The 62,261-nt window shown below is 40.0% G+C and overlaps 4 protein-coding genes across 8 annotated transcripts; 3 read left to right on the top strand and 1 right to left on the bottom strand.

Annotated features, from left to right (window-relative positions):
* Positions 1–4,081: 4,081 nt before the first annotated feature.
* Positions 4,082–7,341, top strand: pgam2 (phosphoglycerate mutase 2 (muscle)). Of its 2 annotated transcripts, XR_014599930.1 has the most exons (4): positions 4,082–4,601; positions 5,098–5,278; positions 6,687–6,956; positions 7,013–7,341. XR_014599930.1 is itself a non-coding variant. In XM_084046268.1 (3 exons), the coding sequence occupies exons 1-3, from the start codon at positions 4,185–4,187 to the stop codon at positions 6,854–6,856; spliced, it is 768 nt and encodes a 255-aa protein (XP_083902394.1). In that variant the 5' UTR covers positions 4,082–4,184; the 3' UTR covers positions 6,857–7,341. The 2 variants fall into 2 exon arrangements, 1 of the variants encoding a protein (XP_083902394.1); XM_084046268.1 differs by having other exon boundaries at positions 6,687–7,341.
* A 2,169-nt stretch (positions 7,342–9,510) lies between these two features.
* On the bottom strand, positions 9,511–20,427 carry LOC311037436 (syntaxin-2-like). Of its 4 annotated transcripts, none has more exons than XM_084046600.1 (12): positions 20,226–20,427; positions 19,035–19,106; positions 18,744–18,843; positions 17,969–18,043; positions 16,770–16,843; positions 15,509–15,617; positions 13,998–14,071; positions 13,688–13,825; positions 13,084–13,194; positions 12,134–12,667; positions 10,967–11,929; positions 9,511–10,614 (listed from the first exon to the last, which is right to left on the bottom strand). In XM_084046600.1, the coding sequence occupies exons 1-10, from the start codon at positions 20,295–20,297 to the stop codon at positions 12,578–12,580; spliced, it is 915 nt and encodes a 304-aa protein (XP_083902726.1). In that variant the 5' UTR covers positions 20,298–20,427; the 3' UTR covers positions 9,511–10,614; positions 10,967–11,929; positions 12,134–12,577. The 4 variants fall into 4 exon arrangements, with proteins under 4 accessions (XP_083902726.1, XP_083902725.1, XP_083902728.1 ...); XM_084046599.1 differs by having other exon boundaries at positions 10,967–11,037; positions 12,557–12,667; XM_084046602.1 differs by lacking the exon at positions 12,134–12,667 and having other exon boundaries at positions 10,967–11,037.
* Positions 20,428–48,383: 27,956 nt separating this feature from the next.
* On the top strand, positions 48,384–49,304 carry LOC311037455 (general transcription factor IIH subunit 3-like; the record flags this gene model as incomplete). The annotated part of the gene is made up of 1 exon (XM_084046630.1): positions 48,384–49,304. The coding sequence occupies one exon, from the start codon at positions 48,384–48,386 to the stop codon at positions 49,302–49,304; it is 921 nt and encodes a 306-aa protein (XP_083902756.1).
* Positions 49,305–51,016: 1,712 nt separating this feature from the next.
* LOC311037920 (alpha-ketoglutarate dehydrogenase component 4-like) lies at positions 51,017–51,358 on the top strand (the record flags this gene model as incomplete). Its single annotated transcript, XM_084047216.1, has 1 exon — positions 51,017–51,358. The coding sequence occupies one exon, from the start codon at positions 51,017–51,019 to the stop codon at positions 51,356–51,358; it is 342 nt and encodes a 113-aa protein (XP_083903342.1).
* Positions 51,359–62,261: the final 10,903 nt, after the last annotated feature.

Raw genomic sequence — 62,261 nt, 5'->3', positions numbered from 1 at the left:
AAAAGATAAATCTGTTATTTCTGTTGCCCCAGTTGCACAATCTCATGAGATGAAATCAGGCAGAGCCACTGGCTGCTGTTTTCAGTCACTCTTGTGATCTGATATAAATACTGAACACAAATCCCTGTTGTTTCTAAATCAGGGAACTGTACCTTCCCTTTTACTATTTCTGCTGTTAGCTCATTGTACATTGTTCATTGTATTGCATTGTTAAATCATAAATGCAATAGAATTGGAATCTGCCCATTTCACTAAGTCATGTCAACACTTGTTTCAGGATTTGTTATACTAGCCAGGTCATCCATGGGGCTCACTTTAAGTAAACAATATATAATGAGGAAAATGTATTACACCGTTTATGTTATGTATCCAATATCCAAAAATAAACTGGGAAAAAAGTCTATCCATGAATATATTTACATACATTACATAAAAGACCATAACACAGAAATAAAACTATCTATTGTTAGTTACTATATTATGTCAAGTACTCACTATAACTATTCAATGGTAGCAACAGCACCATCTTATGGACAGACCATAAATCATAAATATAACAGGTAGTACAGTACATTATTCTCCTAATAATCTGTTTTATTTGAACACATTCTTATTTTCTATTCTCATAGATTAATAACAATTTTTAAACATATTCACATGTCTTAATGCTCTTGAAGCACTTTTGTACGTGCACATTTGAATTGCCTTGTTGTTGAAATGTGCAATACAAATCAACTTGCCTTGCCTTACATGCTTTGACCATAATGTTGACTGTGGTCCTAGAGCTGCAGCATTATTACATTACAATTAAAGACTGAAACCCTGATAATATATTAGGGCTCTCACATACCTTAACTGCAATCCTACATTAACCACAGTCGGGGTGCTAAAATTGATTTGAGTACTGTACTTAAGTAGCCTACTCATGTATCTGCTCTTTACTTGCATATGTATGTATTTGGAGAGACATTACTTTATATGCTTTGTCAGAGAGACAAAAAGAAGGCAGACACTGGTAGCATTCCCAAAAGGTGTAATATTTATTCGCAAATAAAATGTGATAAATGGGAACTGATCAAAGCAAATTACAATCAAGTGATGACTCAATCAGGATAAACAAATGCTCAGATTAATGTGACTGCTCCTCTCTACCAACAGAAAGCATTGTTTGCCCTGCTGTTGTATATAGGCTTTTCCACATTTAGACGGGGGATTCACTATCATTTCACCCTTTTCATGCAAAGCTTTCTGGCAAAAAAAGAACATTTTTGCCATTAGTTAACTATCACATTACACTATTATTACGTTTAAAAATATGAGTATGGGGGCATGTACCTGTATGGTACTGATTTTGTGAAATGCAATGAGAGCTTATCAAATGTCCAGCAATAATAAATATAGATTATCACCTGGTCAATTGTCCTTGCCCAAGTTTATCCAATCGAGGAGGCCTGAAGTAGGCCCAAGCTAGGCCCAAGGTTTGTTACTAATATATGGTCAATAGTGATTGGCCGGAGGATAATTTGTTCATCACAAACCCATGACCTAGCATTTGACCATTGCAGCATTACTTGTTGAGGTCACTCATGGTGATAGTTCACATCATAACGTGATGGCACTTTAGTTATTGATCAGCTCTTGGGCTTATCATTTATCAGCCCCAGAGCCCCTGACATATCGTATATCCTCTCAATCCTTTTATTACTCCGCTCACTCAGGAGTTCATGGTTACCCTGCCAGGACAATCAATTGATTATGACATATGCCCACATGTTTATGACACAGTCACAAAGATAAGGGGGACATAGCATTTGATCAACAGAGCTACCATGGCGGCTGTGTTTGATATTATGTTGAGTTCATTTCGCTGTGAAGTGACTCACGGTGACAGTTCATGTGGTGTCACCGTCTGCTCGCACTGATTGGGCTGCTACTGACATATCAGCCCTGGGATGATCAGCTATCATCCCAAGGGGTTATTAAATATTACCCTCTCTCTTCCTGTTATCACACCCATCAATCATAGGATGCTGAATGCTTCAGCTCTTGAATACATGTATGATTTCTGACCTGCTCAGTCACAACTCTCAGATCACCAGGCACTTGGTAAATGGACAACCAATAAAAATATACATATACAGATGCATATTATGTGTGTAATATTTAGTATTGCCCGTTTCTGTTTTACTATGCAACATTACATTGTATGAAATGTGCCATAGGCCTATTTTAAATTGATTCACTTGACTCATTTCCAAATACCAAACTATAAGACTCCCACAGAACATCCATCTAACTGTCTGTGAACTACATAAATGAATGAATGAATGCAGACAAAGATTTCTTATTGCACCATTTTCCAGTCCCTGCTTCTCTGCAGTGCAATAGCCTAATGCCTTGTATGAACATAAGTTGCGGGTTGGCATTATGCCTGGAGTGCCATTAATATTGCGTTTAAGGACTATTGTATTTCTCTTTTGTCAATATACTGTAGGTATCATAATGTAATTCTTTGACATTTATACCTTAAACTCTGTTTTGGGGCGGCAAGTCACTTTTCACGCTTCATCAGCAGTTGCACTTCAGTTCAGTTCCCAGGATTAAAGCTGATGGTAGAGTCAAGTTCAATATATTGTTGCATCTGTAAAAGGGCTTTAAAAGTTGGCCTCCTCAGCTCACTCTCTCTATACGTGTGGATAGAAGAGACTATGTGGTGCTCAGGTGCTGCAGGGGTAAAGGAGCTGCTAACCACTGCGGAGTCTGGGGGCTCAAATCCACTGCGGTGCATCCAGTTTGGACGAGCATCAAACACAACTGCCCGTGTTTGGGTGAGGTTAGCTGAGCGGAGAGGGTGATTTGATTGATTTTTATTTTATTTTATTTAGCACAATTATAAAAACAATATGTGTACACAAGATTTTAGAAGAAGAGTGCCAGATGGTAGGAAGCCCAAAGGGATTATTCAAGGCCTCTACCCACATTGACTCAGTAAGTACATTAATATATAGGACATGATTGTAAATAAGCCAAAATAGTTGGCAAGAATGGTTATAAATGATAAAAGCCATGATTACGATACAATTGACAAATTTGCCAACATAGTTGACAAGCATGATTAAACCTGATTACAAATTACATCATTACTAATGACAAATATCTTTGTCGCTGTGACTCTTGGGATGGGATGGCACAGTAGGAAGTAGGAAATGTTGAATGTAGGCGCTATGTCCTCCCGGTGGGGGCTCCTCACTGGCAGGTAAGCCAGTAGGGTACCACAACACTGGCAACACAGATAATAGGAATGACTAAATTGGGGAGAAAGAAATTAAAGGTAAAGATAATTAAAGTTGCCCTTTGCTACACTAATTTATACAATGTAACTAGCACATCTGCAATGGTTGGAGGTGGTCTCTTTCCACCCTGGTGTGTCGGGTAAGACACACTACTGGTTGACAATGTCAATACAATTATTTGAAGCAAATGGCACACTGGACTATACACTAGATGCACCGCCATCTTTAGTGTAGTTCGGACATCATTGCAGTAGATGTATGAATAATGTGTGTGAAAGGGTGAATATAATGCACACATAAAGCGCTTTGTATTAAGATGCTATACAAAAGCACCCAAAAGGACTATTGGGTCAGCAATTTCGATCTATCAAGTACAAATTAATGTGTATTAATATTCCTTGTTTATTTTTATTACAACTATACTACTATGACATTACTACTATCTCACTATTGTTATTATAGTAGTAATAGTGGAAGCAGTGGTAGTCCCAATGATGTGGAAATGCACTCTTTGGAATTTTGCCTGCACAAATTTGTCCTGCAGCTAACTCTGATCTTTACACTTTTATTCCACAGCCCTCAGTTTAAAAGTCATGTTGCTATTTTGGCTCAATCCATGACCTCTGCCCTTCCCAGCCAGGACACCGGCCCACTGGACACCAGAGGTGTGATCTCATTGGCTGAGCTTGGTTGTCCATCAGATGATAATGGCTCCTCACTGGAGGGAACTCACAAAGAGCCGTCTGGTGGGCACAGTCACATGCCAGGCCACTATAAAAAGAATGTGGTATGTGGGCTCAGTGCTCACTGTCGGTCAGCGAGTGTGTGTGCACCACAAAGACTGTGCCTCTCTGTGTTTGGTTCAGGGTGAAGGAAAGAAGTCTGTGAAACATGGCTTGTGCCCATAAACTGGTTATCGTCCGCCACGGAGAGAGTTGCTGGAATGACCTGAACCGTTTCTGCGGCTGGTTTGATGCCGATCTCAGCGAGAAAGGCGTGTTGGAGGCCAAGCGCGGCGCCCTGGCCATCAAGGAGTCCGGCATGAAGTTCGACGTGTGCTACACCTCCGTGCTGAAGCGTGCCGTGAAGACCCTCTGGACCATCATGGAGGGCACAGACCAGATGTGGCTGCCAGTTCACCGCACCTGGCGCCTGAACGAGCGCCACTACGGCGGCCTGACTGGCCTCAACAAGGCCGAGACCGCTGAAAAGCACGGGGAGGAACAGGTCAAAATCTGGCGTCGCTCCTTCGACATCCCCCCTCCCCCAATGGATAAGGACCACAACTACCACAAGGTCATCAGTGAGGTAAGTTATTCACTTGAATATCTTGGAAAATAAATGTCAAAAATAGCCGATCTACAAGCTTGCACACCTGCTATTTAGAAAGGTTTTCAATTTTCGCCTACAATGATATGCCCAAAAAAGGACGCCAGAGGAAACAAGGGACAAGACATCTAAACTTAATTAGAATGTGTGATTCATAGGATTAGATCAATTGCAGACCCTACCTGACCTAAATGTCTGAACGTTGACAGGATGAAAAATGACTTGTCCGATGGCGATTAATTGTTCATTATATAACACCCATGTCTAAGAACTAGAAAGAAATAACACTATTATGAAAAAACTAATTTGGAGCTTTATTAAAAAGATCCAGTCCAGTTAGCCATCTCATTCATCACAATAAGTGCCACACAATCCACCATTTACTCGCTGGCCTTTGAAATAGTTACATAACGTCTGCAGCTGTCGCTGTTTTGCAGTGACAATCCAATCCTCTGGTGTTCTCTGCTCCCACTAGTCAAGGCGTTACAAGGACCTGAAGGCTGGTGAACTGCCCACTTGTGAGTCGCTGAAGGACACCATTGCCCGTGCTCTGCCTTTCTGGAACGATGTCATCGCACCACAGATCAAGGCTGGGAAGAACGTCATCATCGCTGCCCATGGCAACAGTCTCCGTGGCATCGTCAAGCACTTAGAGGGTGAGCGCTGCCATAAAGTAGAATGCAGATGACATAGAGGAGAGTGAAAAGTAGAAGGAAGTTAGTGTTCGAACGGGAATAAGGACACATCCTAGGTAGGGAATAGATTGATAGACCTTTATTGATCCCAAGGGAAATGTAGCTGCAGCAGCACTGCAGTGAGGATGAAACAAAGATACAGAAAATGGAAGGGAATAACTACAGAATAAGTAGCAAAAGGATAAAATTGAACGTTAATATATGAAAATATGAAAGACAATATCAAAGACGACTTGACATCCGACCTGGCCCTCCGTGCCTGGGCTGGTCAGTTGTATAATGTATAAGTAGAAAGCATATAGATAGACTTCAGCACCTAAAGACTGACCTGGCCATCTGCACTTGGACTAATTGGGAATATCATGTGCAATTCTTTTGCAGTAAAATGGTAAAATGTGCATACAGTATGTAGTAGGTATGTAACCTACCGTACTAGGGTTATTATGCATGAAAGTATTCTAGCAATAATCCGAGTTAAAAGGTCAAAGATGTCATGTTTCAAGAGGCATATGTGTCCCGTGCTCCATGAATGTTCACATACAGTACCCTAACGACTGACATGTAAAGGCACACACACACACACGCACGCACGCACGCACGCACGCACGCACGCACACACAGACACACACACACAGACACACACACACACACACACACACACACACACACACACACACACACACACACACACACACACACACACACACACACACACACACACACACACACACACACACACACACACACACACACACACACACACACACACACACACACACACACAGATAAGCAGACACAGAAAGACAGACACACACACTTCCCCAGTTTACACAGAATCTAAAAATAGCACGGTGACTTGTCCAGAGCTCACAGACAGTGGAGAAGGCCATGACCGTGGCTCCTGTTTCAGGCGTGACCTTTCTATAGAAAGGTTGTACATTTTCAAGAGTGGCTGAATATGGAGAAAAGTAATGATACAGGCAGAGAAGAAGCCTCGGGCATATGTCTGCATTTTAAAATCCTGAGTGTTCATTTCACTCTGAGACCCTTATGGGTCCATTTGGTTACATTTGTACACTCTCAAAGTTACAAAAGATAAATGAACACTAAGGTTTTTACTCTGTATAGGCTGAGGAGAGCTCTGAAACTACTCAACCCCTTGAAGGAATAATAATACTACCGGTAATAATAATAATAATAATAATAATAATACTAATAGTAGAGTGAAAAGAAGAAGGAAGTTATATGATAATTAAGTCTGTAAATCAACTTGTGGTCCCGTTTTCATTCTGTACTCTTGACACATAACCAGCTGTACAGTGTGTGTCTAACTCTAACCTGAGCTTTCTTTCTATCGTCTATCGTCCAGGTATGTCTGATGCAGCCATCATGGAGCTGAACCTGCCCACAGGAATCCCCATTGTGTATGAGCTGGACGCAGACCTGAAGCCCATTAAGCCCATGGCTTTCCTGGGCGATGAGGAGACAGTAAAGAAGGCAATGGAGGCGGTGGCTGCCCAGGGCAAAGCAAAGAAGTAAAGAAAAGAAAAGCTAGAGACTGTATCTCCCACTTCCCTGAACACCTCCATCTTGTCTATTCCCAGTCCTATCCATCTCCCTACACAGCTAAATCCGGAGTGTTGTTTTAACTCTGAGAGAGTAAAACAAAAGGTTTTCAAGTTTACACTCCCTGAGTTAAACTAACACTGGTTTGTGCTGTGTACACAACCCTCACCAGCAGTCCATTCCATCCTGGGTCATTGTGGATGACAAAAGGCCAACCGCAGCTACTTAGCTAGCTGGCCTCCTGTGTTGATGAAATGACAGAGTAACACTGTTCCATGTGTGGGATAGAATGAATGACCTGTCAGTTCAAACAGATGCCTATAGCACTACCTCTCGTTCTTTCACCTAAACACGAACACTCACTTACGGTGAAGTACAGCCCGTGCGAACAGGCTGTGCCCTGATTTGAGGATGCCATCACTCTGATACAACCAATAAAGAAACCACTTTTTTGTCTATTTCTGTTTGTTGGGTTTTTTCTTCTTCTTTTTTACATTCTCCTCTCCCTATGCGCTTACTGTAATTGTACATAGTTGCCTTTCTGTGTATTAAATTGTAATGTCATCCTTATCTCTTTATTCTATTAACCTTTATCGTCTGTTCTGCACAGGACAAATGCTAAAAGTATTAGATACAAAGCAAACAGACTATCATCACTGTAATAAATTGACAAATTATAACTATATATATTCTTTTAATAACATATTTTACTCTGATGCATGCCTTGTGTTTTAAAATTATTCATAATCTTGCAGCACCACCTCTTAGAGGATGCCTGGTCTATCCTGGTTTTGGCATTGCCATTAGAACTGCTAGAACAGTGGTTTTCAAAGTGGAGTCTGGGGACCCCCAGGGGTTATTGAGTGTGGTACTTGAAATAATAACATTATACAAATTACAGTTTCTTTCAATATCAATACATTATGACAGTGAGACAATTTAATTTAAAAACAAAACATACTTTCATAACACCGGACAGAATCATTTGAAATGGCAGTCCATAGTCTAATGAAAATAGATTTGGGAGTCCATGATATGAAAAGTTTTGAAAACCCCTGTGCTAGAGTATCTTCAATAGTAGTGTCTGTCTGGGTATCACAGTTCAGACAGACAGACAGACAGACAAACAGGCTTTGGTCAGCCTGATTTCTCAGTAGTGGGGAAGTGGAATTCAATACCCACAAAGATTAGAATCTCAGGAAGCTTTGCAGTGTTTAAAACCAGCCTCAGGCTTTGGCTAAAGGCTTTTATTATATTTGTCAAACTGAATCCTTTATCTCCCACTGATGGACTGTTTTGTATTGTGCTGGGTTTGTGTGTGTGTGTGTGTGTGTGTGTGTGTGTGTGTGTGTGTGTGTGTGTGTGTGTGTGTGTCTCTGTGTGTGTATTTGTTTTGTGGTTGTTTTTTGTCTACCTGTCCAGCAATTATTTGCTAGCTAAGAGCAGAGGGATGCTGTGTAATCACGTCAAGATATAGGCAGAGTCAGACAGAGACAGAAACAAAGGTGAGAGAGAGAGAGAGTGAGTGAGTGAGAGAGAGAGAGAGAGATAAAGAAGGAAGGAGAGAGAGAGGTCAGTGGGTTCGACATTATTCCTGTGGTGCAGTGTGGAAAGCCATGGTGACGCTAGAAGGTGCAGAGGAGGCCTAACTGTCTGTCCACTCCCCTCCAGTACAGACAAGGGGCGCTGTGTATTATATGGCACAGGGCCATGTCTATGCTAAGCAGCTGCTCCCTTGATATCTCCACAGGACAGTTGCAGGGCAAATGGATACACAAAATCCTCAGTGTTGTTCTAACTCTGAGTGTGTACAAATGTAACCTATGTGTACATTTGTTCAATCTCTTGAGTTACAAATGGTTTTGAGTATATTACTGTTGATGTGCACCGCAAAATATTCATTTATTTTAACTCAGGGAGTGGGAAAAATGGACCAATACACTCTCAGAATAAACTAACAAGGTTTTGCTGTGAAATTCCCTTCGATGGACGCGCCACATTACATTACCCATTCTCTGTTACTATTCTGAGAAGTTTTGTCAGTACATAATTGTATCAAAGGGACATTCAAGATGATTGGTTGCATTGAACACTAACAGTATTAACAGACATTTGGTTGCTTCGAAAAAAAGACAAGAGAAAGATCTTGATATCAATAATGGCTATTGATCCCTCTTGCTTTGATACAGGTCTTCATTTAAGCTGGAGCCAGCTATATTTGTCTATATATATATATATATATATATATATATATATATATATATATACACACATACATACATACGGTATATATATTTCATATTTAAAAAAAAAAATTATATATATATATATATATATATATATAGTATTAAACACTTAAACCCTACGTATACTTGGTCCCCCTCTATCTTTCCTCTATAACAAATCTCTTTGCCGAAAATAGCCGATCTACATACAAGCTCACAACACATCACGTAGCAAGCTTGTAGATTGGCTATTTTGTCTATTATGAAATGCCGAGGATGGGGATGCTAGGATGTGGTTAAAAAACAAAAGCTAAAACCGCTGCTATTAGGCTACAGAGTTGCCAGTGCCCCTTATTTCTTAAAATGACAAATGAAAATACCCCTCACATGCTTTATTTTTTTTATTTTCAACATTGGAAATGGCGTCAGTGTACAAACATGGCTCGAAGCCTGATTTATATTCCACCCTACGGTGGGCACACCATAAAGCAGATAAAGCTCACAAATGAGCTTGTAAATTGGAAATTGTTTGGCATGCAACACCGTCGTACAGAGTATATCTAAACATAACATAGCTGGATTCACAATAGACAAGTGACATCATCTCTTGTAGAGCTGTAGAAAACTTCATTCATTTACTTTGTATTCTTTTGCAAAGCTGCAATGTAAAAGATAATCAGAATGTGACTTAAGAAAAGACAATATTTCTCTAAGCAGACGGTTGAAATAGAATGAGAGTCCCTATGCCATATGTGACAACCAAGCTTGGTTAATTCAGTTTGTAATTTTTTGGAAGGGAACACCGTGTCACCCATGTCTGTTTTACACAGCCCCACCTAATATATTCCAAAAGCACGGTATGAGGTTTACATAATTCCAAGAGTTTCAGGTTTTGTTCTACAATACAACATTTCGAATGCGCTGTATGTTTATCTTAACTAATGTGGTTCATAAATCATAACTGTTGATTTGTGGAGATTATCTTGTTGAACAAAATGTATTACTGTCTTTTATTGCTACAGAGCTTTCTCCCCCTTACATTATCTTAAACCAAATGTAAAAACTCCATTAGAAAACTGCAGTGGGAACCTATGACAGTGTAACTTCCAGGTTGGCTTATAAAAAATGTCATTCCTGTAGCACCCTATTACCTTTTTTTCAGCATTTCCACAAGTCAGTCAGTTATTTTGCTTTGTTCATCATCACAGCTGCTCAATTTCACAATTATATAACACACGCCTTTCTAAAAACAATATATTAAACTCAGACAAAATAACGAAATATACAGTAATTCACACATTTGGCATTATATTCTACAGTTATAAGTAGCCAACAAAAATTAAAGGATACTCCTCTTGTACATAAAGTCAAAGACACAAATAAAACTCACTGTAACGAGTCAAAGCAACACAGAAGGTAATAAGGCACTATGTGGATAATGAATATTCAACTGACATTCAAGTTTGTTTGTTTTAAATTTGGTGTGCAAGTTTAGCCTGGCATCGCCTAGTCTGGGAGGGTTAGCGTCGGAGCTTGGACAGCAGGGGCGCGGCCACTGCGCTGTGATTCAAATCAACAGCCAATGAAGAAAAGGGGAAACATGCAGTGGGTGTTGCATCTAAATAGGATCGACGGGAAGCAATTTCCCCTTGAGAAATTTCGGCCGCCATTGTTGTGTACTGCTGTTTGCCTCTCGTCGGACTTTTTAGACGAGTTGCACAGCTCTCAGACCGGTAAGAGGCGTGTCCGCTCAGATTCAGAGCGTAAGGTACATCCCGCCCACAAATACCAGGGCTCTGGCCCAGAAGTTCCTCGCCAGAGCTGGCGAAAACTTCTGGGAACTCAGATTAGGCATCGCCAGGCCACAGCAAATGAAATTTCAGCTGGCAGATTCATGCACTAGCAGGCTCCCAGGCTAGTGCACATGCTCTGTTTTGAGAGAGAAGAAAACAGGAACTACAGTGTCAGGGTTTCAGCGCCATCTTCTGGTGGATAATTGACATTGTCACCATTTCCCCCTGTCCAGCTTCTGTCTTTTAAAGACAAGACTACACCCAGGTGTAAAACTCACATACTGGAGCTGCCCAAGATGACAGCTGTGATATCAGATAATTGCTCAAGTTATATATACAATATTGTATCATTGGATAATTTGAGGGACCTTTTTTTTTAATCATTACTAGACTAGAGTGTTTGTTCAGTAACAAGGGTCTTACCGTCTCTCCAGCTCTTTAGTAAACAGAAAAAAATAATTCAGGTCTGGATACCAATTGTATCTAATCAGGAGTGAGGACTCTGTATGTTGATCTACATAAGCTACATACAATTAATGTTCCAGTTCAAATTTTGTCTGCTCAATTGTCGTTTCATCACTTCTTTGACCTTCTTTATGAGCTTTCTATCCTGATTGGATAAAACTGGTATACCAACTATAAAATAAATGTTCTGTTTACTAAAGAGCTGGACAGACGGGGAGACCCCTGTTACTGAACACACTATAGCAATGGTTGCTATCGGACTATAATAGAGCTATTTAACACTTCTTTTATAAAAGATATCACTTACATGACCTTTATATAAAATTGCTGCATTAGCATTACTTTTGTTTATTTAGGGTTGGAATTGTGAATTCTCCAATGATGATAAATAAAGTGATGACTGATGACCAACTATCACACCACCAAAGATAATGTTGTGGGGGAAAAGGAGACAGTTAACTGTGGTCAACTATTAGTCTAAAAAAAAACATCACATTATAAAAAGAAAGTTGCTTTACCTAATCATTTAAACAGTCATCCCTTTGGCCTCCAAAGTGTGTGTTCTTTTCTTGAATTCTAATTACAGGCATGCAAACAGCTCCGAGGTGAAAAAGGTGACAACATGTCTTTTTCTTCGGGTCAGGTGTCACACAATTGCCCTAAAAAGCTAGCCTGGTAAACCCTCCCTCCAGAAATCTCATTTCCATTTAAATCAAATGGAAATGAGATTTCTGGAGGGAGGGTTTACCAGGCTACTGAAAAGCTACAAGTTTGCATGTCTGTAATTAGTTAATGGCCGAATCTTCTGATGGGCTGCTTAGTGCTTACCACGTAATATTAAAAGTGTCACTCTATTCTCCAAGCGGTTTCTTTGTCTGCTAAACTTCCATGATGACAAACATCTCCGCAATTACTAACATTAGCAGTTATTTCAGTTAGGCGTAATATTTATCCCATTGCACGATGGCGTTGTGCACCGGAAATAGCGAATGCGAATGAAACGCGCTGTGAGCTTATAGGGCACTATTTCCACTGCGATGCGGCCGTGCGACTAAGTATGAATCAGATGCTGCTGCTGATGAAGCCAGGCGCTGTTTTTTTACAAAAGCATGCAGTAATTTTTGTTCCATTAAAAGTTTTGTGCTGGATGATTTTGGCTCAACAGGCCCAAAGTGTTAGGTTGTAGTTACCTCTGTTTGAGGTTGGTGGGTTTAGGCCTTGGGAAGGCCCAGAGACAAACCGACCGCTAGAGCGATTACAGCGAGCAGGACCAGAACCACTAGGGCAATTATGACATGCTTCTGCCAAGAGACAAACAACAAAATGGTTAGGATTTGGCATGTTGCGCATGAACACTGATATTCGCAGAGGAGGTATGTCAATGTAACCACAGAACAACACGTTTCAGTACAAACATTCACATCACATTCTGCTATGACAGCAGAATGTTTTTTTTTTTTTTTAACTATAAGATTTCAAAGCAAAAAAATGAAAGAAGAGGCAGTTAAGTCCAGTCCTTTCGTTTTCACAGTGATAAAACCCATTTTAGGGAAGTGCCTGTCAACGGCATGGCAGATAAGACACTCTCGCTCACTGAGTAGACTGCATATGTGCACACATTATTTGATACTTAATTTGATATTTCAGAGGGCTGTTGATCAGGGGCTGTAGTAGCAGGGCTGTGAAACAACTTGAAGAAGCCGAGGTTGAGGCTTACCCTGCGTGCCCGTTTATGGTAGACCACTGCTTTCTTGGTCTCTCCTTTGGCCTTGTCCACATAGTCTACAGCAGTGCTCACATTCTTTTCAATATTATTTATGGTGTCTCCCTGAAAGAGTACACAGATTAGAATAGATTAGATTTAGATTAAATTAATAGACAGACAGACAGACAGAATTGTGGAACAATTTGTTTAGCATTCTCCTAACTTAGGTTTAATATGGCTCATTCATTTAGATTAGTGATTACAGATATTATGCCGTCCCTTCCTTATAGAGCCCCAGAGCTGATACCAGTCATCCTCCTCTTGGTCCTATAATCACTAACCTTCAACCAGGGCAAATAAAGGTTGGGTATATAATAAAGATATAGACACACTCAGCCTCAGGAACTAAATTCCTCATTTCGGCCTGTGGCCAATAAAACAATAAATAAATAGTGACGATAACATCAGTGTGCTCACCTTAGCAAGCTCACAATAATGCCTGATTTATACTTTGTGGCACACCGGTGTAGCAGCATGGCACGATGTGAGCTTGCAGATATAAGTATAATGGGGAATTGCTGTAAATATGAATGACACACAGGGAGTCACATCTTACTTGAGTCTCTACCAACATGGCGATGTCAAGGAACATCTCCTGCAGCTCTCTGATGCTGGTCTCCAGACGGATGATGTCCTGGTGACGAGACTCGATCTCACTCAAGGCCTGCCGTGTTGTTTGTGAGTCTGACACCATCTGCATAGAGACATGTATGTTGGGCTGTAGTGTGTTCTTCTTGCAACATTTGTATTAGCCTTGAGTATTATATCTGTCAGCAGCAGTACAAACATATAATATCACAGCCAAGGATTAAACATTTTTTGAGTTTTGGAGGTTGATGGTCTGTGGTGCGGAAAATCGAACTAACATCAGCTGTGAAGATGGCAGGATTGCCACTGTGCAATAACTCCTCCAACTCTTCATCCGTGGTGATTTTACCAGCTGAATTTACATGGGGGGAGAGAGAGAAATGTGTATTATATTTATTTTTCCTCTATTCACTTACAGATTTAACAGAAATTAGTAAAAAGTTGTCAACAATTTCTTATTCATTGAGTTACATATTTTACCACCTATGGTTGGTTATCACACCAAGATTGCTATAGGCAAAATAGGACCACAATAATAAAGCCATTTATTGCAAACATCCTGCTTAATGCTTGCCTTTTTGAAAGTATACAGTAGATTAGCCAGTGTAGCAAGTAGATTAACATTAGTATTTAATATAATTGTTTCAACAATCCAAACATAAAGCAGTATGTACAAAAGGCTAAACAAGTCCCTTTCTAGTATGTGGAAAGAAGCATTTTATAAACATAAATAGACGGACATGCTGTAAATGAATCAGCTTAGATCATTCAAAGTCTTACATTTAAGGACATTTCAGGAATCAATGTAACTTTTATACTGAATATTAAATATATATACCGTATTTTCCGCACTATAAGGCGCACCGTCAGTGCGCCTTATAGTGCGGATGCGCCTTATAATCCGATGCGCCTTATATATGTATCAATATTGGTTCCCTTGGTTTCCGCACTATAAGGCGCGCCGTCAGTGCGCCTTATAGTGCGGATGCGCCTTATCATGCGGTGCGCCCTATATATGAAAATAATACATTTATTGAAGGTGCGCCTTATACTCAGATGCGCCTTATAGTGCGGAAAATACAGTACACTGTATATTTTTGTATTACTCGTCACTGACCAATTATTGCTGCACCTTTCTCAACTACCCGAGCAACGGTTGCCATAGAAACGCTAATACACACACACACACACACACACGTATCCTTTTGCAAGCTAGCTCATATTTCTCAAGGAGGGGCAGAGCTCCCCTCCAGAGCAAACACTACAATTGCTATGAAAGGATGCAGATGTACACAACAAAAGAGGCAGATGGCAGATTTAACTGACGCTGAACTGCAAGGGAACAATGGGTGCGTGTATTCAGTGGTGGAAAAAGTACTCAAATGTTTTACTTAAGTAAAGTATTAATACTGCAATGTACTGTAGAAGTACTCTGTTACAAGTAAAAGTCCCAAATTCAAAATTGACTTGAGTAAAAGTACAAAAGCATTGGTATCAAAATGTACGTAAATTACCAAAGGTAAAAGCACTAAAATGTTTGAAAATAGGAGATCTACAAGGTCACAACGCGCTGCGATGGGACGCGTTGTGAGCTTGTAGAGTATACAATGGACTAAAAGTACAATATTTGCCTCTGAGATGTAGTGGAGTAGAAGTAAAAGTATAGACAATTGGAAATACTCCAGTAAAGTAAAAGTACCTCAAAATTGTACTTAAGTACAGTACTTGAGTAAATGTACTTAGTTACTTTACACCACTGCGTGTATTTAGGTTGTATTTTCGGACTTACTGATTTCCAGTTGCCTCCGAATTCGTGCTTTACACTTTTCTCTGAAGGTGACTTGTGCATTGTTGTAAATTGTCATGACCTCCACAAATGACCGGGTCAGATCTGAGTGCTTGAAGGGGAAAACGTATGTTAGCAAATTGATTTTGGCTGGTTTTATTGTATTTTTGTCCCATGTAGCATGAAACTAGAAATAACACATTGCAGTTGTATACCTCCGCCAACCAGTTGATTTATAGTATACTGTATGTACCATAGTAAATTAAGTATTTAATGAACAGGATTTCTGAGGTCACAACGCCCTTGACCACCTACTTCTAATTAGTTCATCCTTCAGTCTATGTGGAAATGTGTGCCAAATGTCATTCAATTCCCTCAAGGCGTTCCTGAGATATCACATTCAAGTTCAGACAGATGGACAGAGAACCTGAAAACAGGCTCAGCCAGTGATGGAGGCATAATGAATGTAACAGGATATTGCTTCCATATTGCTGTCCAGTCTGAACACATTGAAATCGAATTGTAATCCCATTCCTTAGCCTTGCTTAGACTTCATAAAACCCATCCAGGTCCAATCTGGATAGGAAATCACAAAAGGGGGTTGGATTTGGGCTACCAGTCTGAACAAGGCCTCAAAAATGCCCATATGCCTGCTATAACTGTTGGATTTTCAAGTATTGATAAACACTATTGTCCCACAAAGCAAAAGGGGAAGAGCTCTCCATTGCTGGAAATAAAGTTGATCAACCTGGGGAGCATATTTTCTGCCATCTCAAAGGAGAACGATAAAAACAGTTAACAAAATAATTACCAGATCATTTGTGGGATAAAATACTTTTGCTAGTTGATTTTTGCTGTACACTGAAGCTTTTAGATTTTAAATTGGAAGAAGCTGATAAGTTGCAGCTCAATGATGTCCATCAGGCAACACTCCCTGTCATTTCCTGTTAGTACAAAATAGTAGGAATAAAATGTGACTTTCTTGCATGCCAACGGCCAAAACAGTATGCTATAAGGATTATCACGTAGTGTTGTCTCTTTGCCGAAAATACGTAGCAGCTCTACAAGCTCACAACATGTGGAGTGGCAATGCGTTGTAAGCCTGTAAAGTAGATCTGCTATTTTTGACTAATGTTCACCCCATAACAGGGACGCTAGGGTTCATGTGGTTAAGTGAAAGAATGATCAAACCAGCAGGTAACCAACTTCTTACACCTGGCTGGTACATGACAGCAGAGCAAACACAGTAGACGGAATGTCAGACCTGGTTCTTCTGAATACGCTGGTCTGCCGAGGTATTGTTTCCATTCTCATCTATAGGCAAGCTCTCATGCATAGCTGAAAAAAAAAACAATACAAAAATATGAATCACATGACATTTTAACAAAACCAAACATACTTAACACAGCTAAAGCCATTCTGCACTTGGCTTATGTGCCCTAATTCAAAATAAAAATGCTTACAGTATATACAAACTCAACACATCGCATCACGTTGTGAGCTTGTAGATCTGCTATTTAAAAGTTAAAAGTGGTTATTAAACACAAATTATTCCATGAACATTATACACATGCAGACAACTTTAAGTTATAACAGATCATTGTGCAAAGGGTTGATGTCTCCGTTGTTGATAGTGAGAGATATACAGGTACTTGAATTTAATCCAGGGACTGAATGTCTAGTTTTGGCTCATGTCTACTTCAGATTAACATAACAGCAGCTTCGCCTTTCAGCACATTTGCAAGTAAAATGAGGTGAGCCATGAACGCCACACTGCAGGAAGTATAGAAACACAGTGTGGACAGTTCCTCCTCGCAGGGTTTGAAAGTACAGGTATGTGTCCCCATGAACAAGGGACAGCTTCCTGTTCCCAGTGTTTCAATTATTGAGACATGTCACACTAGCTATGCACCTGAAACTGTGGTTGTATATACCTGCTGCTGTTTTCATATATTGTTATAAAAACCTGTCTTCAACTTTTGTTTTTCTTTCCGTAAATTAAATTAATGCCCTACTTCGTTGTGTGACAGTGTCGCTTAAAGAAATCTACAAGCCGATATACAAGCTCACAATGCGTGTAGATCTGCTATTTTAGAAAAGTTTTTACATTCTGAAAGTGGTTAGTCTGTCAGTGGGCTTTATAAATGTTTAACCAATTAAAATAATTAACAACAGCTTGTGACTATGTATATAATGACTACAGTGGATCCATTAGAACATTTTCTTTTCTCTTTTTTTTTTTACATCTAACAGTTTTGGACATGCAAGGTTTTCTCACCGACAGCGACGATATGCGCCTTATGTATGGTAACTATCTACGTTTAATCCATAACGTTTATTTTGATTCTTCAAATCTGTACCAGTCCCACATGCAAGATTATCACTACCGACATACAGACAAAACAATGTCCAGAAAACATGATTGGAATTAGTTCTTGGTTAAAAGACAATATCTGCACAAACATTTCAGCTTGGCCTGGACTGCAATAGCGTTCTTCTTGATGTCATTATTCAGCTTCTCCAGTTCAGCTTTGGTTCCTGAAAAGAAGATAAAGAAGGGGTGTAAGTGTTATTATTTTGTGTTTAATAGGCTATTCCAAATAATTAAAAAGCCAAATATCTCTGATATCCAAATCTATCTGATTTTCTGATCACCAAAAGCCTGTTGTTTCTTTAGATGACACAACTTGACTTATGTACTGTGTCTGTCATCTGCCATCATGTCTTGTCTTGTCTTGTTTTGTTTTGTTTTGTTTGTGTGTATGAGCCAACTTTTCACATACCACAGTCAAAATCCTCAGTGAACAAGAATGTACAAATGTAACAAAATGTACCCATAATGGTCCATTTGGTTACATTTGTACACTCTCAAGAGTTCAATTATCCCTCAGGATTTTACTGTGTAGCGATAGGTGGCACTTGGAATAGTTCAGCTCCAGTTCAGCTACATACAAGGGTGGGCAGACTTTTTTTAAAGGCACAAGATCAGTGTTTTCCAAGGCTGGTCAGAATACCAATTGCAAGACAGTGAAAACCACCATCGCTGTTATGTTTTATTATAGGCTATTGTCAGTGAAAACATTCCCCACAATAACAGAAAACTGAAAAGACACAACAATTGAGCCCTGAGGGACACCGGTTACCCATATGGGGTTTAAGTGGTTAATTTAACTCTGGAATAGTTTTTAGAGTTTATTTAACACTGACTGTGTGGTCAGCCGATAGGGTCTATACTCACTCTGTTCTGGGATTGGAGCAGAGAGGATGACACTGTGTGTTCTCTCCACCTCATCCACCTGAGAGGAAATCTTCTCAGTGATGCCTCTCACCTCTCTCACCTTCATATGGTATGAAATACATAGAATAATCATCTACAGGTCATGTTCATTCCTTATTTGAACATTAAAATAACACCAAATTGGGAACAAACACACACACACACACACACACACACACACACACACACACACACACACACACACACACACACACACACACACACACACACACACACACACAATGAATGTACCTTAATGAAAAACTCTTCCATGTAAACATTGCGTGCCATCGTAAAGGTTATGTCATCCGCTCTGTTGCTTATCTATATTAAAAAAAATAAAACAAAACAAAACAGTTTACACCCATATGCTACTTAAATGCCTCCCCCCCTCTCAGAAGAAAAGGCCATCAATGAAGGCCTAATCTGCAGTGAATAAATAAGACATCAAACAACAGGTGTCTGCTATCGAGGTGCCCAGATGTCCCTAAGTGCCCACCTATCCTGTATCCTGGTAACAGGTGGGCACCTCGGTGTTAAATTGGCTATTTTGTCCAAAATGTAAAAAAATGTAATATTTGGAAAATGTTTTTAAGTAAAGTAAATTATACATGACTAAAACTTGCTTAAACATTCGACAATGAAGGTCTAATATTTCTACAAATTGCTACAAAACCTGTATATCCAGTCATTGTGTGGCATAAACAAGAAGTTGAAGGATACAATTAAGTCTAATAATGATGTACTGTGCAAGTTCACATCATGTATACTTTACATTACTTAAGACCATTTTTCAAATGTTTTATTTTTTAAGCCAATTTTACATTAAGGTACCCAGGTGTCCCTAGTGCCCACCTATCCTGTATGATATTACAGCTGTTACAGAATTGTTTGGGTTATAACGGTTTAAATATTGTGGAAGTGGCAGAGTGAAGTCTATAGACAACAGTTAGTCCACGACTGCAGAAGAACAGCAAACATAAAACGGAAAAAAATCAGGAAAGCAGTGGTGGATGAAGTACTCAGATATTTGAGTAAAAGTAGCAATACCACAATACAAAAATACTCTGTTTCTGTTACAAGTAAAAGCCCTGTGTTCAAGATGCAACTTGAGTAAAAGCACAAAAGTATTGGCATCAACATATACTTAAAGTACCAAAAGTACTAAAATGTTTGAAAATAGCAGATGACGTGTTGTGAGCTTGTATATATAATTCTAGTTATAGTTGTAGTAATTATAGTGGAGTAAATAATAGTTGCCTCTGAGATGTAATGGGGTAGAAGTAAAAGGATTGAAATGTGGAAATACTCCAGTAAAGTAAAAACACCTAAAAATTGTAGTTGAGTAAATGTACTTAATTACTTTACACCACTAGTCAGACGAACAGACGCCCCAGGGCGTCAGGCTTCATTGTCTCCTTGAATGAAAGACTCGCTACTCACGGATAGAAGTTCTGCCAATCGATCCTTCATAACAAATGATCCATCCGACTGAGGGCGTGTGTCCATCAACATGAAAGGGTAGTCAGTCAGCGAGTTGTTGTTATTAACGTCCTTTGCTTTCAAAACTTAGTGAAAAGTCGCTTTCATTTACGCACAACAACACAAGCTGCATGATGTGTCTCCACTCTCCACAGCATTGTCAGCGATCAACGTTGCCAGATTTTGTCAGAGATACAAGCAACCAGGTCGAGGAAAACAAAACCAAAAGAAGCGACTAGGTCACATGATAGCCTTGGCCAACGCCCAACATCGGCTATTTGAAAATAGCAGATCTACAAGCTCGCGTGAGCTTGTGGTCAGATCAGCTATTTTCAAAACATATCTTGAAACATTTTGAATGTGTTGCAAACATTTTAACAACACAACCCCCTGGCACAATATTAATCATTTTAATTAATGTTACATATTAATTTGGGGGTCCTTGACATGAAAATATTTTATACCCGCTGGTTTAGGAAGCAAGACCAAATAAGCAACTACGCGTTTTACAAACAAGGCCCAAAAAACGCAACCCGCAATTACAAGCGTCTTTACAGAAAAACAACCTCAAAGTCGCTTATGATAAGCGGACATGGCAACCCTGGACCTCACCTGTAGATGGTGAGGAGGAGGATAGCACGTCAAACGCGAAGGCACGCCCCCAAACCATCCGTGTTCCTCCTGACAAACAATGTCCATCATAGATATGATGTCCACACACAACAAGCCAGCATGTAGATGACCCCTCCTGAAATGTCAAAATGTCTGCTTTGAAAACTCAATAGTAGCCACCGTTTTTAATTCAAAGTCTGGAAATGACTGCAGGTGCTTCCGATTATATGATTAGTCCAGCTGGATGGAGTGGATGCAGGTTGATAAACATCGTGTTATCAAACAGAAGGATCCGTGAGTAAACTAGACAGGTAATACCTAGCCCGCCCCTGAAACATGACTGTTATCATGTGAACCATGGCTAGTAATAACCTAATCATCATTTACAATGTAGCCTATTTGGGATTTGGACTTATCAATAAGCAACATTTTGTCTTGTGCTTCAAATTTGACTTCCTTTAGTAAAAAAAATAAAAAATCTCAGTGTTCATCATACCTCAGCAAGATAATTGGTCAACGGGAAAGACTAAATTTGCAGTGGCCATATGGTATTCACATATTGGCTCCTGTTCAACTCTAAGCCCATTTAAAATAGTCTCCTAATTTCTGACTTTAATTTTTCTTGAACTTAAGTTCAAGAAAAATCGCCCCAAGTCTGGATAACATTGTGAAAGTTAGCAAAACATGTTTGTAATTTCTAATTTCTCCATCTACAGTGCGAGTGGCCACCAGCAGGAGGTGCTCTGCCACCCTTTCTGGTTACTGTCATGGCAAACATCACTTCTTCAGTCAACAGTGACCCCCTTCTACACCTTTGTAACAGCCAGCTCTGAGAATCAAAAGAGCTTTACAATGTGAGTCAGGTTTTACAATAACCTTACCTATTTTAAATTCTGTTTGTGGAGTGTACTATAAATGTGTTCTCTGGGGCAGTATTGTTTGCCAACTGTAACTGTATCACCAACAGACTGGTGTTTTAGTGTTTGTTTTAGTGTTTCTCAATTGTTTTTAGCCACTTAAATATGGGTAACCGGAGTCCCTCAGGGCTCAATACTAGTGAATTTTCTGTTTTCTGATCGACAAGCTCACAATGCAACGCAACGCGTCATGTTGTGAGCTTGTCGATCTGCAATTTTTCAGCGAAAGCTTTCCCCACAATACGGATTCTGGGGTTCAAGTGGTTAATAAACAGAAAGATTCCCCACTTTACAGTTTTACTGTGCAGCACAGCACTAGGCCTATATAACCCGCAAAAGGCTGTAACTCAGTGTATGCACTGTATATCGGCCTATGTAAGTAAGGAGACCTCCAACCACTGCAGATGGGTAAAATAACGTTGTATTCATTATGTCCCTAATTGCAGCTTTAATCTCTTTAAGGAAAGAAAGGAAAGGGAAATACTTACAGTGTGCTGCATTCACTAAAATGCAGCAAGTAGATGGCTTACTCAGATGGATAAAGGTCGAGTGGGCACCTGATGTTACCTAAATGTTAACTTGACAATTTGTATAAATAAATGTATGCTTTGGAAAATAGTCGGAAATATTGTAAAGAATTTATGATTTGAACAAGCACGGTATGTCATTATCAGACCTAAATTGACTCTTCAACTTCTTGTTTATGCCCAAAAGGACTGCTATGCACAGGTTTTTTAGTGAAATGTAGCAATTATTAGGCCTTAATGTCCTTAAAACATTATTATGCATTTGGCCCGCCATTTATAAAATAAATGTAAATATAAAATAAATAAATAATATATTTAAAACAAGTTATCAGGTGCCCACTCTCTTCCTGTTACCACTCAGATGAGCGCTTGGTGGGGTGCTGTTCGGGCTAATGTCTTGCTCAGGGAGTCGAGGGTCAAACCAGTGACCTTCTGATTATCAGACGTCCTCTCTACCCACTAAGCTTCAAAACTGCTTTTATCCAGTTTTCTGTGAAGCACTTTGTAACCTTATTTTGAAAAATGCTAAAGAAAAGGTTGTTGTTGTTGTTATTGTCTCCATGTCTCAGGACTCCAGAGTGCCCACAACAAGAGGGCTCGTAAGATGAGACATTCTGAGTGTGAGACTGTCCCCAGCGCCCCACAGAGAGTGACATCAATTTCAAGTATCTATTTACTGTTCATCCCACCACCTACAGAAAAGAGGGCACTTTCCACCTCACTTATTTATTGGGTATGTTGGTCCAGCAGCATGACAATAACTGCCAGGGTTTCTTTCTCAATAATTACCACCACATGACACACAGCTTATTACACGTACTGCTAGTTTAAAAAAACAATCCAAAAACAATTTAACTGATTTTAAACAGGATTTCATTACCTACAGTAAAGAAAATAGTCTGTTAGATCATGATGGGTCTGTCCAGAGCAACATGGCAGGTGAAAATCCTGTAGGAAGTTCTTTACTGATCAAATGGCATCAATATTATTTTTGTTACTGTATTGTGTATTTATTGTCTTAAATGTGTAAAAAAAATCTTTAGTGAATTGTTTAGTTGTAAAATGACACTTTTTGTTTTCTTGGCCACCATGTTGGATACTGCAAAAGACAATCTTTGCGGATTGATATTATCCAGGTGCTCGATTATTGCTTGCAACCTTCATACACAGAAGGTTAAAAGACAATTGTAAATAATAAATAATAAATAAAGAAAAAACTCACAGACTTATTTCCACTGTGGTCCCCTTACACAGAATCAAAAGACATAGACATACATATATAAAACTGAGAATATACAAAGCTGTGTAATAAAACGACAATGTAACATGGGTATATCATTTATTTTGATGTTTCTTATTTTACTTATTTGCAGATGACGATTAATCCATCACCTGAGTCCAGAGCAGAGGCCCCTTTGGTCAATCATAGAAGTACGGTAAGGCATTGTAGGGTTTGTGAACCAACACAAACCCTAAAACATTTTATTTTATCAAGGGAATATCCGTAGCCACTTTCCTGTCGCAGATTAGTACAACAATTGGTACAGCCAAGACACGTTAAAAGGGGAAAACACCTACTAAGTGATTTTTTCCCAAAAAGTTATTTGATAAAATGTAAAAGTATAATAATAAAAAACAAAATATGTATGCAAATGCCTGTTAAAAATTCCATGGGTGTACATGCCACATTAATGCTACTCAGAATCTAAGGTCAGAGAGTCTGACCAAGTCATGACAACACTGTGGTATCACTAAAGTTTGTTCTTTTTTATGGAAGTCACAGGATTTTTGGATGGACATTTTTTCTTCCGAATTAACTTTAATTAAAGCCCTGTATAAATATTAAATTTATACTACAAATGTAGTCATTCATTTTTGGAACATAGCATTTAATGCTGTTTACTTTTTGTTTTAAAACATAAATTGTTCAAGATTTATGTGTACATGCTCAATCCAATTTTGGCAACAATTAATATGAGTTTTATTCCCATATCTGTCTGAGGAAATGCATGCGTTGTTGTGCTTTGTAAAGTAAAATGTATTGGTAAAGCACCTTTCACAGACAGTCACACAGTGCTTTACAGGTTTAAGGAACTTGGCTCATGATGTCATGAGGTGGTCTGCATGAGTAATACTGTAGTTACCGATATGAATAGGGGTTTTATTAGTTTTCAGATGCCGTCTATATGATTATTTCCCTGTTTTTGGCTGACTTGAGTTGGTCATTTTCTTTGCACCAGGTAACTGCCTGGGTGACCATAGTGCGGTATTGGCTGTCATTGTTGGTGATTAGTCCAGTTATTGTAGCGTCATCTAGATATTTATATTGTTGCTTTTCTACTGTAGTTCAACTTCTTCCAGTGTAATTAGTATCTTGCAAAACTATGCTTTCAAAGTAGCTTCCCATCACTGACGCACGCACGCACACACACAGTGAAATATTCATACAGGCAGAGCATGAGATATGTGGGACCTGGGTGGTGGTGGGGGTCAGACAAACTGATCTGTAGATGAGCTGTATGTAGCATGCATGCAGAATGCTACTCCCTTTTGTTATAAGGATTTTTTTGATCGCAGCCTGTCTCGTAGCCACGGCGTTGCTAGCGCTCAATGGATCAGATGAACCCTACCATTCCTATATTCTGTGCGCGAACATTCAGCAATAACAGCAGATCTACAAGCACATATGGTGTTTTTGCACAGAGATTTAGTGTTGAGTGACAAAAGGAGCCAACCAAGTGGGACCCCTGTCAACGAAATATTGTATAAAAAGTACATAATAATTATTATAATAATAATGGTTATAGTACCTATGCCAACTGGCAAATGACTGAAGTGTGAACTGTAGCCCTATAGCCTTCTCTGTTATTCAAGACCAGTGCTTAGATGTCTGAGAGCAACAGAGCACAGCTGGAACAGATGAACCTGCAAGCACCACTGATCATAGCAATGACAGCACTGAAAAATGAGCACACTGCAAAATGCTGAGCATCAATTCAACTCTGAGAGTGTACAGAAGGACCCAGTATGTGTTTGAGTGGTCAACAACTCGCATCTACACAGGAGATGCTGACGCTCGTAGAGGACAGGACAGAAATAATACACAATATTTAATGCATGCGCCTCTTGGCTTTCTATGCAACCAACCAGGATGGGGTCGATTACAAGTGAAAGAAAAAAAGTCTTTCAATTAAATGGGTTACACAGATCATGTACTGTAGTCCAAATCAAGAGTTTAAGAACATTCTGATTGGTGGAAGGTTTGGACATATTCTGCTATGGCCTCATTTCGTCACTAGATGGCGGTCTTGTTTGATGAATTCTGATTGGTATAAGCATAGGCTTTACCAACTCTGGTCCTCATTATAATTCCTGGTATTTACTGGATCTACTACTGTATATGATGCTTATTGAAGCGGGCTTGACTACTTCTTGATTAGGTTTGATGGTCTTAAATGTTTGTCAGGCCATGGACCCCTTAGCTGAGTGAGAGACAAAGTAGGAGCCGCCACTACATATATGATGATATCATTGTGTTGCATGCATATTAAACTTTTTTTTTTCTCCAAGCAACTTGATAAGAGACTTTCAAAGCCAGCTCTATTGTCTCATCAATGTCTGTTCACTGTTGAGAGATTTGAGACTCCTTTTAAGTGGCTATGGTGATGCTGCAGTTTTGATTGGCTTCATAGATTCATTTGACAGTGCCATCTAAATTGTGTTGTCTCACAGTCACAACCCTACAGGTAGTGAGTAGAGTATCACTGCTGTTGTATTTATCACTATATATATATATATATATATATATATATATATATATATATATATATATATATATATATATATATATATATATATATATATACACACACACACACACACACACACACACACACACACACACACACACACACACACACACACACACACACACACACACACACACACACACACACACACACACACATGCTCTGTGCTTGTGTTTGGAATGTGTTTAGATAATATACACAATGTGTACTGTGTACAATGCTGTATGTGTGTTTGTCACGTACACAGTGTTATCGAGTGTGGCAGAACCTTTAGGAATTAGGATGGCCTCAGCGCAACCTGACAGTAGATTAAACCTCGAAAATTAAAAGTGCTCGGGAAATAATTGATATTTAATATGCCCTCCTGGTAAAGTGTGAGTTAATAATAGAAACGAATAGCATATTAACACAGTGGTCCTTTAGGAACAGTGGTGGGTACTGAAAAAACAAAGATTTTATTTTCCTTTTGACTTTTATCAACTCTCAAGACTTAAAGCAACATGGGGACTCATCAAACTGAAATGCTTGTGAAAAAAACATTGCTACTGAGGAGTCATATTGTTTTGGCACCTGATTCTGTGCATTGGACATAGATTTTAGCTTTCCATTGCAGATCAATTAAAGAAAGTTTTCTTTCTGGGGCAGCAATTGCTCAGGAGGTAGTCTTGGAATTGAAAGGTCCCCAGTTTGATCCTGGCCTTGAGAAGACATTTCTCAAGGCTTTCTTTCCCTGAGAGCACTTAGCTACTACCTAACAAACAAACCTATTTAGAGCCTTCCTTTATCCTCCACACCAGCCTCTCCTCTCCTCTCCTTTCCCAGCATGAAGTTAAGCCATGTCATTTTAGATTTTAGCTATAACCATTATTTTATACTTTGGCTATTCAAAAATAGCGGATCTACAAGCCTATGAGCTTGTAGATCTGCTATTTTTGAAAAATCTTGAAAATGTGTGCAAATCTATGACTATACACTTGACTCATATCTTTGCTTTTGGGGGGTCCCTGGAACAACATATTTTCAGATGGGTGTCCACGGCCAAATGCATATAATTTTGGGGGTCCTTGACATGAAAAAGTTTGAGAACCACTGATATTATAGCAACATATGTTTTTTCAGAAAACTGTTAGGATTTAGAAGACATTTGTCGATGCGTTCCCAGATTGAATAGGTTAATTTACTGATTCTACGTCCACTTTCCAAACATACTGTAAAGTACAGTAGTGATTCCAGATTGAAAATTCCAATCGTAAATGGTGCATTTATATTGTGCCTTTCTCCAAAGCACTTTACTTTCACCCATATGCACACACACACACACACACACACACACACACACACACACACACACACACACACACACACACACACACACACACACACCAATGGACAACAGCAGAGGAAACCATGCAAGGTACAAAGCTGCTCATCAGTAAGGTTCAGTGTCTTGCTCAAGGACACTTTGACACATAGCCAGGAGGACCCGGGAATCGAACCGGGAACCCTCTGATTCCCAAGAGGCTGCTCTGCCTTCTTAGCTCTACCGCTGCCAAATAACTTCTCTGCGTTGACCCAGCATTGGCTTGCTCTGAGTGAGCAGGGGAACAGTTGGGGGTTAATTGTGTTGCTCAGGGACACTTAACCAGGCAGTAAGAAAGCCAATTATCGAACCGGGAGCCAATGTTCGAACGAGGTGCATTCTGATTACCAGACTCTGATTACCTCTGTGTGTGTGTGTGTGTGTGTGTGTGTGTGTGTGTGTGTGTGTGTGTGTGTGTGTGTGTGTGTGTGTGTGTGTGTGTGTGTGTGTGTGTGTGTGTGTGTGTGTGTGTGTGTGTGTGTGTGTGTGTGTGTGTGTGTGTGTGTGTGTGTGTGTGTGTGTGCGCGTGCGCGCGTTTTAATGGCTCTGAGTTAACTGTTCCTTGCCCTGCTGAAGTGACTTAGGCTCACAGTGTGCTGTTTACCTGAAGTGATTGGCAGAGTGGAAATAAGATCATTATGCAAGTTGTTAACCCCGTGGCAGTCATGGATGCACATTCTCCTCTTTATCTTACTCTTCTTTTCTCTCAACCACACAACATTTTTTAAACTGAGTCATACTCAGTTACACACTGGGGTCACGCACCGAAAATAGCAGATATACTAACTCAAAAACGAGGATCACTGCTTTTCATAGATGATGTGGTCCTGATGTTCTCATCGGGCAGCACCCTTTACTCAGTTCACAGCTGAGTGTGAAGCGGGATGAGGATCAGCTTCTCTAAATCATGAGGCCATGGTTATCAGCAGGAAATCGGTGGATTGCCCACTCCAGGAAGGGAATGAGACCTTATACCCCAAGTGAAGGAGTTCTTGTATTTCGAGAACTGAGTCAGGAGGCATACAGTAACTCTACATCTGCCTACCGGTCAGTCTTCATTCCTACTCTCACCTAATCGTGAGAGAGAACATATAGCCTGTGATGTGGACAAAGTGCTACAGAATGGCCAGACCCAGGCCAGCTAGGCGAAGAGATGATGCTTTTATGTTTTTATGCTTTATTTCAGTGGAGAGAAAAGAAAAAAAAACTTGCATGTGGAGAGAAATACATACTTTCAGTTTGCAGTACGTCTTGTGTGCTGTATTTGGACAATATTGTGTATTTGGGCAATATCATGTAATTCTTTCTACTCTGTAACAATATCTATGAAGAATTGTTTTTTAGATTGAGCACAGCAGTGTTTAACTTGTTCAAACTGAATCAGATGAACAATGTGTGTGCCATACAGTGACAAAGTTGTTTAAAAAAAGTTATTGCATAGTTTTGAATGAATTGATTGCTTTAGCTAAAGAACTTTGGTCTTCTGCTATTTGAGTGTGAGTGTGTGGTTGTGTGAATTATATGGTTGTTTTTTTTGGCAATACAAAATGAATAAATTAAGACTGTTATTTAAATGTAATATCCCCCCCCCCTGGTTGACTGTTTACATTGAATATCAACCCCCTGCCTTGGTTTGGACTGTTATTTAAATTTTATATCAATCCCCCAGCTGTGATTGGACTGTTGTTTATGTGTGTTTATGTGTGTGTGTGTGTGTGTGTGTGTGTGTGTGTGTGGGGGGTATTTATATATATAAAGAAAACGGGAATCTCATTAAGACCTGAGGTCTCATTGTCAAGAGAATATGGAGTCCTGATGTCAAAAGCATATAATAGCCTCCTATGCTCCCCTTGTATCCTCTGTCTGGTGGACAGTTGCTTCCATCCTCGAAGGCAGACTGACCAAATTGCTGCGGCCTCCAGAGAGTCCATAAGAACATTACCGTAGGTCATCCGCTCCTCTGGTCTGAGGCTTGTCAGTGTCTGTCCTTCCAATGCCAAGGCAAGGTGGGCAGCAGCTGTTTCAATGTCAGACAAGCCACTGAGTTGAGCCTCTATTTCAACCAAGGTAACTTGGCACCTCCTCATATGCATTACCGGTAGGACCCAGCAACAGGGAGTGGTGGCTTTCGGAGTCCACAATCGCTGGTTGCGGCAAAGACACTTTGTTGAGTAAAGCTGAGCAGTGTTACCTGTGGAAGGACAGCCGGTGTGAATGAATACTATTAGTGTTTCCCCAGCGCCAACACATGGAACTCTGGGGTGTCTAGTGTGATTCCCAACATGGAGTCGTTGCTGCCCATATTCTCTCCTGCCGGCACTCTTTGGCTGCACTGACACCCTCTGGCCAGTAGAAAAAGGCGGCACCCGGTGGTGAGAGTCTGCTCACTGGCATCCAGCTCTCTAACTCCCTGAGACACTGGCCAAGACGCTTCAAGGCAGCAGTGATTTCCTTGATCGATAACATCCCACACCATTGTAATGACCGATGGAATTCAAGCACACTGACATCTTTTCTCGTAGGACTCTCTTTAATTTGTGGTGCTAAGGCCCACAAAAACACCAACTCACTCACCTCTGCCAAGGAGGGAGGGGAGGGGGACCACAAAGTCACTACCTCTGTTCCTGACCCTGCGTTTTAACAGCGGGCAATACTGGGCGATTCTCGGGCGATATTGCCCAAAATATAAAGAAAGTCTATGAGAGCCGGCGATCGGGCGAAGCCGGGCGATATCGTCCAAAAGATGGATTTTCTTTATCTTTTTGGGCGATATCGCCCGGCATCGCCCAGAGTTGCCCGCTGTTAAAACGCACCGTCAGGGTTTCTCCTGTAACACAAAATAAACGTTGAATAAATGATACAACACCATGCCATCTCTATGAGATAACACCTTGAACAAGTGACATGGATAATACAGACATTTATGACTACATTTACTTGTTTGTCTCTGTTTTTCATTGTAAAGCATTCTTGGGTCTCTTGAAAGGTGCTTCATTATTATTATTCACTTACTAGATCAGAAAGACTTTGCAATTATACTTCATAAGAAGGTTTGATATGAATGTTCTAATTTGTCTTTATCAGGGTATGTCTAAAGAAATCTCATTTGCAATTAAACTGTTCTAGATATCTTTTATACAACCACTGGTTATTGTTTAATGTCATCCTAGGTAACAGCATACAGTATTTGAATATTATGAATTAGGAATGAGTTTTTCCTGTAAATGAGAGAAAGTAAAGGAGTCCTCTTTTCCTATCACCTCAAAAGTATAATTTCCGCCTAAAAACCAAAGGGGTGTTTCTTTAAAGGACTATCTTTCACTATTTTGTTAGGTAAATTACATTCTGGGCAGACACCTGGTTCCTAGCTCATCAACTCTAATGAAGATAAGAGTTAGCATTCTCAAGTTATTGGCATTTTTGTCACCTTTCCCCTATTCGGACTGGCCTAATTGTTTTAGAGACTGTGGTAGATTCATTTAATTGGTGTAGGGGAGGGGTACCTCAAAATTGAACAACTAGACAATTTGCATACTTCAGTGCTCATGAGGCAAAATAATCGGTCATTATCTGTGTTGACATTCACTTCTCCCTTTGGAATTAATAGACTCACGAGCTACCTAGGGCCTCCTAAAGGGGCGCCGGCACCCATGTCGTACACAGATACAGGAAGTCAATCGAAGTTTGGGAGTTTTTCTTTCTCATTGTATTGGCTTTGGGTCGACAACAGAGGTAGATGTTGGAAGATACTTTCTTCACACCTTATTCTACTGTGCAAAGTCAAATCTTCTGCGTTAATGTATCCATGTCAAACTGACCTTGGGACCAAATGGACCCTACCAAATGGCATGAAGTTACTGTGTACGTTTCATTTTTAGGCTTGCTAATATGACAGCTGGAGCTCCTCTGGGCTCTTCACTTCATTGAAGATACTTGTTTACCCAGTGTTTACATAACCCTCACACCTCTATCATTTATCTCTCACACACACACACACACGCGCGCGCGCACACACACACACACACTCTGTCTCTCTGTGTCTCTGTATCTCTCTCTCTGGAACACTCTGCCATCCCTGTCAGTCTGCCAGTGAGTTGGATTTGAGTCATGAGGGTACACCAGTAATGGAGAGGCAGACACACGTGCGCACGCTTTGTGAGGACTAGGACACATTTCTGTTGCAAAGACCAGCAAAATGGTCCTCACATATACTTGTGGGGACATCTGTCCCTCATAAGTCAAGCAAAACCTGCATGCATGCATCAGAATGTGCTCATTTTTTCTTAGATGTGGTATCTTTTTACATCAGATGCACTATTCTGTCGTGCCTATACATATGTAAAGTGCCCTATGCATGGAAACTTAAGATGTGAGATATGGTTCATCTGTTCAAGACCATGGCATTTACAGTGAGGAGCATGTCTGACAGAGAGAAAGATTAAGCTTAGCCCATACAACCGCACGCATGCATACACACACCAGGGGCGTCAATTGGGCTTCCAGGGAATGGCAAATGCTTGTGGATCGGCTATTTTTGCTATTTTTGAAGGCGGGTTTAAAGGGATTAAAGGGAAAAATTTCACTTTCAAACATGTTTGGGGTAATTTTAACATCTTCTCAGGTATTTGTGATTGTGATCACCCCAGATAGTTTTTAAGTTGCTTGATTCAGTATTTCGATATTTGATATTAATTTTATCAGACGCCCCCTTCCTATACAAACCCATAACATTGTAACGATCGAAAATACCCGTCCTTGGTTCTGGTGACTGATATTGTCCTTCTAATATGCGAGTTGGTCATGTTTCAATTACTTTTTAAGTTAATTTTATAATATGTTTATATTTGTAATTTTCCCAAATTTTACAAATAAATAAATCATTTAAAAAAACAGAGCCCCCTCACGCATTAGAAGACCAATATCAGTAACGGATGGGTGTTTTCAGTGAATCTATCATGGTTAAAATGGAGTTTGAAGTTCCAATGGGTTTATATAGGAAGGGGGCGTGTCTGATAAAATTAATATCAAATATCTTAATACTGAATCAAGCAACTTAAAGACTGTCTGGGGTGCTTACAAAAGCCAGAGCAGACGTTAAAATGACCCCAAACATGTTTGAATGTGAATTATCCCTTGTGGTCACTTATTTGCCACCTTCCAGGTTGCTATGAAATGAAGCCTCTGGCGCACGCACGCACGCACGCACGCACACACACTGGAGAACTCTTCCATGGCTGTCAGTGTGTCAGGGGGTTGGGTTGTACTCATGAGGGTATACCAGTGATGGAGTGGTTGTCACATCTGTTCCCCAGGAGCTAACATTGTAGTGTGTATTGTTGGTTATCATTCACCGTGCCTTGAATGATCATAATAATTAATATGCGGATGCGCACATGCATGTGTGTGTGTGTGTCTGTCTGTCTGTCCCTCCCTGTGTGGAGATGATAGACATTAGACAGCATTGAGAAATAACTACGGGTAAGTATATTTACACAGCACAAACTCCCAGAAAACTGCAGGTCTGCTCCAACTCTCATTTCTTTTAAATCAAAGCTGTTTAGCGTTGTTTTATTTTTGCTTTTAGATACATTTATTATGCTACACTGAAACTGTATTCCCTTATTTTGTCTGTTTTATTTTAGCTTATTCTTATTTTATTTTATCAACTTTTTAATAACTAATTATTTTTTAATTGTAGCAAAATTTCCTTTTATAATGTGTTCATTTTGCACTTTCTCTTAATGGTCTAAATGTTGTGTGTAAATCACTTTGAATTGCCTTTGAATTGCCTTGTTGAAATGTGCTATAGAAATAAACTTGCTTTGCCTTAAAGTGATTAACACATTAACAATGCATTACTAATTACAATCCAATAATATGATTGTGAAATGGGCCATTCTGGACAATAAGTACATTTACATTTTGATACCAACATTTTTGCCCAAGTAAAATATTCTTTTGAATGTGGAACCTTTACTTTTACTTGTAAAACAGTATTGCTTTTACCTCTCTTAAATCTGAGTACTTCTTCCACCATCCACTGCTGATATATTTACATCGATGATGAATACACAATATACATAGTATAGATTTATATTTCATACACAGTAAAATCCTCAGTGTTAATTTGTCCATTTGTAACTGAGAGAGTATACATTAAGGTTCCATTTTTGCCGTCTCAGAGTCAAGTCAAGACTCAGGATTTTACTGTGTAGGTATGTAGATAGAACAGCTGACATTGTTGCATGCTGTTGCATGTTGTTGCATGAAGCAATGCATATTAAAACAACTGAACTAACATTAGTCCCATGTGTACACTGTGAATAGGGCATAGAACACTTTGTGGATCTGCAGTGCCTGCCAGTGGTGGAAAAAGCAGCGATGCGACGCATTGTGAGCTTGTAGATCGGCTAAATGTCTCAATAGAAGACCGGGGAGACAAAATACAACCCCCATTGTATACGTTATATTGTATTAACATACTCTACCATACAGATTGGACAAAATTACATTTTATTCATAAAAAAAAGTTCCATAGTGACACTTTCATCATTTCTAAACATTCTAAATGATCTTGAAAATAGCCAACCTGCAAGCTCACAAGGCAACGCAGTGTGACGTGTTGTGATCTTGTAGATCGTCAATTTTCCAAACAAAAAAAGAAACTGACTTTTTCTTTTCACCTAGCATAACCTGCTCAAATTTCTGTGTCTATTTGTGTTATTTGTATATAGTACTTTTATCAAAGCCCTGTTTTAAATGTGCTTTATAAATAAAATGTACTTTACTGAGTAGATTCCAAACAAAAGACCCTGGCACAGAATCACAAGTCAGTTGGTATCAGGAGCACATTAATCCCTACAAGTTCAACTACTGTACAAGAATTCATCATGGTGAAACATTAACTGTCAACTAAATGTCAACATAATTTCACGGAGCCTACTGGGACACATTTTACAAGAACTACAGGACACCACATACATCGCAGAGAGAAAACATAAAATAGCAATAAATATTATGGATGATAATATAGCCATTTCACTTCATTGTACAGTAGCTGTTGGCTGTGTTGGATTGAGCCTCATGGAGCTGCCTCTTGTTTGTCTACAGCTCTGTGTCATCTAAGGACAAAACGCATATGGCCTTACAAGCTTTTTGAAGTAGAAGAACATCATTTTTATTTCCACAGGCTGGCTGGGAAGTGACTTGACTACATGACAAACTCCTTTTTTCCAATGCCTTGTGGCTAGTTTGTAGAATGGAAGCTGTCTTTGCAGCCTCTAAATCGACACACAGAGTAGCCTGCAATTAGATCTCTCTGTATGGATGTGTGTGTGTGTGTGTGTGTGTGTGTGTGTGTGTGTGTGTGTGTGTGTGTGTGTGTGTGTGTGTGTGTGTGTGTGTGTGTGTGTGTGTGTGTGTGTGTGTGTGTGTGTGTGTGTGCGCGTGCGTGCGTGCTTATATCACTACTTGTGAGGGCCAAATGTCCCCACAAGGACAGAAGAATTTGAGTAATGGAAAATGTTCCTGTTACAAAATGTTCCTCCCAAGAGAAAATGGTTATTTTATGGTTAAAGAGTATTTTTTGAGTTCGGCTTACAATTAAGAAAAGGTTGGGGTTCAGGTTAGGATTAAGCATTTAGAGGTTACTTTTAGGAGTTTGGGTTGGAGTTATGACTGATTTATACTTGCACGGTTGCACGGTGATGACGTGCACCAAAAATAGTCTATCTACAAGCTCAAATCGCGTGCGATTTTAAACATTGTATTGATTGTCTCCAAGACTATATGTTTTTGCCCCCTGTCCGTCCGTTTGTCAGTCTGTTTCTCAGTCCGTCCGTCCATCTGTAGACAGCTAATCTCCACCACTGTTGGCCCGATCAACGTGAAACTGTGCACGCACACTCCCTGGATGCCCCAGAACCTCTGACCCAAATGTTATTATTGTAGCAACACCAGGAGGCCAATATTTGCAAAACTAATTATTTGATATTACTCCTACAGATTTTGTGCAAACATTAAGCAAATCGGTACACAGTATCTCTACAGTCATGTGATTTTTAATATTCCATCGTGATTGGCAGTTTGCAGGAGTAGTGTGTTTTGAGCAAAATGCCTCAAATCATGTGATTGCCGTGACATTTTGCACGAACATTCCCACTAGGCCAAGGAAGAAATGCCACCCTCCATTTTTCAAATGAGCCTCATGGTGGCGCTATAACAGGCCAATTCGCATTTTTACCTATAACTGGACTGATCGGCGTGAAACTTTGCACGCACACTCCCTAGAGAGGACGAGGAAAAACCTCTGCTCTGCATTTTATAGCACCACCAGGAGGCCGATTTTTGAAAAAAATATTTTTTATTTATTACTCAAATATATATAATATATATATGCAAATCGGTGCATATTATCTCTATAGTCATTTGATCAAGACGGATCTGTCAGATTTTTCATATTCCATCCTGATTGGCTTTTTTTCTCGGGACAGAGACTTGGTGGCTTTTAGTATTGTATGATGATTTTGTGGAGAGCTGCTGAGCCAACCAACTTCTTACTCAGTGCATCACTCCCTCGGGTCCTCGGCAATACCCTGCCCGGCCCCCTGTAAACAAGCACAGACATCGTCCAGGGATTTGTGCTCCCCACCTTGTGTGCCCCCTTCATTCACTGCCAAATATCATACATCAAATGCTCAGGTTTTTTGGATGGATGATACAGCATGATTCAAATTGGCTTCATCTCCAACAGCGACAAGTACACGTAAAAGAGACACTGTCACACTGCTCATAAAACAACTTGGAGCTCAAACAATGGAGATGAAGATTGAATTCTGCAGGTGGGCGGCCACCTGCAGCCACTGGAAATGAGTATGGTCCGTGAACATGGTTCAGTCGCTGAATTTCCTGGATACCCAGATCATAACACATTGAAATGGGACTAAAATGTAACCACAAACCACCCCAAGTTGGTTATTAAGTGATACATGCCGGATTCACTTTTGGGATGCTTTATTGTGGGCTTGCGTGCACGCGCGCCTGCGTGTGTGCGTGCTCATCCCTTCAGGATTGGGCCTGTGGTGCAATAGGGCCAACTGGGGGATTTTGCCACATTTCTTCCTTACAAGTTGTACCTTGTTGTAAAGGTGACTAATCAGGCTTTCCAACTAATTTATATAAAATACAATACCAAATGGTATTATTGAAGGGGAGAAATAATCGACCGCAATGCAGCTTCCGAACTTCTTTTGAGGAGTTTTATATATACAGTACGTAGGCAGCTTTTTGAAACAAATAGCAGCAACTTTTGCAGTCACCCCATGCTATAAAGCGTTTTTTTGGGGGCAAATTAACAAGTTTTAAATGTATTTGCTCTGTGCATTTGTACAGTAGGTCTATGTACAATATGTATGTACAGTAGGTCTATGTCTGAGGTCAACCCTGTACAGGAATACACACAATGATCATCAGTAGTCCTTCAGGTGGTTGTATTACATTATAGAATCATTTCTATCTTCACTGTGACACAATGGACTTCATTGTAAATGTAAATTAAGTCAGCTGTCACTTTCTGTCACACACTGTCCCTGTTTGACTGAACTGATAAGAAATAACTGCTCTTTGATATCAGTTTAACGTACAAGACAGTCAGTGGATTGTTGCTATATTATATTATACATTATAGATTACAGTTTAATGCTGCAATATTATATTGTACCATTATATGGTATATTACAGTTTAATTGCCGCTCAAGTCAAGTCACATCAAGGTTTATTATTAGTCAAATCACTCATTCTATGGTTCTCTGTACTAATGAAAAAAGAGGAAAGTGAACAAAGTTCTATGTTTAAACATTCAAAGTGTTCAGAGACACAGTTACAAAGTGTTTTATATGAGGGGCCGTGTAGCACTGCAATATTGAGAGAGAGACACACACACACACACACACACACACACACACACACACACACACACACACACACACACACACACACACACACACACACACACACACACACACACACACACACACACACACACACACACACATTTACACATAATATAAACATACATAGTAAATGATAAACATAACTGTCTAAAGAAATATGCATTAGAACTGTACTTTATCTCTCCACACAGCCACTTGTTATTGTTTAATAGCATCTTAGGCAATGCAGTCATTTACAATGTAATATAGCAACGATCCAGTCTTTACATTCAACTGTAATATATAATGTACATACTGTACATTAAACTGTAATATTTTCCCATCCATAGTAGACCAATGTGAAAGATGCCACTCCTCACCATGTAACCTGAGTTATATGTTTTATTTCTGCTCCAAACTTAATACATTTTGGAGTGACTATTTTAATACCTTGTCCAAGGTTCTGGGTCTCGAAATACAGATGAATCCCCTAATAGCGATATTTGGGGTCACAAGTGGTTGTGGTACTCGGATCAACTCCACACAATCAGACATGTTAGCTTTTACATCCTTACTGGCGAGACGTTGTATTCTACTTTTATGGAAGTCTTCTAAAGCTCCATCTACGTCCATGTGGCTCAGGGATGTAATGTCCTATATTAAGTTGGAAAAGATCAAATATTCTGTAAAGGTTTTTGCGGAATTGGGATCCATTTATAATTTACTTCAACTCATTACAAACTCTGCCCCTGACTGAGTCCCCCCCCACCTACCTCCCCATCCCCTTGTTTCTCCCCTCTTTCTCTCTTTTTTTTAACTTTCTCTTCTTTTTTCTTCCTCCGTTTTCTTTAACTTTCTTTTAAGTTTTATGCTGAATTTAACTTACCCCTATTCAAAACTGCCTTATATAACTCATTTATGTCAACAGTGTACACACTCCCCATTCATTTTCATTCATTCATTCTACTACTATACTTCAAGTCTGTGAGTACCGGTATGATTATACATATATATATTTTTTTCCTCCTCTTTCTGTTTTTGTTTTATAATATACAGAGACGATGCCGAAAAAAAAAAAAGGAAAAAAAGAGGGATATAAATATAACTGTTCATGCATATATTATGCACCAGTCTGTGAACCCTAAACTGAATTCCCTAATAAATATATATATATATTAAAACAAAAAATAAACTGTAATATATAATGGTACAATATAATATCTATAATATATAAAAAAGCAACAATCCACAGGCTGTCTTGTTATGTTAAACTGATATCAAACAGCAGTTATTTCTTATCTGTTCAGTCAAACAGGGACAGTGTGTGACAGAGAGTGACAGATGGACTTAATTTACATTTACAATGAAGTCCATTGTGTCAGAGTGAAGGTAGATATGATTCTATAATGTAGTAATGTCACAGTGAAGATAACCTGACAGATGACACACGTTGGTCACCAAGAACCCAGAGAGATGTGCAGCCATTACACTGACCTCTGACCTCTAGCTGTGCATGGATGGATTATGGACCAGGGGGGCCAGTGCCCAGGGGTCCTTGACTACCAGGGGTCCTTGACTACCAGGGGGTCCTTGACGACCTGGGAGACCTGGGCCACAAAGCCCAATGACAATTTAAAATGTACTTATTAAAGGAGATGAATGGATATTGGATAGAGGCGTCATTCACTGCTGCCGTTTTTCCTTTTTCTCCTTTTGTTCATATAGTGTTTTATATTTGTTGATGACATGTATTATTGTGGTAAACTTTTAGAACCTCTGACATACAGGGCAGGCAGGTGAACGTGTGTGTGTGTGTGTGTGTGTGTGTGTGTGTGTGTGTGTGTGTGTGTGTGTGTGTGTGTGTGTGTGTGTGTGTGTGTGTGTGTGTGTGTGTGTGTGTGTGTGTGTGTGTGTGTGTGTGTGTGTGTGTGTGTGTGTGTGAGAAGAGGCAAGGCAAGTAAAAGGCATGTGTGCAAAGACATGTGTGGATGATAAAAGTGTCCACACACAGATAGACTGTTTGATTTAGATATAACCTTTCTAACAGAGGTGACAGTGACAGCGGCCTGACAAGAAAGTAAAAAATATTCAAATATACAGCTACAGTATTATATATAAGAGACAGCATTGAGCTGGTTTTACATAAGCACTGAGGAGCTCATCATCATCACCATCATCCCAGACAAGCTGAGCAGATCTCCTGGAGTATTCACCCAGCAACCTTTCTACCAAGGTTTGGCATTTTAATGTTATTATTTCATTTCATTTTCATTGTTTTGTTTTTAATTTCAGTTTAGTTTTGGTTATTTTTCTTAAAGCAGGTTTGCTGGTTTGGTTTGGTTATTGTTTCAGTTTTTATTGTTTGTCTGTGGCGGTGAGATTCAAAAGGTTTCCAAACAATACACAAATCTACAAGCTCACAACACATGGCCATGCTCACGTGAGCTTGTACATTGGATATTTTCAAGAATTGTAAAGATTGAACATGTTTGACAACGGGGGCTTAAAACAGCTCAAATGTTGGACGAGAATATTTCATAATCCAATACACTAGTCTTATGTATGAAATATTGACACAAATAATGCCTCTATTTTAGGTCGTTTATACAGTTTCAATTATGGTTTAGGTGAACCCTCAATTTTATATTTGTTTCAGTTTACTAAAATGCCTTTTCTATTCTATTTTTGTATATATTGTTATATTTATTAAATTATAATAACTTTGTTTATTTTGCTATATTTATTAAACTATAATAATTTTGTTATAATTATTAAACCATAATAACTTTGTTTTCTACAACAGATGAAGATCAGAGCTGTCAACCTCCTGCTTCTATGTGTGGCTCTGCTCACTGTCTGCAAGGTAATATTAATAATAATAATAATCCGCCTGAAACAAGACATTGTACAGGTGCTACAAGTGATACTCAAGTGATACTTTTTATTTATATATATATATATAATTTATCTTTCCTAAATAAACGTATAGACGGTATAAATGTGGGGAGGTAGCATTTAGTTTCTATGATCCACAATATCTGGAACAAACTCCCGCTGCAGGTCTGCTGCCACTCTTATTTATTTTAAAACACAACTAAAGACCTTTCTGTTTGCTGCTGCCTTTGATTGAGTTACTTTTCTTTTTATTTCTCTTCTGCCCTATTAGTTATTTTTACTTATTTTGTTTCATACATCCTGATGTCCTTTTATAATTGTGTTTCCTTTGCTTGATGTTCTGTGTAAAGCACATTGAATTACCTTGTTGTTGAAACGTGCTCTACAAATAAAACTGCCTTGCCTGAAAATAGCTGATCTCCGAGCACTGTGAGCTTGTAGATCGGCTATTTTGGCAGAATGACTCCAGGGTACATGTGGTTTACTTACTGATAACTTCCTGTTCCTTTTGTTAGGCTGAAGAAGAGCTTGAAGGTCAAGACGACATGGTGTCTGTTGAGAAGAGAGGGCTTGAAGAGGTGGTGCCATGGTTTTGCACTTTTTCTGTTTTTCATGTGTCTATGACGTTGATACTTGATAGAACTTCATTAAGCTCCCTGGTGGTGTTTTAATGGTGTTTTATGTCTTCTCTGACTATTTTGAGTTTCTACCTGGAGGCTGAAACTGAAACCTTGAGGGTCAAGCGTGCCAATAGAAAAACAGCCCTTTAGTGACATAGTAATAACATTATCATAACAAGGTGAGAACCAGGTATACTTAATGAACTGGAGGCGTGTCCACATAAAAACATAATTTTAACAATTTCTGTACACTTTTTTGAAAAAAATCTTCCTCCTAGTTTAACCATAATACCTGATGATTATGTTTTAGGGGGGGGGGGGATGAAAATCACAGCACCCCGTCTTTAAAATAGTAGGCTAAGTCAGTATAGGCTCATATGCACAGCAGCCATATTGGACACAAATTGGGCCTCTACCGTACTTCCTTCACAGGTGTTACCTATGATACTAATAGAAGTTCCGTTCCATTTAGTGTAGCACAGTGGTTCTCAAACTTTTTAATTTCCAGGACCGCCATAACTCTGAGAGTGTACAAATGGAACCAAATGGATCCCTAAGGTTTTTTAGTATTTGGTTCCATTTGTACACTCTCAGAGTTACACACCCGTAAAGGCCCATTTGGATTTGATTATTATTCCAAAACCACTTCAGCCCTATATACATTTCAGCCATTTGAAAATAGCCGATCTACAAGCTCACAATGTGTCGCGATGCGACGCATTGTGAGCTTGCAGATCTGCTATTTTCAAAAGATTTTTATGCATTTTATACATTTGAAAACTTTGTGAAATGGGACATTCTGCATAATGAGTACTTTCTACTTTTGGTGCTTTAAGTACATTTTGATACCAATACTTTGTACTTTTACTCAAGTACATTTTGAATTATTAGAGTATCGCTACATTGCAGTATTGATACTTTTACTTAAGTAAAAAAAAAGAGTACTTTTTCCACCACTGTCATGTGTACATTGTAGTAACATGTGTGTGTTTTTCCTCCTCAGTGTAAAATTTGTGAGCCGTGTCATAAGAAGAAGTGTAAATGCGGGGGGGAGCGTCCGGACTGCGCCAGAGACCCTTACTCCACTTTACCTCGATTCTTCTGCACATAACTCTACTCTCTACTACGGCATGGTTCTCAAACTGTGGGACTCCAAATTATTTTTTGGGGGGGGTCCCCAGAGGATTAGCTTAATGTGCAACATTTTTTTCTCACTCAACATTAATCAAACCAACATATAGTATAAGTGCAATACAGGGTATCTGCACATTTATAAAGTGACAATTTAAGACCATTTAAATACCTCTAAAATAAAAAATAAGACCATTACTGTGTCAAAAGTAATCAACAAACAATACTCTACAAAATGGTCAAACATTGGCCAAATTGACAAATTTTACACAAGAAAGAGGCAAACAATGTGAAAATAGCAGATGTACGTACAGATCGGCTATTTTCACAATATCTATCTGTGGAACCGAGTCAAACTAAATGTAATGCCTCAACTCCTACAATTCCAAGTGCTTGTCAGGACGGGGGTCCCCAGTTCAAATATGATTCTTTTGGGGGGACACGGCCTGAAAGGTTTGAGAACCACTGCTCTAAGGAAACACAATGCAAATAAGATCTCCAGCTTCATTGTTTTTGATCCTTTTGACAGAGATGTACCAATACTATATGTTCATGCATTTGGTCAATAAATTAATTAATTGAAAATGTCTAATTGTTTTCACTCAATCAATTCAATAATCAATATTTGTTTGGTGTATAACAATTTACTCAAGTACTGTACAAGTGCTTAAAATGCACAGTAGCCTACAATTTTGAGGTACTTTTACTTTTGTTGCTTCTACTGCACTACAATTACAGCATTTGACAGCGTTACTTGCTACTTTGCAGATTTTATTATGAATACAAAACCTAAAGTAACCACATTCAGCCGATCTACAATGTGACACGTTATGAGCTTGTAGATCTGCTATTTTCTGAAAATTGTAGTACTTTTACTTTTATTTCAAAGTATATTTTGATGCTAAAACGTTTTCAAGCTCCAAAACTCCACCCCCACACACACACCCCATACTCCACTGCCACCCCACCTCCCACATCACTCCCGTACCCCTTTTTACTTCGACTATTCGAGAAAAGCCGATCTACAATGTGATGCGTTGTGAGCTTGTAGATCTGCTATTTTGGAAAAAGCTTGACAACCGTTGGAAAATACTTTTACTTGGGTACTTAAAGTATATTTTGATGGCAATACTTTTGTACATTTCAAGCTCCAATTTAACACTAATGGTGTGTAGTGTGTATTGGTCAACATACCCCCCCCCCCCCCCCCCCCCCCCCCCCACACACACACACACACACACACACACACACACAAACATGAACATACTATAAAGCATCGGAAATAGCTAATCTACAAGTTCACTGGAGCCAGGGGGGAGCAAACGATAATGACGTCCTTACTGTATTAGCCTGCTTATTACACGGCTACTAGCAAGCAAAATCTATAATTTGACATAAGGTATTCATTTAAAAATGATTTCATTAGCTTACAAAGTTTTCACTTCCATATAGCAACATAAAAGAAGACAATGGCAACAGCAGCAGAAAAAAGGGTTCTTGGCAAAGGAACTTGCTGGCTTTTGTGGCAAATAAAAAGAAACGTTGACTTTTTACAACTTACTGAGCCGAGTTGGATGGTTGGTATCAGCTTCAGATCTGCCTAGTATTACACTATTAAGATCTAAGCTAGCTTGTACTGGTTTCTGTATTCATCTAACACCCTTCTATGGCTTGTGTGTCTTGTTCTGTGTCTGAGCAGTTTGGCTGCCTGGTGGGCATCCGGAGACGTCAGGATGGTTCTGGACAGTTGGCCTCAATTTACCTTCCCCAGCATTTAAAAGCTCACCAGCCTCTCAGTTGGTCCTCTCTCCCAAGCACTTTCTTTTGTTTGTTTGCTTCTTTTTTTCTTTTCTTTTTACACCATACTTTCTATTTCATCTACTCACCTGCATTATCCCCCCTCCCCACTTCTCATTGGGGTTTGTGTAAAGTTTGTCTAGTTATTTACTTTTTAGTAATACATTCTTGATAATTTGTCTGCATTTTTGTTGTGGCCAAGAGCCGGGCCATAACTTACAACACTATTGGGGGCTCATGTCCGGTAGCCAAAAAAAATCAGTTCTCCTTTTTTTTTTACTGAAAATAGTCCAGATTTAGTTTTGAGCGCTTAATTGTGGTTCATTGATAGTGTGACTCCTACGTATATGATGTCAACTTTATTGGCAAAGGGCACACTTGTACTTTGCCTGATAAATGTGTATCTCCTCATCTCCTGTGACTCTGGCATTGTCTTGTTGAGGGCAAGGAGGACCCTTTACTATGAATGAATGGTGTCGTAGCTTATGTTATCAGCTGAGAATTTCTTGTTATTTGCATCCACTGTGTGTTTGAAAGCCTTGATTTGCATTTAAGCTTTTGTGGAGACACAGTTAACTCCTTTTTGAGTAGAAATTTGAATAAGGCTATGTGCTGGTATACAGCCATCCTGCATGGCCAGAGGCATTATGTTTCTGGATGGTCTGTGTGTACGTACACATACGTCCTTGAAATTAAAAAGGTTTAGAAACATTGTATTAGGACAAGAGTGGGTATACACACTGAATACCTGTTGGGATTTATAATAATTGTGGAGCGACCTTATAGGTGTAACAGTTTCTCTCTTTGGGATTTGCTGGGCTGTTCTGTAGTGTTGTCGTGACTGTGGTTAGAGCAGTCATCTCGGGGGTACATCCCTGAGTTCAGAGGATTTACCAATGAGCTGGTTGTTTTTTCCACCCCGGTGGGCTTTAGTACCCACCATCAGTAACCACAATGATGACAAGGGTTGAGTTCATTCAGTTCGCTCTGATTATGCCAGGGGTTCCCAAACTTTTCAGCTCAAGACCCAAAAGAAAACTCCCCGTGGCCCAAATGTACACAAATATATTATAAATTAACCACTTAACTTTAAAAAATAGTGAAAATAGCCAATAGCTCACAATAATAGCCAATAGCTATTATTAAAAAAAATAGCCAATAGCTCACAACGCGTCAAACGCATCATGATACAACGTTTTGTGCTTGTAGATCTGCTATTTTCACTATTTCTTAAAAGTTATTTTACATTTATGGAATTTCTTTCTTTCTAAACAAATCTCTCACCAATGTCATCTACCATGTTGAACGTGAGAGATGTGTTGTATGTGGATGGATTTTGATTGCAAGCAGTGTGCGTGAGTTGCAAACCAGCCTATATATACAGTAGGTCAGTCTATCTAATGCGCTCTTTAAATATCCAGTAAATATTGCACTGGGGGACTGCAATCACGTTCTGACTTTTCTTGCTCAACCTAAGATAGCAATATCAATAATTTGCATGACCACACATACTGTGTGCCAATGGGCATTTGTGTGGGACTCATACAACATGAAAATTACAATTGTGTTGGTGGTAAACTAGCAATGACACTTGCCCTGTGCTTTGCTCCATATTATGCCGGTTGTATGTAACTCAAACTCGACTAGGCTTCAGGGTAATTATATGCAACAAACTATAATGCATCTGCGTTCTGTCTCCTTTCATCAATGCCACAGCCAGTTTATTTAAAAAAAGAAAATTAAGCACTTCAAAGTTTTACACTTTCAGCCTGTTTTATGCACTCTGCAAAGCTCAACCACCTGATAATGAACAATACACTTGATATTCACATGAAATTTACATGTCACATAACTTTGACATCTGGATATTATTTACCCAGATTGTTGGTTGTTTATGTGAATAAAAGGGCCAGAGCGCCACCTTAACATCCATCCTCAATCTTTTGCACTGCAGCCTGTTAGTAAACAGCTAATCACCATCTGCAACACAGAGTTCAGTGGGCTGCTCAGCTGTGAAATAGACCTTAAACTACAGGCAATTACCTCCTAATGAGCGCTATGCATTCCCCCCACAGACCTTCACAACAATATTGAATTAATGAAAGTTTTAATTACGAAATCCCTGTAGGGAATTTGTATGCTAAGAATGATTGAGAAGATCTGATCCATGGGTGGGGATGTTTTTGTTTTTTACTGGTGCCACGACTGTCTTCTCCTCAGTTTTAATTGGCATATTTACTACAACTAGTAGCAGCACTAAGCAGTAGCTATTTCACTGTTTTGTCAATTTTGGCACTATATAAAAGACACAGTATATTAAGGATACTTCATTCTAAACTCAACTATACTTAAAGGGAGTTCACCCCCAAAATGCATGGATGTTTTTTTTACTTTGTTGCATTCCTAAGCCAATAATTTTTTGGGTGAACTATCCCTTTAACAAAATGTTAGACAATATGATAACTACCTTAACCATCTCGTAAGTCAATTTCAAGCCACCTGTGTCCTCAGTTCTCACAAGACAAGATTTTAGGTCTCAGTTATGACTCAGTAAACAGTTAAATTTTCTATATATGTAACTCGGTAACACAGTCAAATCTATTTATCCAAATGAAACCTGTACCCTCTCAGGGGGAGTTAAATTAACACTCAGGTTAGCTGTGTATGACCTAGATCCAGGTGTCATTTCATTTTTTCTTGACCACCAAATGTTAAGAATGTTATTTATTAGATAGCGTGTTGCTTAGACACATGCTACTGTACATGTGATGTTTCCTAGTTTCTTCACAATCTACTACTGTAATTTACCTTGTTTGTTGAATGGTTCATGATTAGATTACATGATTTTGCACTTGTAAGTCGCTTTCGATAAGAGTGTCTGCTAAATGCCATGAATTGAAATTATAATTGTAATCCACACTGTAGGTGTATGTACCTGGCGTTCTGCCGGGTTATAATCCTATGCTCTGGTTTGGGGAGATATAACAACAGCAGTTGTGCATTGGTGGTGATGGCCACAAGCCAGCCTCCAGAAATAGCCTTTTTCTCTATCCTCTTAGACGCTAATTAATTTGCATCTGGTTCCATATACTGTTTTAAAGAATCACTTCATCACTGTCACAGGATGACAGTTCTTTTTTGCTCAAGGCTCCAGGGGTCCCTATCGGTTTACGAATCCCACAACTCCCTGCAAGGCTTCCAAATACCTCGTCACACGACTCCCTCTGAATACAGAGCGCTCAATTACTCAACACTTTGAACAACGACACGTTCCCCAAAGTAGCGTGGGTGATGGAATCCATGTGTGAACAGTGTTTTTATATTATTTTCATATTTGCTATTTCTCTCTGTTTGCCATTTAAGTTGTCTTGTGCATTGGAAATTTGTATTATCATAGATTTTATAATTCGGTATGCCTCTGCTACCCAGAAAATGTTATCAGTTATCACTCATATCAATACAAAACACTGGTATTAATTTGACTTGTCATAGTCATTCAGGGGTTTGCTGCATATTATTACACAGGTGCATGTGTAGACTTAAAATCAAGGGAGGAAGCCTTGTACAGCCACATACTGAAAAAACCCCAAATGCAACATTTTCATTGAGGATGTCCCTCACAGGGCGTGAGCTGTTAACAACCCTGGGGGGAGGCCAGCCGCGGAACTAACTAAGTCTAATTTGAATGTTTGTGGAGCCATGCTTTTAGGTCAGCCTCAAACCTTAATGGATAAGTTAAACTGTTGGTAGAGCTGTGTTGTGGCTGCGTAGTAGAATGCATTTATACAATTAAGCGACTTGAACTTGGGGGGACAACGTCAGAATAATTCCCTCTGGTGAAGTACCTATGATCATATATATGGGCATATATACTGATGACATCAGTGATCTCTATACTGTATATAGGCATAAAAGGGACAAGGACTGACGGATAAAGAGATCCGGTTGTATGGAGCCACAGATCCAACCGCTATGCCCATATATGGTCATTTGCATATCAAACTCGGCACGCGCAGCGGCAAGGACTTGAGGGAGTGCGGTGCCCGAGTAATTCAGATATCCAATTGTCCAGAGCTGCCGATCCAACCAATATGCCCATATATGGGCATTCCAATATATGGGCATACACTGATGACATCCGGGCTCTCCATATATGTGCATAATAGTGACAAGGACTGACAGACGCAGAGATCTCTGCGTCTGCATAAAAGGGACACAGGTAAACAGACGGGTACAATGGGTCTGACAAAGCCCCCGACACTATGATTTAGACATATTGGTCGGATTTGCGGTGCGACATAGTTGGCGGCCCTCACACCTATGTGTCGGAGTGCGCAAATCGGCATTGTTAGGCAACTGTTTGTTGTGTGTGAGCTCTGGTCAGTCTACAGTATATGGTTGAGAGGACAGAGGCGGAAACACACGCAACGGAAGTGCCCCCTGCCCGGAAACAAAAAACCTGACCAATTTCATCTGATATCTATGACTCCCTCCCCCCGACACCCACGTCCCGCCCCTCGATATGCCACTGGAGGATGAGTTCAATCTGTTAGTCATCGTTGTGGATGTAAATCCCATCTGGTGGGGACAGCAAGCCCAGCAGCGAGATGCAGAGTTCACCCTATCCAAGTGTTTGGATGCTGTCATGGTCGTTGGTAACTCACACATGGTCATGTCCAGGACAAACAGATTGGCTGTTATTGCCAGCCACTGTCAAGACAGTCACTTTCTGTATCCCAGTAAGAGCTGGAGGGAAAGGGGTGGTGCTGGGGATGGCCCTGCAGGACATGTGCCATCCTCAAGTGGGGATGGGAAGTATGAACTTCTATCGGTTGCCAATAACCTTATTACTGAGGATATAAGGAATGTCATGTCAAGAGTTGAGGTAAAGGGACATTCAACTCATACGTTATTGACTGGATCCCTTGCGAAAGCTCTCTGCTATATTCACAGAGTCACAAAGGAGCTGGAAGCTGGACAAGAAATTAAATCAAGAATATTGGTGGTAAAAGTAGCTGGTGCAGCAGCCGAAGACTGTGCTCTCCAGTACACCAACTTCATGAATGTGGTTTTTGCTGCTCAAAAGCAGAATATCTTGATAGACGCCTGTGTGTTGGACTTAGACTCGAGTCTTCTTCAGCAGGCTTGCGACATGACTGGAGGCTTGTACGTAAAAGTACCACAGAAGATTGCTCTAGCGCAATACCTCTTGTGGATATTTCTGCCCGATGCCGACCAACGCTCACAGCTGGTGCTGCCACCGCCTGTAGACGTAGACTACAGACCTGCGTGCTTTTGCCATCGTAACCTCGTTGAAATTGGTCATGTATGTTCAGTGTGTTTATCAATATTCTGCAAATTCAGTCCCATTTGCCCATGTTGCGAGGCTGCCTTTAAGCCTCTGATGGTCAAGTCAAAGAAGAAAATCAAGCCATCCACCTGACTACTGCGCATTATTTTAATATTCCTAGTTCTTATTTTTGTTTTAATATCCTAGACATGCTTTTAAAGGGCAAGACCACTTTGGTAGAGGTTTGGGTTGTTTACCTTGCCATGATGTAACTCCAAAGGTGGACAAGAAATCAAAAATAATTGCTCCATTGATTAGAAATTGATAATTCAAAATATGCTCTTCATTGACTTACATTGTAAGGTAAAACATCTCTCAAAGTCACTCTTTTACCCCATAAACGAATGCAAACAAAGTTGATTCAGACAATATAGAACATCACCAAACCCAGTACTGTTTATTTTTTTAATAAAAATGTCAACTTCCTTTGATTTTACCATTTTTATTAAGAAGAAAACCCGGACTGGATCTGCGGATCCGGATTCGGATCTTCGAATAGTAAAATCAACAGGAAGTTCACATTTTTATTAAAAAAACAAACAGTACTGGGTTTGATGATGTTCTATATTGTCTGAATTAGCTTTGTTTGTGTTCGTTTATGTGCTAAAAGAGTGACTTTGAGAGCTGTTTTACCGTACAATGTAAGTCAATGAGGAGCATATTTTGAATTATCAATTTCTAATCAATGGAGCAATTACTTTTGATTTCTTGTCCACCTTTGGAGTTACATCATGGCAAGGTAACTACACAACCCAAACCTCTACCAAAGTGGTCTTACCCTTTAAGGCATTAGGAGTAAATGAAAATGTCCAGTTGACTGACAGTTAACTTTTTGTTTTGTTGGAAATATTTGTCATTGATAATGTGATGAGGCAAAAAAAATCATCATTCTGCTGTGGGGTGTATTGTCAAATGTCAATTTGATGTTTGATCAAATTATGAGAACAAATATATATATCAAGGCACAATGCAATGAATTGGTGGTGTGGCTTATGGATAGATTCATTCATCTTTGACAGGTTCAAATGTCAGAAGCCAAGTTTGTCGTTATAGCTTGCCATCCGGTTATATGTATTTATTACATATATACATGACTGCACCCAGGTTGTGTGTAAGCGATTTCAAAACCAGTTGTTGTGAGGAGCGCTCGTTTTGGTTCACTTAATGTCCTGTGCGAGGCTCATGCGGCGTGCCTTGTTATGCGTGCGAGTGACCTTGCGGAGCAGCTCGTAGACTCATGCTCCTCTTCAGCATCTCAGTCAAATCGAAACAATGGGGTTTTGAGGACAACTGGTTTGCGAATTGTGCTGTGTATCTGTACCCGTTTTAGTAGCATTTGAATGAAGGCCTGGGGAGATACATACGTCAGAGATTTGAAGTCAGCACCAACCCGCTCATCTGTACCAATTAGGGGTTCAGTGTCTTGCTCAAGGACACTTCGGCACTAACTCTGGGGAGCCCGGGATGGAACTGGGAACCTTCCAGTTCCCAAGCGGCCACTCTACCTCCTGAGCCACTGCCGCTCCACGCAGAACCTGTTATCAGAGTACTTGGAGGCCAGTCTATGACATCACTCATCTACAGTATGAGAACAGAACTATGACATCAGTCATCTCCATATTTGGTCAAAAGCCAGAAGCCAGCCAGAGTAAGAAATTAAAGATAGAAATCCTTTGGAAATATTCCCATATTGCGAACGGCAGTATGGCCTGAACGTTTGCCTTTACAGGATCAGCTGTTTGTGACTATTATCAGAAAGGGACTGCAGAGTCATTGCTACCTGGATGTAAATCCGCGAGGGCGTCATGGGGAGCATAGTCAGTTCCAGAATGGCAGCTCCCGTCAGTCGCGCAGCCATTCAGGTTGTTCGGCCTCACATCCCTCTGATCACATTTCCCAGAAGAAGCGGCATCCCAAAACCAAATGCCCAAGAGGCGTTGAAGAAAATAGCGGTCGACTTCCCATCACAGAGTTCTCCTAGTCCCCCTCCAGCCGCACCTCCATTATCAAGACCCCCGGGGCCTGTGACTCCGTCCCCTGGCACGCCGGACACGCTGGCCTCTATTCAGATGCTCCCTCAGAGATACAGGAGGAGACCGGTGACGGTGGAAGAGATGGACTACATTCAGCGTGGTGGACCTGAGTGACAATAAACAGTATGGTGACCCAGAAAACACGAGCATAGTCCTTATCTATTGAAGTCAGTTTGTCTTTATTTTGTTCCCCTGTACAAGATGACCCGGTGCCATTCCCACAACAGATGACATGCAAAATAATGTATGAAAATGTGAAGTTTATTCTTAAATGCTGTGTAAATATCCTGCTTGATTGTATTGAATCTGAACTTCAATTGCCATTTTAATAGCTTTTTGTGTTGTCTTTAGACACAACAAAGCTGTCACAATAGTGAAGTGGATCGGCAGCCATCCATTTCAGATGCGTTTTGTTTCAATTCTTAAGCTTATTTGCAAACATACCATCACAGTACCACTGGCACTGTACGTTGGTCTCTGCAACTTACCGGACAGTGTTGATCCTTTGGGCCTCCCACAGCAATAAATTAACCACCAAGAAAAAATAAACATGTGTTTGTGACAGTTCAAAAGTTAGATCCCAAAATGTAAACTTAGCACCACCATGAAGCTAACCAGTATACAGTAAATATTATTTTGTGTGAGTAGTGGGTGAGATTTTCAACCTATGGACAGCAAATTGCACATAGTTCCTCCTCCTGTTGTCCAGGTGAGGTACAGTAGGGTTGTGCGCAGAACATTGGAGTCGGTGTCAACCATCGGTCTGTTGACAGGTCTAGCTCTAGGGTCTAGAGCAGTGTTTCTCGAGGGGGTTCCAGGGGGTCCCCAGCCAAATGAGTTGATATAGCATCAGAAATCTGTTTAACCACTTTAACCCTATATATAGTTCAGATCAACTTTTTTTGAAAATGTTTGAATATTTGGAATACTTTTGAAACATTTTAACAACACAATTTATATACGGGGGTCCCTGGCACACAATATTTTCATATGGGGGTCTGTGGCTAAATACATTCATTTGGGGGTCCTTGACATGAACAAATTTGAGAACCGCCGCTCTAGAGTGCAAGGTTGTCTTTGATTAGCTGTGTGGTCTTTGATTAGCCTCTGAAAGCACTCCATTCCCACAGAGGGCTCTAATGATGCCATTATCAGTCAGGGTCAAACCACGTTTTTGTTGAGTTGAGTAGCAGCTATAGGGTGAGTTTTCCACACCACTCTTAGGACTCTTAAACTTGTTCAATTTTATATTGAAGAGTCAGAATGATTCTAGTAGGGAATGAAATCATGTTAAAAAAGAAGAATTTATGCTTTGGTAATGTCCATGGTGTGTTAACACCATGAACATTGCAAAAGCATAAATGTGAAATTGTTATCTCTGCAGAGGCCAGCACTTTATGATAAATGCTGTGGCATCGGAAGGTAGAATCCCCCCTGCTCAAAGTGTGTTCAGCCTGCAAGCTGCCTATGCTGTCTAAAGCATTCTAAAGAGTGAATTAGTGATGGGGGGAAAGCTGGTAATTGTTCATTACATAATTCAACATATCAGTGTAGCCTGTGTTATTTTATGTATAAATAAATTGCTATGTTCTGGCACCGACAGTGCCCAGTGAATTCACTTGAATGGGCGCCTTCATGCAATGTAGTGGTTTCCATGAAAATTAATGATGCTACCATTATGTGCTGGCTGACCAAATTGCTTTCCCCCCAAAAAATCCAAAGAATATCGTCAAGATTGGTCCCGAACAAATACTATCGTCCTACTTCCCCTAGCTGCTCCCAGATCTGTTGAAACAAGCATGGCACAAAGACACAATATACTGTATAATTGAACTACCTACCGCTTCACTTGACATAGGGCTAATAATGAAACTGAAACCGTGTTGCCACACAACATCGTAGTCTGCTGGGTTACATGTTAGGCGAGGTAGGGGAGAGAATCATAATTGCCCTTGTTTATTTGTAGGGACATTTTTTATCTTAAAAACATAATTCTCCCAAATGATCCGTATAGCCTAAAGGGCTTGGGCAGTGATTATTTCATCACTTAGTTTTGAGACTATAGTTATTTACTGTGAAATGATAATGTGATACAGAAATGGGTCTTCAAAGTAATGGAAGCTACCCGTAGCTGACCAGCTACTGAATCAACAACATAACTATGTAATCTGATCAAATTTCGTCTGTAGACCTGCGTTCCATCCCTACCCAATTGCTTCAGTTTCGTGCCCCCAGAAGTATCTTTAGCAAAATGCAGTATCTCATCATGTGTAGTTTGACTACTCCCAACCCTGTCTGCTGCAATTTTCTAATTAGGTTCCAGAGAAGTAGGAAGCAGTAGAGGAGAAAAGAGGAAGCAATCTCCATTATTCTCCACCCTGGGAGCACCGTCACTTTCAGACACTTTCAGACTGTCATTTTCCACAGGGAAATTAGACAGGATAGAAAGAGCACAGACATTGTTATTTTTTTTCATGTAAAGATATGGCAGTTTAAATTTCAAATATGAAAATGAAAATGTCTTTCTAACAAAGGTAAACGTACACCTGTGTAGATTGAGAGAGCCAAGTCTACATTAACCACTTATATACTTTGTTGACCCTTTGTTTTGGCTTGAGAGATACCGATTTGGTAGTACAGCGAGCTTGTAAGCTCACAACGCGTCACAACACTTTGCAGCGCTTTCTAGTCTGTGTCTATATACTACTGGATTTGTTTGAAGGCTCTCTGTGGCCAGAAACTGGGCTGACAACAGCACAAATCTGTTTGTTATACTGTACTTAAAAATGGACTCAGTTCTTAGCAATACTTCAGCAGCCAGACACGCTGACTGTCAAACTGACTGTTAGGCTGCTTTGACCATTAAAGGAATTCAACCATCTCCAGATTAAACTAACAAAAAGCCTCCCTGAGGTTTTGAGGACACTTGTCAAAGTTGACAAGCAATGGTGGGAAAGTGTAGGCAGAACCCCCTGTCAGCTGAAACCATGCTCTCTTTGCTCTCTGCTAAATTAGATTAGATTTCACTACTGCCAACTGCCTGCTTGTTATTTATGTGTGTTCTACCGATGCAATGCCTTGGGTACAGTGGTTCATGCCAGCAACTGTAAAACAATCACTCGTTGAGAAGGATCTGTTAGTCGATGACAAAGCTACATCCATGCATCACATTCATTTACCTCTGTACATTGTGTTGCCCTTATGCTGTTCAACACAGAGGAGTATCTGTGTACAGTAGGATGCCTTGTCAGGTGTAACCGCCTAAACCAGGGGTCTTCAAAAGGGTGTCTGGGACCCCTAGGGGGTCCTCATAGTTACTACAGGGGGTCCGCCAAAACTTTGTGTGGTGGGGAACATTTTAGCCGAAAATAGCCAATCTACAAGCTCACAACGCCTCGCGTTGTGAGCTTGTAGATCAGCTATTTTCGGAGTAGAGGGAAAAAGAGCAGACCAAGTACAGAGCCAATGGTCAAGTTGACTAAATGTTGAGGGTTTAAAGGATAACTCCCTGAAAATACACATTAACATAAATCCAGCTATCTATGAAAAAGTTTAATCTGCAACATGATTTTGTACAATATGTAGTGGGGGGTCCATGCTTCATCTCTCTCTCAGCTAGGGGGTCCTTGGCCTGAAAATGTTGAAGACCCCTGGCCTAAACCATATAGCCTACTTCTTTTGCCCCAGAATAGCGTTCATGTGGTTAAGCCATATTTAAAAAATAACATTGCGAAACGTTGTGAGCTTGTAAATCTGCTACTTTTGCTATTGTTGAAGATTTTCGAAATGTTTAGAATGATTTTGAAATGTACCTTCACCATTTTTGTATTTATTTATTTTATTTTTATTTGTAATTTTTTTTTTTTTTTTTTTTTACCCGAATCAAATTTCATGGTTACGATTCATCTCATCGATGGTTGGCTTGGAGCCAAACTTAAAACTTCATTATAAGGATTTCCTGCCGTATCTCCACTGTGTACTATCATTAAAGGCAGAAAAGCCCCCAAAAATATCTTAAAGGCCCGGACCGCTGGCGTAGCGGTCCGGGCACCTAGGCTACAATGTAGCCTAACAGCGCGTCGCGGGTGTGTTGAATTAAACACTTTCTTCAAAAGGTTGAACAAGGAGATCAATGTTTTGTTGAAAAGAAGTGCCATTTTTTTCTTAATGTCAGTATTTTCCTTATTGCTTGGCTGTAACAGAAATAAAGGAAACAGACAGTAGAAAGGTGTAAATTATGTAATATTCTCTCATTTGATTGTTTATGAAAAAATCACTCCCTGGTAGAATAAATCAGTACTTCAAATGCAAGCAATTAGAAGCACGACCGTCTGTCGTACAAACTCTATTTCCCCCATAGCCATTATATTATAAGAAAAGAAATGTACTCATAAGGTCCTCAATGACACCTCAGACTTCCTGTAGACAATTGTTAATCAACTTATTTTCAGCCGAGACAAAGGATTAGATCTGCTTCCAATGAGAATGTTATAGGGATATGAAATGATTTGTTAGATCTCAGGGAATCAAAACATTGCATTGCTGTTTTATCCCATCTGACTTTCTTTGTATTCCTGAACATCAGAATGTATTATCTAAACATTGCTTTTCTAACTCTCAAGTTCTCCCTGGGCTCTATCCTTGTCACCCTCCTTTTTTCCTTCTGCACCAAATGTCGTCATTGAAGATCTATATGCTCACAACACATCGTAATGCGACACATTGTAAGCTTGTAGATCTGCTATTTTCACCGAATGTTTGCCTACTTGTGCCACAAATGCAACCAGTTGCACCGCCTGTTGCGCAAATTCTATTTTCATCGCATCTCCCTGATGGCTGAACCCTACAACTGACAGCCCTGGACACAGAGTTGAACTTACACAGAATTTCACTGTGCAGAAACTCATCTTCAGGCCTATTGTAATTTGTCACTGTCTTGTCATGGATCTTGAATTTCTTGTGTGATCATCCATGTGTACATGGATGATCTGTCTAGGAAACTGAACCTGTGCAAAACTGGCTGTGTTGTTGGTATTACTGCTGTCAACCATCTTATGTACGAAGATGATTTGGTCTCTTTTCCCCGTATAGTGCTGGCTTACAACAGCTTCTGAGGATTTGTTCCCAGTATGATATTGATTTTAACATTAAGTATAACGCCAAGAAGAGTATAGCATCATGATTGTGCGAAGTAAAGAGGATAAAAAGGCAGTATTTCTTATTCTGAATAGTAACATTCTTGCAGTCAGATTAAGTACTGTGGTCATTGCATTGCATCACTGATGATCTCACAGATGACAAAGACTTGGGGGTGCCTACCTGTCAAGCTCTTTTAAGAGATTGAATACATATATGTGTCGATGGACCTTGAGTCAGCAATAAATATTTGAATTGAATAAATGATTCTGATTCAGCCTTAGACTCAACAGGCAGTCTTATCAGTATTCTGTGACCATGAATGTATTATCCTATACATTTTACAGTACTCTCACCTTCCATATTTTTTATGATGAATTCTCCCCTGTCTGACTGTCTCAGACTTGGCCTCAACCCCCATTCTTCACCCATCTAGCTGGCTTCTTGGAGCTCCTTGAAGGCTTGTCTGTACCTGTGTCTCTGACAAGCACTGAGTGAATTCCTTCATTAGCCAGTAGTATAGAGTTCACACACACACACACACACACACACACACACACACACACACACACACACACACACACACACACACACACACACACACACACACACACACACACACACACACACACACACACACACACACACACATTCAGAAACACTTTACGTGAATGTGTGTGTGTGTGTGTGTGTGTGTGTGTGTGTGTGTGTGTGTGTGTGTGTGTGTGTGTGTGTGTGTGTGTGTGTGTGTGTGTGTGTCTGTGTATGTGTGCATGTGCAACATTGCCTGCATTTACAGTATATACAAGTGCATAAGTAGTAAGTATTATATATTGGGCCTAAGGTCGTTCGCGTGGTGTACCAACAGCAACAACAATTTCAATTCAAATGAAACTCTAAACTAACCTATAACCAAGTGACTCAGAAGTCATCTGATCAGCAGGTCCCCGGGGCGATCCTGGTTCCTTCTGGCATTGAAGAAAATGAACACCTAAAAAGCGCCTTGCATTCAAACTGCACTACATTAAACCGATGGGGCAATCTTGCAGATTATGGAAGATATTAGACTCTGTCTTGTTTTGATAGGGATACGCAGCCTATACAGTATGTATAATTATGTAAAGCACTTTGAATTGCCTTTGTGTATGAAATGTGCTCTATAAATAAGCTTGCCTTGGAGTGAATAGATGTACGAAATTCACACATCGAACAGTGTCTGTTAAAATTTGTCCCACACGCCGCCTGATGTCTCAGGGATAACTGCCATTGTCAGACGTTATTCTGCTTTGACCCCATGCCTTTGACAAGATTAGACAGGCTTCTTTAATGCCTTTCTCTACGTGGAATAGAGGTCTTTAATAAAACACCATCTTCCAAATGATCTGAAAAGAGCAGGCTACTGTGATTTATTTCACTTCCCTCTCATATCCTAGGCTGGTTTGGAATCTCAAGCATGTCATCCAATTTGAATAACCTTTTAGTGTAGTTATTTTCCAATTCAGACCTCATTTCCTGTGATTAGCACATTCCTGGAGAGACGAGAGGCCAAAGTCACGCTTGTCAGGATCTATCCCCTTGACTGACTGTGTGCCTGTGTGAGCGTATGTGTACTGTATGTGTGTGTGCGCACCCACCGGCGTGCATCTGAATGTCAGAGTGTAAACACACAACACACACACACACACACACACGCACACACGCACGCACGCACACGCGCACACACACACACACAAACTCACGTGTGTATTACATTTGTATTACAATACTTGTAAGGACATCAACCATTTTAGGACGGTAATTTCATGAATGCCATATTTATTTATTTATTTTTGTCATTTTTAACCCTTTAACTAAAGCTGATCTTCAAGCTCACAACGCATTGGCTATTTTTGATGCGGAACACCAGCGCACAGCTACGTATAAATTGGGCATGACTTCAACTCCCAACCTAAATCCTAATCCTAACCCCAATTTGGATCTTTTCTTAATTTTCCTAAACTCAAAACAATTATTTATCCATGAAACAGCCATTTCTATTGTACCAGGACATTTTCCCTCACAATGTCTATTACACACACACACACACACACACACACACACACACACACACACACACACACACACACACACACACACACACACACACACACACTGTACTAACTAGATCATTCCATTCAAATATGTGTATATAGTCCATGACTTAATTTATTAACCATGCAATTATAAAATGCCATAAAAATTGAATAACTTACAGTAGGAGGGAAAATGGTCTATGTTTTATGTATTGTATGTGTGTCCGAAGTTGTGAATACTAGACGATGTCATGTACAGTATTGACACCAGTATTCTCCTGGAAGAACAGACAACTCTGTAGGGACTGACTGGTGTTTTACCTGTTCACCGCTGCAGTTGGTCTGCGGGTAGGCTGGCCTGGCCCTGTTTCCGCATATACACACCCTGAAGTACCTCTTCCGATTTGGTGTAAAAGGCTTGAGTTTGTGCATCATACAGTATAACCACAATTACCCCACCCAAGCCCCGACAAATTTGATGCTATACGTTACATTAATACATCATTTTGATTAATCTTTCAACATTGGTAGACGGGGTCATATATTATTCATGTGGTCTGACCCTGGGGCTGTACAAAATGTAGTGCCTCCAGCGAGTAGTAAAACCCAAACTGCTTGGAAGTGTTTTCTACATACTTTTCTTTCCCAACTAATTTCCACTTTGCAGAAGCCCTGCTACAGCAAAGAATTTTATTAGAGCAAAGCAAGGCAAATTTATTTGTATATTAAACTGAGTTACTGTGAATTAAATAATACAGTAATACGTATTCTTTTACTGTCTCTATTCCTGTGTGTGTCTCTGCGTCTACTAGCAATTCTTTGTCTTTAAATTGGAAGTCATTTTCATGTTTGTTTGTTTTCTTTGAGCCACTGTATTGTTGCAATATGCATTGCTATTTCAACATGTGGTATTAATTCTCACATGTTAACTGTTACCCTGGCTGGCCTGGTTTGGGTGACTCTGAGGTGTGTGTGTGTGTGTGTGTGTGTGTGTGTGTGTGTGTGTGTGTGTGTGTGCGTGTGTGCGTGCGTGCGCGCACAAGTGCGCATGTGCGCACTCTGCCTGGCCCAGCATATTTCCCGTGGGGTACCCATGCTCATATACCTTGGAGGCTTCTCGTCATTATATCTATCCTTACCCTTCCACTATTGCCTCTGCCCATACATATAACTTGAATTATTCACAATAGCCCAATAGATGACTGTATGTGTCCTCTGCTCTATGATTCATTATTTAAATGCTGTTCCTGCATCTTTCAGTACACGGACAAAGACCACAGTCAGTGTGAACCCCAGCATGATGGCAGCGTCCCTGTAGGAGCTAAACGAGTGAAAACAAATGTTTTAGAAATGTATTTCTTGGTGTTGCGTCGACATAGGGTGGCGCTGTTGAGCGCAGGTATATAAGTGTGAAGGTCACTGCAATAGAGTACCGAAGTCCTGACGTCACTCCTACCCCTGGGGTGGCAGTGACGATAACCTCAACATGTTTGATGGAACGCATTGATATTTTTGCAATTATAATTTTTTTAACATTTGTACAAGAAAATTTAAGACTTGAGCTTGTTACTAAATAATAACTACGGTATATTGGATCCATTAAAGTAATGGTTTTGGACATACAAGGTTTCTGCCCGACAGCATCGGATTGTCATCTAATGGTCATGAGAAATTAATTTAAAAAGAGGGAGACAGTAATAGACAGATGGGGGGGGGGGGGGGGACAGGGAACAAGAAAATACAGAGAAAGGCAGAGTGATTAACTACAGAGAATGTATGGAGATAGTCGGTGAAAATTTGAGAAGGGACCTGACAGAGAGTGAGGCAGTAATCCAGCTGAGTGTTTAAGGAAGAAAGGCAAGGTAACAGAAGCGAGAATTGATGTAAAATTTCCTCTGTCCATCTGGCTTTCATCTAACCCTGTCTTTGGAGAGAATAGAGGAGCATCTAATTTGTTTGTGTCTGTGTGTCTCTGTGGGTGTGATGTCTAGAAAGAAAATCCTGAATTATGTGTCGCTCCAAACAACTTAACTACAAACAACACAGTCACAGGTACAGACAGACTTGTGCACGAGTCTCCATGGGCATGTGGTTTGATGTGCTTTCCTTTTGTTGTCTGGTTGTGTCTGTGACCACAATGTAAGTAAGTAAGTAAGTAGGTCGGGGAGAGGCTTATTGTCGATATCAGTCGAGAACGTGCAAGCCGTTATAATGCGCTAGACCCCTATCCCAGTACTTACTGCAGGACTTGCCTCACCCAAGCCTAGCTACTCATACGCTGAGTTTCCTGGGATCGAAAGCCATGACCTTGTGGTCCAAAGACGAGAGCTCTACCGACTGAGCAACCCGGACGCTTGCCTTGATATAGAAACGTTGAGCCGCATAATCAGTCCGCAAAACATGTTTTGTATGTCCTTTCCTCCTCTCTGCCCCCAGCATCCTATCTCTCTACTCTTTCCTGTCTAAACAAAACATTTGGGTGCATACATTTAGGAACAAAAATGCCATAATGTTGACTTGAATTTCTTCATATTTATTAGTTGAGGTGCCATGAAGTGGCAAGTGGGGAACTATTGTAGGGACGTGTATGTTGATATGTATGTCACTCTTATATTTATGTCACTGTACGCAAATTTGGTCACCACAGGTTGGTGAACATGGTAGCCTACAACTATGTGTGACTCGGCTGGAATAAAGTGGACCCCTGGTATTACAGATGAACTGGTTTCTGTATTAACCGGTGATATATCAGTGGTTACTTACAACAGCAGGGGTGCCATTTATAAAACTATGTAGGGATTCCATACAAAATGTTTAGACAAAGACAAAAATGCATTTGCTAAAAAGAAAATAATTAAATGTTTTATGTAGGCTACAAGTATATGCAGCATGCAATTCTCCCTTTATAAAGTGTGCATGTGTGTGTGCATGTGTGCGTGCATGTGTGTGTTTACACCTTGCATCTTACACCATTTTTGATTTGTCTCTAGGAAGCTCACTCTTCCCCTCGCAAACCATGGCAGGAAGATCATTTTATATGTCCTTGTATATGATTAAGTACTTTGCATTAGAGCAATGGTTGTGGTTGTCAAACATGTTTGTGCCACGGACCACCAAATTGATATGTACGTGGCTGCATATCCCCATCTGAAAAGATTTTGTGCCAGGAACTCCTGGCCCTGATTATCTCTCTCTCTTCTCTCTCTCTCTCTCTCTCTCTCTCTCTCTCTCTCTCTCTCTCTCTCTCTCTCTCTCTCTCTCTCTCTCTCTCTCTCTCTCTCTCTCTCTCTCTCTCTCTGCCTATTTTCAAATAACCGAGCTGTAAAATACGGTATAAAAGTTATCGTTAAGTTAAGGTCATAAAGTACTTATTTTGATGCTTTATTCATTTTGCTAGGGACACCCTGGAACCCCCCTGGGGGTCCCCGAAGCCCACTTTGAGAACCACTACATTAGAGCAAGCGTTAGAGTGGAATCTTCCAGTGTGACTGACTAATGGCAACTGATGTGGGGATGAAGTGTCTGCCGTAATGAGGGAGGTGAAAGAGAGATAACTGGTGATACACGACAGATGAGACAGACCGCTGAGACGTGATTCAATGAAAACACAAGCATTAACTTCAATATAAGCTTTATATCGCTGCTGTCGGGTGGAAACCTTGTAAGTCCAAAACCATTCCTTTTTTATGATCGATTTACAATAGTGAAAATAGCCGATCGATCTGCTATTTTACCTGCTTGTGTGCGACACTCTTGTATGATAAAGTAGGGCATTCATTTACAGGACAAAAAAAAACATAAAAGGATGA

The sequence above is a fragment of the Gymnoscopelus microlampas genome (assembly GCF_963454915.1).
Source record: "Gymnoscopelus microlampas genome assembly, chromosome: 21".
Lineage (NCBI taxonomy): Eukaryota > Metazoa > Chordata > Actinopteri > Myctophiformes > Myctophidae > Gymnoscopelus > Gymnoscopelus microlampas.
Note: the sequence above shows the minus strand (reverse complement) of the source record. Positions and strands in the feature narration are given on the sequence as shown.

Bases quoted from the DNA above. Each gene is read 5' to 3' on its own strand.
- LOC311037436 (XM_084046600.1), bottom strand. From the start codon at position 20,297: ATGTTGATGGACACACGCCCTCAGTCGGATGGATCATTTGTTATGAAG. The intron at 16,844-17,968 runs GTTTGTGCAGAT...TTTTTTTTTCAG, and splicing joins AGTCCAGGCCAAGCTGAAAT to CTATGCATGAGAGCTTGCCT. The intron at 13,826-13,997 runs GTTAGTTCGATT...GTCTCTATGCAG, and splicing joins CTGCCATCTTCACAGCTGAT to ATGGTGTCAGACTCACAAAC.
- pgam2 (XM_084046268.1), top strand. From the start codon at position 4,185: ATGGCTTGTGCCCATAAACTGGTTATCGTCCGCCACGGAGAGAGTTGC. The intron at 4,602-5,097 runs GTAAGTTATTCA...TGCTCCCACTAG, and splicing joins ACCACAAGGTCATCAGTGAG to TCAAGGCGTTACAAGGACCT. The intron at 5,279-6,686 runs GTGAGCGCTGCC...TCTATCGTCCAG, and splicing joins CATCGTCAAGCACTTAGAGG to GTATGTCTGATGCAGCCATC.